The sequence below is a fragment of the Lygodium microphyllum genome, chromosome 30 (genome assembly GCF_053477565.2).
Source record: "Lygodium microphyllum isolate KBCC chromosome 30, Lygodium_microphyllum_v1.1.10, whole genome shotgun sequence".
NCBI lineage: Eukaryota > Viridiplantae > Streptophyta > Polypodiopsida > Schizaeales > Lygodiaceae > Lygodium > Lygodium microphyllum.
Window position 1 is genome coordinate 111,848,399 of NC_141164.1, and position 72,089 is coordinate 111,920,487.

Here is a 72,089-nt window from a genome sequence, read left to right on the forward strand (position 1 = left end):
AGGTAATTGTAGCTCCTTGCACACATGAGAGGTAATCTTAGCTCCTATTGCATGCTCACTATTCCACGTAGTTATTTTTTGATCCACGCATGCTTGCCAGGGTCAAACAAGATTTCAAAAGCTTCAAATGAAATGCATGATGATATTAGTTTGGATAGGATAAAAATTTGATAGCCAAGCTGTGTGATGGACCGAACCGCCTCATAGGGTGCAAAAAGAGGCTTCTGAAGCAAAGCAACTGCATGATCCATCAATACTACACCTTTGGCTCCACCGTTTACATGCCCCACTAAACACTCAACAAACCCATAAATGAGATCAATAGATGGTATCACAAGATTTCACAAGTTCTACTTTGTTAACCAAAACTTTGAAAGTGTCAAATGCAAACAAGCTCAGCAATACAAATATTGCGTATAGCTACAGCGAGCATCATGCTATGCTAGTGCTCAACAATGGTGCAAGACGCGCACCAACCCAATCTATGGCACGAAAGCATTTGATAAAAATCACGAGATGGCCCCTGATTGCAATGTATCCAATAAGTGCAATGTGAAGTGTTCATGAACCCACCATCCCTATGATGTGCAAGAGTATTAGCAAAAGAAAATATATTTGTTTCAAGATGTTTAGTGATTATCAACAAACTCTAACTCCAACCTATCTAGAAAACTCCAGTCTTGACCAAGGTTATCAAGTTTCCACGCTCAAATACATCCAAACAACATGACAAAAAAACTTCATGAACTAAACTCAAAAAATTCCACTATCTACAAAATCACAAATCAAACAGTCACGCAAACAACTAAGCTGACAAAAATTCTACCAAACTAATGCTTTTCTAGGGGTTTTCAATTTACTCAAAAATGCTTGACAATGTCATGCAATAAAAATGTCTAAATATGATCCCCCTTATTGACCATTAGAAGCTAATGTAATCATGCATCCATACATGGAAAAAATCCTTAGTAAGGAAGAGCTTCACATTGCTAGTCGAATAGGTTCACAAGAACTGCTCATAGATGTCTTGACTTGTATTACACATGTTGGCATTTGGCCACATGATATCGATAATAACACTACATTGGAATACAATCCTCACTTATGGGCATCTATATATAAATAAGCACTCTTGCATAGCAAGGTCATAATCTAAACACACACTATGCCATCTCTTACATCACCCTCTTCAAGCAATCCTAGAAAGTATTAGAATTGATTAGTAGTAGGGGAAGGGACCTTATAGGACATTGTAAATTTGTTTCTCTTAGGTGCAATTCTTTTCTCTTAGGGTGCAAATTTTTTAGTACATTAGAGTAAGTTTTCAGAATGATGTGTAAATATGTTCTTTCTTATATATACTTTTTTTAATGAGTTTTACTTAAATCCTCGCCACAAGGTGTTGTTAGATTTTGGATGGTAGGACAAGGACAAAAGGCCATGTCAAAGAAGGTTGCCAAATCACTTATGCCATTTACTAAGAAAGAGCATGTATATTACAAGCTAAGTATGGAGATTAAAGGGTATCACTACTTGTGATACTGATAGATTCATAACCTAAAGCAAGTGGTAATCAACAATAATTTGGATGCCTAAGGAGCTAGTGGACTAGTGTGGGTTAGAAATCTACATGGAAAAATTCAAAGGAGGGGTAAACTCTTATCTATACTTTGTGCACATTACATTCTGAAAAGAACAAGAGAGAAAAAATAGCAAGAAAATGTTTTATCCTCCATCTCTTATACTGGCCGTTCCCTTTGGTACATAGGTTATATATTTCAAGTTTGTAAGTTGTGAGGTGTTTATTAAGAAGAAAATACAAGATTTATTTGCAAACAAATTGCAGATTGTCTTAGGGGGTTCACTATATATATATATATATATATATCATATGAGTTCAAGACCTATTTATAAATATCCTTATCTATGAGTTTTTTTTTAATTTAAAAAAAATCTTTTTCATTCAAGTTATAAGTAACCCCTTTATATGACACCCTTTGTATGTAAAAGATCTATTAAATTGATATTTTTAAAACCCCTTATTTTAAACTCATGTGATACATACATGAAAAATGCATAGATTTTCTCATGACCAAGCACCTTGATATGCACAATGGATTAGTCATAATGAGCAATGATAATGTGTAGTAATGGGTCAAGATCCCTCTCATTCCAAAAGTGGTCCATAAAACCCCAATCTTGCCATACAACAAAGGGAGAAAAAGCCAAACAAGGATGTATATGCCACACCAAAAGGAAAAGAGGCAAAAAAGGAAGATAGATGTAATGCTTAGGGTGGGAAAATAGAAAGTATTTACCACCATTGTAGCTAAGTTAATACACACTTTATTCTTCGATCATCAGTACAATTTCATAATGAGAAAGATCCAAGTAGCAATGCTGGAAAGTGTATTCCACCATCCAATAACTATCAAAATCATGATCAAAGCTTGCATGAGTACGTGGGAAAATAAAGTGTTTAGTATCTTCTACGATCTCTCTATTGCACTTATGCTTATTGTTATCTTGTACTTTTGTGTTTTATTAAATGTTCTAATTTAGACCATTTTATGGACTTAATTGAAAATAATAGGAAAGCACTCCATGATATGTAAACTTTTACAGACATGTGATAGATACTTGTGGATATTTATGTGAAATCAACCAATGCCACATCTTGAGCACTAGGTTGAGTGTTTGAGATCGGATAGTTGATGTGACACAGCATGGTGGCAATACGTGCAACTCGTCTTAATATTAAAAATTATCAAGCAATAATTTGAAAAGGATAAAGCTTCCAAGGTCGCCAAAAATTTTATTGAGCTTGAATCTTAGCAATGAAATCTTCATTAGAGAGGAAAGAGATATGAAAATGAAGATGATCCTTTGCTTATGAACATTTGGCTAAACCATGTTGCTTACATTACATGGTATGTCTCCAATTGTTGTTGATTGGTGTGATGTGCCTTGCAAGCTTATTCCCAAAGTAGAGATGAAGATTGGGTTGATGTCCTATATGGGGGAGGAGGGGGGAAATGTCATAACAAAAAGATAGGTGGAGCATAAATGTGATAGAAATTTTAAACCAAACTTGAAGGATGGATTTAATGGTGACCACTTATTCACACTATCAAAAGACCTTTAATAAAGATCAAGAATTGAAGACAAAGAGCTCAAAAAATATTGTTGAGAAAGTGAATTCATGTGCATCAATCACATTGGAAATAATATTATTTTAAATACAAGGTTGGATGTTGAACAAGTTAGAGGACTATATTTTTCCCTAAGAGTAGTTGCATTGCCAAATTGAGAAAGTACCCAAGAACTTCCATTACTTATTCTTACATGTATCTAACTATTTACATGTGGTTGTTTCCTAAGCTTTTAGTTAATACATTAGACTCTTACAATGCTTAAACTAGGACTAGATCTAAGTCCAATGCCCATCATGGGCACATTAGATATTGAGAGATGGTTAGCACAACCTCCTTCTCAACACAGGCTTAAGGGTGTTACCATCAATCCACAAGGTTGATGATTTCTATCATGTGATGGAGCAAAGAGCATTAAAATGTCAATTAGTCCTAGCATACGTTATAGAAGTGAATGCTCATTACACAAGAGTATAGTCTCTCTCTTGAGTCTTCCAAGCCCTCAAATTGTAAGCAAGACAATGAAGAGACGTGAGAAATGAAAGCATTAAGTTATAGTTCACACGTCGAGGTTGTGTCAACAATATTAGCAAAATAAAAAAGGTCAAGTCATGAAAGATCGAATAATAGCCATGTCACATTTTGATCCACCATGTGCTATTTTTCATGCATAAATGCTAGATGACACTACAAGGGAATGGGGCAATAGCGATGGCAATTTGCAATGCAAAATAGGAGCCCTATCTGCGTCGCTATTAGCATCACAAATTTTGATTTGCGATGCTACTAGCGACACTAATCACAACGCTTAGTGACGTTGATAGCGACGCTAATTGTGATGCCAATCTAAGAAATGCTACAAACATTTGCAAAAGAGAGAGCGAGAGAGATCACTACTTTGAGAGAGAGAGAGAGAGAGAGAGAGAGAGAGAGAGAGAGAGAGAGAGAGAGAGAGAGAGAGAGCTCATCATCGTCATCATTGCCATTGCTCATGTACGTGAAAAAGAGGGAGAAGTGCGCAAGGGAGAAAGAAGGGAAGCCGCAAAGAGAAGGCACAAAAGAATTAATCTTCGAGCCTTTGAGGTAAGTACATTGCCTCTTCTTGCTTTATTTTTGTGTTTTCTTCTTTTCTTTTTTTGTTTTTCTTTGTAACAACATGCATTGAAAGAGAGGAAGAAAGGGATGAAGGGAGAAGAAGAGAGAGAGAGAGAGAGAGAGAGAGAGAGAGAGAGAGAGAGAGAGAGAGAGAGAGAGAGAGAGAGAGAAGGTAACAAAGAGAAAGAGGAAGAAAGAAATGAGATATGAAGGAAAGGAGAGAGGAGAATGAGAGAGAAACAATGAGGGAGAGAGGGGAGAGAGAGAAACAAAGAGAAAGAAATAGAGGGGGAGGGAGAGGGAGAGGGAGAGGGGGAGGGAGGGAGGGGGAGAAAAAGAGACGGAAAGAGAGAGAAAAAGAGAGATAGAGAGAAAACAATAGAGAGTGAGAGAGAAAAAGGGAAAACAATGAGAGAATTAGAGAGAATGGAAAGATAGAAAAATGAAGGGGGAGGGGGAAGAGAAAGGCAAAGAGAGGTGGGGAGAGAGGGTCTTTCAATATCCTTATGTTTTAAGTTTTTTATTTTCTATCTTTGATTTTGATTGTAACAAGATGCGTTGAGTGAGAGTGGGGAGGAAAGGAGAGAGAGAAATAGAGAGAAGAAGGGAGGAAAAGGAAGGAAAAGAGAGAGAGAGATAGAGGTAGGGAGAAAAATAGAGAGAATAAGAGGGGGAGAGAAAAGGAATAGAGAGGAGTACAGAGATGAGGAAAGAGAGAGAAACAATGAGATAGAGGGGGGGAGAGGGAAATAAAGAAAGATGAAGGGAGACAAACAAAGAAAGGGAAAGAGAGAGAGAAAGAGGGGTGGTGAGAGAAATAGAGAGGAGAATAGAAATGTCTACAAAGAGGTGATACTCCATCCCAGGAATGCACCTATTGCGGCTTGTCAAAAGAGTTCATAGGCGTATGATGGATGGAGTGCCTGAGCCGATACACCCATTGCTCAACAACGAATTGTGGTGTCATGGCAAAGTTCGAGCAAGAGAGCTAAAGGCAGGCCACATATCTAAATAACATAGTAGATGAGATGGAGTATTTTGGAAACTTGCAAAGTATTATCTCTATGGATTACCATAGCTTCTCCATGATCATATTCAATGTGCAATGGTTTAAAGTGGTATTGAAAGGAGTTGGGGAACTGTTCAATGAGGTTCATTTGAATTTCTGGAGGTAGATTATAAGAAAAGATGGACATATTTGCGTGGCACATGTCCTACTGTGCCAGGTCATTGTGAACAAGTGCATGACCTTTTTTATTAATTTTTCCATGATATGAAATAGTCGCAAATGTTGATTCGCTCTTATATGTAATATTGAACATGTAATCTTCTATCCAAATCCCCAACAACCTTGATATAGTGGTATATTGTGCCATCAATACCTTGGAGTGCACGAGTGTATGATGAAGGCAATGTCCCCAGCATGGACGAGGAGAGTATGCAGGTAGAGGGGTTGATGTTACAGAGGGTGAAGGGCAATGTCGCAATGCGTAGGGTTGAAGGTCACCACAGGGGTTTGGCAAGAGAAGAATGTATGGGGATTCAAGAGCTTAGACTCCAGAGATGGTAGAGATAAGAGAAGGGTTGAAGGTTTCAAGCTAAGTTCTTGAAGATAAGTGACAGCATGGTGAAGGTAGATTCAAGGAGAGGAGTAGACGAAAGAGAAGGGGTTCGAAGAGATTGAAGATGTAGAAGAATACTTCCAACAAGAATTAGAAAATATAGAAGAATACTAACATAGATGAAGTATGTCACTTTCTTTCAGCATTATGAGAAAATTAAAACTCTAATAAACAAAAACGTATACAAAATAATACATTCCTCTATGCTGCTCAGATCGCCAATTTGATCCTTCCAACGACTCTGAAAGGGGGGTTAAATACCAAGACACCTGGCCAGAATCCTGCTAGATGACTCCTTCTTCATCTCCCACTTTCGAAGTGTTGTTCACTGCCTGAAAACAGCGATTGCACGTCGCACGATTTCGCTAATCTCTCTTTTTACATAAAATCCTCTCAAATTAGCTGAAAACTATATGCTTTCTTTTACATGTCATCCTAATCTAGAAGTTGTCTATAGTTTTGTAGATTTGCTTACAAGAGATAATATCTAGAATATTAAAAATTGACTAAAATCTAATAATTTTGAACCATGGACACTAACACTAATGTCTAAAATGGCATTGGCTCTCTAAATCTAAAAGGGAGCCACACTCCAGATTTTTTTACGCTGTGTGCACGTAGTGGCACGATAATAAAGAGGGCTTGGAGTGTGCAAAGGAGACATGCATGGGTAACGTAGACGAAGAGACAGGAGGCCATGAATTTTTTGAGAATGAAGTGGACTCCTCTTTTTGTGGTGACCTATGTATAGACCCTTTAGTGTAATTTGAGCTATGCCAAGAGCTTGACATGGAGCCATAGGCTGAGTCGTATTTGCGTTAGCTTGCTCAATTCATTGATAAGTCTCTTTTAAGGACACTTTAGTATATGCATTTTAATTAGCATCTTTTTTTGTTGTAGAGTTATATTATCGTGCTTTACCTAAATCCTTACATTGATTACTGTTAACATCGTTTTCTATCTGTGCAAGTTACCTTTGACAATACCCAAAGAGCAAGAGGAGTTGAATATTATTTAGCACATGGTGCTGTGGGTGGTAGGGCAGCTTGCTGCTTTGCCATCAAATTTTGTTTTTCTCTATAAACATCACTATTTGCATCGCTAATTTACTGTACATGTCGCTATTGTCATCACTATGTGTGTCACTATTACTATCACAAAATATTATAGTCACTATCTGTATCACTATTAGTGTCATTTTAATAGTGACGATGTCGTCGTGTTAGGGGTCGAAGGTCTACCACTGGGGTTTAGAGCAAAAGAGGAGTGAGAGATTCAAAGGGGAGAGAGAAAAATGATTGGGGTTTGATGGATTCTCGGGTTATGAAGAGAGTAGATGAGATAGAGAGTAACCATTATCTTACATAGCCGTGTCATACAAGTTTACCATAATAAACTTGGACCCGATTACATCAATAACCATGAGGTTTATGCATAGACCTATAACAGATTTTATTCTATTTCTTACAACAAATTCAAGCTCTAATGCCCCCCATTTCATGAAGATACATCAATAGAGCCACAAATATACTTCAGCCCTGCATTAAAACAGTAATTTCCAGCCCTCAAACTTGACTCAAAAATCTATACAAACTCATGGGAAAGTCTCTTATTACAATCTCAACAAAGGCCCTATTGTTTCGGGAGCATTGTCTACACAAGGAAGTGATTAGATTTTAAGAAACCCCTCCAAAATGAATGAGATTTAATGGCTTCCCTATTTATGACAATTTTGGGAGAGCCTATTCAGCCCATACATTGGCAAAAATCACCTCTTGACTTGCCCCAAAGTCACTCAAGTACTTGGATGCAAGAAGGGCTTCAATGGTACATGAATATGGTAGGAGAATGGAAGAAGACGCTCATAAGAGCAGGCTGAATACTTTATCTCTATTTTCCCTTTCATGGACTGTCATACCACTCATTTTCGTGATACCAAATGGATGGGCAAAAAGGACTCTTACCTTCTTTGTTTGTATCTCCTCTTTATCTTCAATTTGCTTTGTGTTTGCATGCTTTGGAGCATTCACCATAGTCTTCAACTCTCCCTCCATCTTCCACAAGTGTGCATGCTTAAAAAACGCGCCAAAAAATGCAGGATGCATTCCTCTCCTTTTTCCACACAAAATAGAGTTCACATAAATCATATACAAGTCATATAAGTTTTTTGCATCTATTACTCCGTGTCTCTTGTGGACCTAGTCAACTTTGGAGTGCTCTTGACAAAAGTTGGATCTTCCAAGCTAATGAACTTCATAAACCAATGTGACTTAACCTGTAAACTATCAATTATCACATATTGATCAAGTTGAAGGTCCTCATATACACTATCATTGCCATTTTCCTTGATACAAGCTGAAAATTACATGCCAAGTTACAAAGGAACTTATGAACTTAAATGACATCTAAGACTAATGTAGGGATATAATAATTGAATGATGTATGAAAGTATGTATGAAAGTGTCTCATGTGTGTCTTAATGAAGTTCATCTGCAATCATAAGAACTCCATGTGTTATACCATGAACTGCAAACCCTTTGACATTCACCCCCTCCTAACCTGCACATCCTTCGGCATGTGCCACTTCATGAAATTAAGGTTAAGGAGGCTCTTCTTCTGACATATCTTCATCTTCATCCTTTAAGTCTTCTTCTTCTTCCTTGTCTTCAAGTAGATGGCTCACATCCAAGTCATCAAGCTCATAAGTAGAAACTCTCTTCGTTTGAAGAGCTTGATAAGTTTGTCGGCTATTGGTATCTTGATCATGGTCCTATCCATTTCGGCCAAAGTGTAAGTAGCATTATCATGTACTACCTTCATATGGTCCAAACCATCTCTTGGCTAGCTTCCTATGAGCGCTATACTGATTGTCTAGGCTGATGTCATAGACAAGTACCCAATCATTCTCTTGGATAGCTCTTGGACGGAGTCGATGACACTTGTCAAACCTCTTCTTATTCTTCAACCTTGTTGCCTTCAGCCTTTCAATGGCTGTCTTGACATCCTCTGGCCTTCTTTCAAGCTACCTTATGTGCAAAATTAGCAACTCTTCTCTATTTATGCCTTCATTCCTGGTGCACAAATCGGATGCTGTATGCTCGCGTAGTGAGCGCCAGAAGGTCCCCAAGAACAAAAGAACTCTACTTTTTGCACAAAACTCAAGGTAGAAAGCATGCACGACATGAACAAGAGACCAATTGGGTGCAATCTCCCCCCATGCCTTGTGTGAGCGCTCCACGAAGCATGTATTTTATGTATTAATCATCTTCAAGCTCAAATAATAGCCCAAATTACAAAATAGCATGCTTTTGGCTTTTGAGTTTGCTTTAGTGCTAAATAGAAATAAAGCTAATGGGCGGGTGCCCAAAGAGTCAGGCATACCCAATACAATGTCCAAATACAAATATCATAATCGTGCGCCCATGCGCATAAAAATAATAAATAAATATCCAACGCCTTAATAAATAGGCATGACAAAATATAGGTGCCATCCCTAAGGTATGCGCCCATCAAAATATAAGTGATAACTCAAATACATGCTATCCTCCAATGCTTTCCTCCGCCGCTGCTGCTATCTCTACACATCAACTGAAGCATTCACAATTGTTAGTGAAATAATACAATTAAACCGACAAAAGTGAATACCTAACAGTCTTCAGCTACATAAATAAATCAACTGGTTAGAAATCAATCCTAACCTTAATTTATCATGAGTGTGCACTCTAAACTCATAAACTTTTATTAATTTATTATGTATTTTGCGGAATCACCCACTATGGAATCACCCGTGTACACACTAAATTAACGAAACGCCCGAAAAGGATAAGCGTCCCCATCGACTTCTCGCACAAAGAATCCACTTTGTGTATGAGCCCCGGTAAACAAAAGTTTACAAAATCCACCGTGAAATATGCCTCCTGGCATCAATCCCAAGGCAAGATACTCCATGTGATAATAGACTCCTCAATAGGCATAATAGGTGGCTGTCCATACATTAGTTCAGTCAGCATACAACCTGTCACTGCACTATGGATAGTTCTATCAGCCCATAATGCGAATGGTAGCATTTTAGGCCATTCTCTCATCTTCCCTCTGCAAGACTTTGCCAAAGCTTTGAGAATCGGTTGAGGTCCTCTTTCACTCTTACCATTGCCTTCAGGATTGTATCCAATTCTCCTCTATCATCAGTTACTTTGGCAACACAGCCATACCTGCAAAACACTTCTTCAAGCAAAAATCTACAAACAGCTTGAGTGGCCTTTGTTGTCAAGGCTTTTCCTTCCTTGTGAGATCTTCTCTAGCAAGCATTAGATATCTCATGTTCCAAATTCCTATAAGCATGGTTACTAAATCAATAACCCATCTGTAATGAATGGATAAAGGAAAGGTAGGCTGAAGCCCATCTCTATGCTTAACCATAGAGTACATTTGACAAACATGACAAGACTCAACAAAATGCTCAATGTCTTTATACATGTTTTGCCGCCAAAATTTCTCTTTTATTTTGGCAAAAGTGCCCCATATGCCTCTATGGCCAGCCAATAGGCTTTCATGAAATTTTTGCATGACCTGTCAACTTTGAGTCTTCTTGTCTCCTAAGACACGAACAAGCGCTCCTCGTTTCTTCTTTGCATGCCTCCAAAGGTAACCGTCTTTGAGAAATAAGCCATAAGCCTTTCTCCTGATTCTCTTGAACTCTTCATCAGTCCAATCTTCCTTCTTCACCATAGTGCTCAAGTATTGGCCAATTTTCAGCCAATCATCTACATAATATTCTTTCATAAAATGAGAACAAACTAAAGCAAAGCATTGAGCATGTTGTCTTTCAGCTGCTCGCCGTCTTTCCATGGTTGTTTCTTCATTCTTTACTGTTGTAAATTCTACAGCAGCAGTACCTATTGTACTTGCTGTAATTAATGATGTACCTACATTTATGACAGTTGTACCATCATTAAGATTAGCTATTCTTGCTGTTTTCTGATTTGATCCTGCAATTACAACATCATTTTTAGCAAATATAGACTCTGTTACTTCCTCATCCATCATCTCTTCTTCATCTTTATATCTAGCATGCGAAAGCATGTTAGCAACTAGATTATCTCTTCCTGCAATATGTTTCAAATCAGGATTTAAGGATTTAATATAGGCTATCCATCTTAGCATAGCTATGTCAGGAGTGGAACAGTTGGCAATCATGCCCAAGAGTGGAAGACAATCTGTTTCAACTTCTACATGTGCACCCATGAAGTACTCCCGATGACACTTCAATGCAGTTACAACTCCTCAAAGTTCTCTTTTTATTTGAGCATACCTTCTTTGACGTTCATTAAGAACCTTCGCTCCAAAGTGGATTGCATACCTGTTGCCCTCAAGATCATCTTGACCAACATCCCATCCTATCCCAATGGGACTTGTATCTACCGTGAGTATGATAGGCTGTCCATTAGAGTAATCAGCCCTCTTCAAGGTGGGGGTTGAAATCACCAATTTCTTCAATTTTCAAACAGCTTGAGTATGCTCTTTTTTCCACATAGACCTTTGGCCTTTTCTTAACAGTTGATAAAGATTTTCAGCAACATGAGCGAAGTGTGGGATCCAAATAAGATAGAAAACACACGCTCCAAGAAATCTTCTCACCTCCGAAACATTTGTGCATATTTCCTGCATTTTCCTGATGCATCAATCTTGATTGGAGAAGGCTTTCGGCCATATGGGCCACACATATGCCTAACCACAAGAACTTCTTCAACTCCAAAAACAGATTTAGCTCCTGAAAGAGTAAGATGGACTTCTTCTAGATTAGACAAGATTTGAGCGCAACCATTAATATGATCGGAAACAAAACTTTCAGCTGTGAATTGATGACCAATATCTTTGGGGTCATGAAGACTTGGCTATTTGGATGCCCTTTCAGCCAGTCCCTCACTTTCGGGAGGTAGTGGAGTTGCCACCGGCTTGACCTTCTTGTCAATTGTCTTGTACTTTGTTTCTACTCTTGCCTCATCCCTATTTGGCTGTCCAAAAGCTTCATGATCAGCAAATTCTTGAATCATGTCATAAATATCCAATGTGCATACCTGTATGGACTGATTTTCTACCTGATTTTCTGCATGAACAGCTGCATGTATTTCAGCCAATGTATCATTATAAATCAGCCCATAAAACAGCCCTGAAATTTTTTCATTTTCAACCAAAACATCAACTTGCTTTAGCTCCTGTTCCACATGACATAAATGCTTTCTTTCAGCCCTATTCATGCCTAACAACTGTTTATAACAACCCACACTCTTGGCTGTAAATACCTACAAATTAGCCTTTGGCATAGCACCCTTTACATGTGGAGGCAATTTTTTATTAAATGAAGCACTGCCATAGCCTCCACTTATAGCAGTGCAATCCGAAAACCCTTAAATTCTCGAGAATTAGGAGGCACAGGATGATCTCTCAATCGATCTCTATTCTAGTGATGATTTACACAAACAGTCAGAAATTGGACAGCTTTGTCATTATCCTTACTTCTTATCCGAGCATAAGATGAACCATCATCAAGGGCTTTTGTCTCCAAATGAGACTCAGAAATAAAAGGTTGACCAAGGATGATAGGATAGCTACAAGAATCTTGAACAAAGAAATGAAATTCATCTTTTACATCACCAATAGTAACCCGTACATAAGGACATGCTGCATAGAGATCACCAGAAGAATTATTGGCTGCTCTCATGCGCTATCCCATGTCCACATCTATGGGCCATCCGCCATTCTCATAGAGACTTCTTAACATGACGTTGATCTCCAAACCATGGTCTATAAGGGCAATGCATGGAGTCTCTCTTTCTCCAATCTTGACAACAGTTTCGGTAGTCGCCCTTGCCCAATGGGTACGGGAGTAGTGACTACTTGGAATAAAATGAGCATCAATCTCTTCTTGCATGTTGTGAAGACGAGCTTCTTTCTTATGCATGGGCTGCTCTTTGGATTGAGAAGACCCCACCATAACATTCTCTACAATAGCATATTCAATTTCAGCTTCATAGATGTCTTCATCTTTGGCTTCTATGGCTGCAATCAATTCTTTGATTGCCTCCAATTGAATCCCTTGAGTATTCAGCTTCTCTTCATCCTGCAAATACACATGAAGAGCTTGCAAAAAAGCATGCACAAATTCTTCAGTTTCTTCACCAACATATTGTCTTTTCCATTTAATTACATCAATTATTACATTATGAAATCCTCGTTTTGCAATTTCAAGAATTTCACCCAATGTAAATTCAATTTTGCTTCCAAGAATCCTTTCTTCTAGGACACGCTTGAGATCCATCGCAGTCTCTATGTCAGACTGCAGCTTGTAGCCGAGATGTTTGCCTTTTCTCTTTCCTTCCATCTTCTTTGCTTGTGGGGCATCTTCCATGACATGCTCTGGTGGTGGTGGTGGATTTGAGCAGCCTTCTACTGATCCGGTTTACTTCTTGTCACACGTTTGGAAGGTCCTGAAGAGGAGGGACCGTTAACATCTTCTTCTCTTTTCTTCTACCACAGCTTCTTGATTATTGATTTCAGCCAATCGAGTGAAAGCTAAAAATGAATCAACTGGCTCGGTCCATCCGGTTCTTCCTCGGATGCATTGACTGGCAGTAGTCAAATCATCTTTGGACACCTGGCCTCGCTCTATGCGATCTAAGGCCTACATTCACACTTTAGATTTTACTCCCTCTCATCATGTTGTAGGCTGTCACACCAAATACATCGTCTTTTGAAGCCTTCTCGTATGGGTCTTTGGGCAACTATCCGCCCTCTTTCTTCCACTTTCACATCAAGCCTTTCCACCTTGGAATTAATCTCTGCTAGATTAAGATGGAGATCCCACATGCTCTTGATCAGCTCGTCCATGACATCCTTCTTTGGAGGTGGAACAACAGGATTTCTTGGTTGCTCGGCCATAGAAACAGGAGGTCGAGATACAGAAACAAGCTCTTTTATGGACTCAGATGGTGCAGAGATAGAACCCCACCTTAGACGCATCCACTCTCTCCGAGCAATCATATTAACTGCTTTAGTGACATCACCCCAAGCAGTCTTCAATCATGTCTCAGAGTCAGGGTCTTCAAGCCGATCAGTCAGCTTCTCTTGAAGAAGAGGTTCCGCAGCCTTCAAAAACAATTCAATCTTCTAGCTCTCCATACTCTGCTGATCATCAAGATCTAGCTAAGCAAATTTGCTTTCAAATTTGCGGTGAAGAGCAATGGCAGCTAGTCCCTTATTGGGCCTTTCAACCCACTCAATGAAGATTTTATTTGTCATGAGGCCAGAATCTTCAAGAAAGATTTCTTCTCAAAGAGCCTTTTTGAATGCAGACCATCCCGCATCCTTCAGGAAAAGACCATGAATCCGGTCTTGGAGGCCATGCACGACCAAACGGGGGCAAAGTATCGGCTCCAAGCATGATGAGGGACCCCAAAGAAGACCATCTTATCAATATAGAAGTGGATAAAAGAGGACACATTTTTCCCATTAAATTGCATGAGCTCCTGCCCAACTGCCTCCAAAGCTTTAATGGCAACAACATCACTCCACTCTTCATCTTGCCTCCATTGTTGCTGTAGTTGCATCTGTTGCTGAAATTGCAATTGTTGTTGTTGGTTCTCTTGCATCAGACGAACCAACTGTTGCAAGGCATCTCCTCCCGAACTTGATGATTCTCCCATTGTGCTTTCTCTTCTGCAGCAGCCGACCTTCACGTCGGGTTCACCACTGTCGTTGTGTTGGGGGTTGAAGGTCTACCACCGAGGTTTAGAGAAGAAGAGGAGTGAGAGATTCAAAGGGGAGAGAGGAAAATGATTGGGGTTTGATGGATTCTCGGGTTATGGAGAGAGTAGATGAGATAGAGAGTAACCATTATCTTACATAGCCATGTCATACAAGTTTACCATAATAAACTTGGATCCGATTACATCAATAACCATGAGGTTTATGCATAGACCTATAACAGATTTTGTTCCATTTCTTACAACAAATTGAAGCTCTAATGTCCCCCATTTCATGAAGATACATGTATTGAGACTTCAAGATACAAGGTATAGAGAGATAGAATACATTACAGGATGATAAAAATGCATCAATAGAGCCACAAATGTACTTCAGCCCTGCATTAAAACAGTAATTTCCAGCCCTCAAACTTGACTCAAAAATCTATACAAACTCATGGGAAAGTCTCTTATTACAATCTCAACCAATGCCCTATTGTTGCGGGAGCATTGTCTACACAAGGAAGTGATTAGATTTCAAGAAACCCCTCCAAAATGAATGAGTTTTAATGGCTACCCTATTTATAACAGATTTGGGAGAGCCTATTCAGCCCATACATTGGCAAAAATCACCACTTGACTTGCCCCAAAGTCACTCAAGTACTTGGGCACAAGAAGGGCTTCAATGGTACACGAATATGGTAAGAGAATGGAAGAAGATGCTGATAAGAGTAGGCTAAATACTTTATCTCTATTTTTCCCTTTCATGGACTGTCATACCACTCATTTTCGTGATACCAAATGGATGGGCAAAAAGGACTCTTACCTTCTTTGTTTGTATCTCCTCTTTATCTTCAATTTGCTTTGTGTTTGCATGCTTTGGAGCATTCACCATAGTCTTCAACTCTCCCTTCATCTTCCACAGGTGTGCAAGCCCAAAAAATGCGCCGAAAAACACAGGCTGCATTCCTCTCCTTCTTCCACACAAAATAGAGTTCACATAAATTATATACAAGTCATATAAGTCTTTTGCATCTATTACTCCGTATCTCTTGTGGACCTAGTCAACTTTGGAGTGCTCTTGACAAAAGTTTGATCTTCCAAGCTAATGAACTTCATAAACCAATGTGACTTAACCTGTAAACTATCAATTACCACCTGTTGATTAAGTTGAAGGCCCTCGTATACACTATCATTGCCATTTTTCTTGAGACAAACTGAAAATTACATTCCAAGTTTCAAAGGAACTTATGAACTTAAATGAAATCTAAGACTAATGTAGGGGTATAATAACCGAATGATGTATGAATGTATGTATGAAAGTGTCTCATGTGTGTCCTAATGAAGTTCATCTGCAATCATAAGGACTCCATGTTTTATACCATGAACTGCAAACCCTTTGACAACGCTAATAGCGACAAATTTGTAGAGACACTTATATTTACGCTTTTAGCGACAATGGATGTAATTTTTTAAATGAATATTTGCATTGCTTTAAATGTCGATATGTGGCATGTATCTTGCAATGTGAGGATGTTGAAGCCAAAATGCAAATATACTCCACTCACCATGAGTGCTAATGTGGAATTAGAAGCAAAGCACGTGTTAATGCAAAGCACTAGCTTGTGCATGATGAAATATAGTATTATAGCAGTGTCAAATCATGAGTAATATGCATAATGGTGAATCAAACACAACTACATGCACTACAATCTCCCTTGGATAAGATCCACACTTGATGCTCAACATATTTGGTGCAATTAAAATAGGAGAGAGAGAGAGAGAGAGAGAGTATGTATGTAGGTATCATGACAATAACATGCACATAATTAGGACACGATCTTGTGTAAAACAGGTAAAAGACCATATAGGATAGGAAAGTATCTCTACTATGGCATGTAATAATACAAAGTTAGGCAAAGTGAGCACCAAGTAGGTCTCATAGAATTGAAAGGCACCAAGGCAAGAGTTTAGCCACAATTCCACACCAGAAAGGACAAGTGATACAATGAATATGTGAGAATGCTTAATAGGCAAAGGTGTCTAGAGGGGCCTCTCGTGGGTGCAATGCATAGAGCCATCTCCTCGCCATGTACTCCAACCTGCTAACATCTAGATGTGTAGATTTAGTGGCTATAGGTTGTGACATAGTTAAATGATCAAAAATTTCTATATAGAACACACAAAATAGGTATGTATGCCAAGGATCGTTGCTTCTTTTTTTTTGGCCCTTTGTTCAATTTGAAAAGGACTCATGACAAGCCTCTCTGATTCAATTGTGGGTCATCCATCTTTACATTTTGTGTAACTTGGGAGGTTTTGAGTCCCTTATAAGATATCCTAGGCTCTAAACACTTGATCATAGTCAGCAACGACTCTAACTAACATGGCGGCCAATAATTGTGGTTATAATAGTGGGTGGCCTCGATATTTTTCTAGGGCTTGGGGATCGCCCCCCTAAATTCTTAGTCCAATGTGCCATGTGTGACATGGCACATAGCTTTACGTCATTTAGGTATTTTCTTTGAACAAGGGCCTATGCTTAAGACCTTAAAAACTTTCTCCAAACTTTGTGGTTGGACCGTTTAGGGCTATGTCAAATCCAAGTCAATTTCAATTGTGATAGTTGTCATGGCCAACTTGATTGACATGGTTATAGTTGGCTACTTTGAGTGCAACTATGATTTTGTTGAGACTTTGGTAGAGTCGATGGAGTCTTGCTTTTGCTTGTGAGTGGGGTCTGTTTTGCAAGTTAGATTGGCATGTGGACTCACGGAGCAACACAAGTCGACGCTAGTTGCCACGTATGACAATCGACTTGGTTATTACAAAGCTTGCAATTGCTTGTGAATGTCGACCTTGAGAGAGATTGATTGGTGGGAGGCATAGAAATGAGAATTGTTGCCTGCGTGACGACCCACCATCCCATGTGAACCGACAAGTCATGTGTAGGACAGGACGTGTGACCTCGTCCTTTTAGCGCTCTCAGCTGGCCGATGCATGACTTGTGGGCTCCACTTCCAAATGCGAAAACAAATTAAAGGGAAAAGGGCCGGAGATGCTAGCCGCGCTACAAAAGCGCTGCTGCTTGCTTTTGGTTGTATTTCTTTTTTGACATACGGCGCCTGACAAACAAGAAAAACGCCCCGCCCTACGGACTCGGGAGTTCGTTTCTACTCCCTTTCCAGTTCCGTTGTACATGACATTCTCGATGCCACACTACTAATAATAGTCATCATAAATAATCATACTCATATTGGGTATCAAGGACACACGTCTGTATACGCATGCATATTTTATATCGTTAGCCATCGTCGGCGCAACAGAGAAAGAAATGTGACACCAACATTCGTCGTTCACGCCTAAATAGCGTCTCGCCATCGCTCTCCATCTCCACCCAACTTTCCTCAGAGAAAACGTCCTCATAAGTCTATAAAAATAAATAAATCATATTGTATGGCGTATCGCCATCGCTCTCGGTCAGTCCGATTTATTACAGATATAGATACACATGTACTGAGTGTGGTGGCAACTTGCTGGTATTGATCTCAAGGGTAACTAGGCCAAAGGCCTTTTCTACCTCGTCATGCCTTGCAGTTGGAAAAGGGCTGACACGACGCTAGCGGCTGCAAGAGAGAGAGAGACAGAGACAGAGACAGGGACATGGACAGAGAGAGAGAGACGGGGGGGGGGGGGACTCGGGAGGAATCAGGGAGGAAGAGGCGGGGCACAGAGAGCGCTGTACTTGCGATTTTCGATGCCAATATATCTGGGAATATTTACTACTTATATGTATAAATAAATGTGTATGTAGCGAGAGAGAGAGAGAGAGAGAGAGCAGTGTACTTGCTGGGCTGCGAGATCTGGAGACTGGAAACAAGATATTATAAGTTTACGTGTGGGATTATTCTCCCAAACCCAACGTATGGTTTCTCAAACGGCGTCTGATAATTCAAAGCAAACCCAATTGCGCAAAAGGCGGGGGGGCGGCGATGGAGGGAGAGAGAGAGAGAGCGTGGAAATGATGATGATGTTTTTTTAACATGAATGGTTTTTGTGCGCTTAATGATATGCGCTTATATACAAATCCGGATCAGCGAGACTGAGAGAGAGAGAGAGAGAGAGCGCCTTTTCTCTGCGCCTGTGATGAGATAGCTCAGACTCGTCACTCCAGAGTGTGTGTGTGTGTGTATGTGTGGGTTCTTCTTTTCTTTTGCACATAAGTCATGATGATGATGATGGTGGTGGTGATGAAGAGCATCATGATGATCAGGAAAAGCGACTGATGATGATGACGACGATGACCCCACCCCCCTCCAACAAAAAACCGACCGACACACGGACACAGACACTACAGTCCTGCCAAAACGCATTATTATGTGCACACTGTAACATAAATGCGTGTTTAAGCGGCGGGTCACATGTCAGCTAGGAAAGCTGTATCCACCCTCGCCCGCACAACCCAGCCTCTCGGAGGTTAGAATATATCCATCTTTTAAATGTGCAATGTCTCTATACAACCAAAAACATCGCACGGAATATATATGCAAGAGGATCTAATATATATATGCAAGAGGATCGAGGCTCATCAAGCTAAACTTTAAAGAACCCATACAATAATACATGATAGGGCATGGATCCAATATTCCCTACATTATTTAGAAATATTCTCCAGTACTTGGGATCTTTTTCGTAGTAGAGTAGTTAATACTTCAAGTTAGCATCACAAAAGAAAAGATTAATCTAGAAAAATACTTTCGATAACTTGTGACCATTACTAGTGCATACTTGTTGAGAAATGTATTGAGACCCTATAAGTGACTAGGAGAGCCGTACATGTCACCACTCTCAATGCACTTTATCAATTATGTTAAGCTAACACACTGTTTGGGTGCTATCACTTTTTTTCAACCCCCCCACCCTGCTTGTCTTCATAACACATTTCTTTTAGCCAAAAGACTTCTCTGTTGGGTGTACAAAAAGGGGGAAAGCTAACTAGTGTACTTGGTAGTGATATTTGTAAGAGGAAGCCAAATTGAGATAATCACAACCAAGGTTTTCTTATGGAGTCGGAAGCCTATAAATGGTGATGAGGCAAACAATTCTAAAGGGCACCAAGAACACGATCGTTGCTCTGTTGGAAAACATCCATCTTGAGAATATTGTTAAACTCCTAGTCTTGGATTGTGTTTATGAATAATTTAGATGTGACCTTGAAACTTCTCAACACATAAACACACAAACTCAAAATGAAACATACACTTAGACAACTAACTGCACAATGAACCTTAGTAATGAAAAAAGTTCAAATGATCAATGCACACCTACTACAAACAAAAGTTAAAATTGAGCATCCATTGTAGGAAAATTCTTTGAACCCCCCTTTTGAGTGAGATGCTTTTTGCATGTGAAAATGGCTCGAGGAATGCACATATAAGAAAACAATCCATATCACGTGTGTTCAAAGGCTATTTAAAAATCCCCTTTGCACGTGGTATCTTTATATTTTTTGAGATGCACCCCCGAGGGAAATGGTTGGAGCTTTCTTAGCCATTTGCTGGCTTGCTAGACATGGAGGAAAATCTAGAAAGCAACTCCTCCAACCTATTATTTTCACAATTGAAGTTGAATAAGTCGTTTGAATCCTTCAAGAAAACTAGAGGAGGAAGGCCAGTACCTTGACTTTTTTAGGAAGGAGGCTAGATTGAGAAACATTAGTACTTGACATCTTTAATGAGGCTTTGTTCGTGTTCGTTTCATGCCACAACATATTTAAAGATGACACAATAAGCCTATAGAACAATAAGATAAGGAAGCTAGGGAATTCGAGGCATTCACATGAGGATTATCCAACTCATGAGCATGCAATTCCAAACTTACTCATATACAATAATGAGCTACTTGAACCACGACCATGAGCAGAAACCTTAGGAGATCCACAATAATCATGTTACACGTTGAATATACAAGTGTACGAGTAGGATGCAACACAATTACACAAGTGATCATAGTGATTATCCTACAAGTGTACGAGTAGGATGCAACACAATTACACAAGTGATCATAGTGATTATCCTTCCATTAGGAAGGCACTTGGTTAGATGTGATAGGGGTTTGAAGCAAGGGTCCTTGCCCTAACTAGTATGTAATTAAGCATCCTTCCAAGGGAAGGGAACTTGGAAGGGCATCTAGTTGGGTTGCTTTGGATGTTTGGGTCAAAGGGCCCTCAAAACCACAAAATCCCAAGACAATAGCTCGGATCCCCATACTATCTAGCCACACTTTCCTTCCTTCAAGCCCCCTTGTACTTTGCAAAAGCCCTAGCCCCTTCCCATTGGACTTCTTAAACGATTGTCCTTCCTCCTCTTTTCCCAATGACTTCTCCTTAATCAATCATTCTTTGAATCTCATGAGCTTCCTTCCCCACTCAAAAGGCCCACCCACCCTTCCCAAAATTTAACATATTTTTGGGAAGAGGGATGGAGTGCCCCGATCACCTTTCTTTCCTTTGACATGGCCTCCTCAACCGACCCTTCAAAGTTACTTGAGTCTTGGCTACTTCCAAAAAGTTGGATTTTCATTTGTCACATCAATAAAGGATTTCAAATCCGATTGCAATCCCCTAGGCTTCCCCCACACATCATTCCTCACAACCATTGGGGCAAACTTTTTCCTTCTCAAGTTTCCATTCTTCTTTCTTGTGAGCTCACCTTTGCTTTTGAGACGGTCAAGCTTCCCATGCCTTCCATTCGCTAATACTCATTCATACTAATGTTCAAAAATCTCATTTCATGCAAAATGTGACATTTTGAGGGTCTACTTCATCTTTAAGGAAATAAGAAGATCCCAATAAGATCCTCCATCACAAAGTATAGATGATAAACCATTCGTGTCAATTTTATCCAATAAGCGACCTTACTCTCTCTTTAAGTATTATCGTCGGTCTATCTCAATGGATAGGTACTAGATTCAAAAAATAATGGTTGGTGTTGTAAAAGTGTTAATCTTTCCTTGAAAATACTACGCCCAATCTCTTATAAGAGTTTGTGATTCCTTTTCAACAATTGGATATGCAGTTTGTACTAACATTGACATAAAAAACTTCAACAATTTCATATTTCAACATTATTATCTTTAAGTGATCGTTATTTATTCCAATTTGGACAACACTAGTCAAATTGAGGCAATGATCAATGTATCATAGAATGTAATAAAACAACAAAAAAGTGCTATTGGACTTATGCATTTCTTGCTTGATGTAACCAAGATACTTGTTATAAGTTCTTCCAACTACTGAACTCAAAGTTAGTCAAAAAAAGTGTCTTTGTCTGTTTGCATCTCTACATCTCCAACATGATAATAAATAGATACATATTGAGCATGTGTACATACACAAGATGAACACACACACACACACACATGCAGCTACAATAATAAAAATACAAGTAAGTATTCAATTTAGACACGAGTAGAAATATTTTGATTCCACATTTGTTATAGATAGCAAGTAATAGTGGTAGTTACGCATGTATGTTCCTCAAAACATAAGAAATAATCCAATCCATACATAATTGTTTGAAGTGATTGACTTTTATCATTTGGTATGATCACAATTTCTTAATACAATAAGTTCCATCTTTGGTAAAAAATTGAAATACAAGCATGTTTGACATACTTATTTTGGAATTGGTAAATAATGCATTCAATTGTTACATGAAATATGCATAAGGTATATTTCTTAGTAAATAGCATACAAACTAGATGTCATATAAAACAAGGAATCTTAAACTAACTCCTAGAAAAACCTCTTTTTTCGACCATATGTGTATTGGTGAATAATTTTCTAATCCATATAAGGTTGATTCTATTCATGATAAGGTGGAGTTCTTTGACACTGCACTTGTGAATGAGAAACATGACTTGTTGAAAGCCACAAAGTTGGTTAAAACATGATTAGGCTAAATTGTCTAGCTTAACACCAAACCTCATATGGCTAGTAAATTAGATGTTTTAGACATGACCTTTATTAGAAAGATTAGCCAAGCTTCTCTAGCACATTTGTCAAAAGTTCTCAATATAGAGAAAGATACAAAAGTTGTATTAAAATTTCCATGCATGTCTAACCTCAAGCATTTCAAATAGTTGACAACTTTCTTTTACAAGGGACATTATGTCTACATGTCAAAGTACTTTTGGCAAAAGTTATGGTGCACTTTAAAGTTCTAGTGAATGTTTTGTGGGAAATTTAAAATTGAAGAACTATTTCCCACAACATCACCCTTAGGAATGACAGTTAAAAAGTAGACTTGTAGAAATACTTTCAACTCCTAAATTTTGTGGAGTAGAAAGCTTTAAAAGGATATCAATTGATATGACATATCCAACAAGGAATAATTATTCAACAAAGGTACACAAATAGACATAATTTTAGCTTTTTTGCTTCAAGATCAACACTTTGATACTATAACTTATGAGTTCCACCTTTTAGATTTCTTGAACCAAAATGAGCCATAAAATGGATACTTCATAGATTGTCACTAAAACTAGTGTCATTTAATAAGAATAACAGGTATTGTAGCAATGTTCTATTTACCCTTGAGCAATCCCTCCCAATATTTGATAGTGCCCTATTGCCCCATCTGGTTTTTGAAAAATGAAAAACTCCCATCCACTTACATGGTTGCCTAAAGTTCAAACTCAAAACTTTACCTCCTAAGTTTTTTGTCTTTTAAAGGCCAATGTATTTCATTAATTACCCTCTCAATCGTACAATGGTTTTACTTTTGCATTACCATGTAAATAGAAGGTAAGGGATGCAACCTTCATACACTCTTTAAAGAAGGCCTCATAAAGTGAGGAAGCAATGAAGAAGCAGGCTTTAGCATTTTAGCATTTGTATGAGGAACAACATGAATGTTTTTTGTTGAGCTAGATACACTTGCATTCATGCACATAATGGATGTGAGACATGCATGTAGTGAATGATCAAGACCCCCCTCTCTCTCTCTCTCTCTCTCTCTCTCTCTCTCTCTCTCTCTCTCTCTCTCTCTCTCCCCCAAAATACACTAAAGTAAGGTTAATGCAAAAAAGAAAGTGGAGAATGAGATAAGATTGGCATTAACCCTAAATAATAGCAAAAATGGTAGAAGGGTGGGAATTTTTTGGTCAAAAGTTAAAGGTTTGTCAGAGCAGTCAAAGATCAATCAAAGGAGTCAAGGGAGGCCAATTAGCCAATCAAGATAGAAACCAAGGCTATTTTCAATTCAAAAGGATGTTAGATGTTAAGATTGTATATTCTTTGGAGACTTAAAAAAGGGCAAAGATACTGGAGGTTCATAGGCAAGGAATTTAGCTTAAACAACTAGTCCTTATTTTATCCTAGTATGATGTATTCTATCAAGAAAGTGAGAGTTGAGCTCATTGTTGTACACATTGTAATATCTCTTGGAGTCACATTTCATAATTTTATTTTCTATTCATTCATATAAGACTTGCAAAAAATAATGAAGATTAACAAACACAAGTCCCTTTGTCTAAACAACCATAGATATGTAAAAGAGAGATTATCAAACTAGAGAAATAGACCAAGGATTGAGGCTACTTGCTTGAGACCCTATGTATATAATGTGTAAAATGAATAGAATATCTCATTCTTGTATGTGGGATTTTTTAGCTCAATCTTTCTTCTCTACCTTTTTGCTTCCATTATAGCCATTACTTGCAAGAGAAAGAGAGAGTGAGAGAAGGTGAGTGACCAAGCAAATGAAGCTTTACTTGCTACCATTCTCCTTTTCATCTTCTTATCTTCCCTTCTTGCATACAATACGATGCCATTTTGACCTCCATTATTCATTTGAGAGTGAGCAAGAGAGCAACAGACTGAGGGGACGAAGCTTCTTCTCCTCCATTGCTCTTCTTCTTATTCTTGGGAACATGCAGAGGAGTGGATCAAGTATAGATTGGGAAGGGCAAGAAGTGAGCTTTTGGAGCAAACTTTTTTAGGGAACCCCTCATTTTTATTTCACATAGTGCAACACTTGCTCCACCCTTTGCTACTTGTCACCACTACCCTAATCGCCACTACCATCACTTATCGCCACTACTACCACTACCACTCACTATCACAACCACCATCACCACTTCTACCACTACTACTATCACCACTACCACTACCACTATTGCCACTACCATCACCACTACCACTACCACTATCACCGCCACCATCACCATATCACCATATCACCAGTACTTCCATTTCACTTCCTATCTCTCTCTCTCTCTCTCTCTCTCTCTCTCTCTCTCTCTCTCTCTCTCTCTCTCTCTCTCTAACATTTTGTTTTATGTTGCTTTTCCAATGCCTTTTGCATTGCCTTTCTATGTTAGTTTTTTTGTTTCTTTTCATGATATTTTTTATTTTTGTGTTATTTTATTTATCTTTGTATTGTTTTTCTACATTTGTATTGTATCTTGTATTGTTGTTTGTGTTGTGCATGGATTATAGCATTTCCTTTTAGTTCTTTTAAGCTTTTGTTCACCTTGTCTTGTGCTTAATCAATCACAAAGGTATACTAATTTAGACAACTAAAAAGAAGAAAGTGATTTTTGAAAACATTCTATATCACACTAAGAATGCAGATGACTCACTTTACATGGGAAAGCCCCAAAATGAGCAAGGTCTCAAAGGTTTTCCATTTTTGGGGCTACCACATGGTCAATAGTGGAACATGAACAAAACTTTTATTCTTTCAAGAGTTTAACCCTTTGTTGACTGGCTCTCATCTATTCACTTTGTTCGCCTCTCTAAACCATTGAGTTAACTCCTAGTAGCATGCAAGCAAATCAACAATGTTGAGATTGTAGTAGACACACCTTATTCTTCTTATCATTGTAGTCACTCCAATCCGGAGTTGAAGACACTCTTATGATCCTTGTGCAATCTCCTTGATCCAAGCACTTGATATATGCTCATAGTCTAATTCAAGCTCAAACTACCATTGTAAGAAGGAGGAGAAGTAGATGAAGATGGAGATGGTGGAGCCAAGGAATGCTTCACCTCTAGTCCCTCACACTCCCAACCTCACTCCTCCTCCCTCTTTGTCTCATACTAGCAAGCAAGCAAATATGAAGGAAACATGAGTGGGAGAAATCTTGAGACAAATTGGCATACTTAAAAATGATTTCTTTTTCTTGTTTCAACTTTTATACATGGCTTTCTTTTGCGGACACCCCTTTCTATTGGGCACACATTTTCTACTTAAGACTTTGAGTTGGCCCTTTTCTTTTAAGCACTTGATAATGGAAACTTATCTTGATAGATAATTTATTCTCACACCTAAAATTTACATTAGAAGCCCTTACAATTTGCAGGGAACTTCTTAGATGAACGATGCTTGTGCTAGTGCAATTAGGAGTGAGTCAAACTATGGAAAAGCCCAAAGTGTTGTCCCCCCACACTTGGGGATCCAATTGGCATATTATTGAGATTATATTGTAGTGCTCAAGATGACATGTCATTTGGTGTGGCCGAAGGGTCTTGCCCTTGACATGCCCTAACTTGGTGGAGTGGGTAAAGGGCTAGGATTCTATAAGTCCCCTTAGATGTAGTGCATGTGCTTGCTTCTCTCTTTTAAAAAAACAAACTCATAAATATTGTTACTATCCAAGGAGAGGGCACAACATTCTTTGGAGGCATCCTCTACCTAGTAGATAGAATAGCTTTATGGAGACTAAAGGAGGATTTTGAAAAAAAGAGCTAGGTGCACATAGTGAACCTACTATCTACCATACTACCATATCTTGGAGTACAACCCTTGTACAACCATGCAATATGAAGAGATTATCATTATTTGGAGATGCAATTGGACTACCCAATCAATTCACCTAATCACTTCCAACATTTACATCAAAAAATAAGGCTAGGAGTCTATCTTCGTAGGGTGTGATTGGTTGTTAAAGGATCTTCATTAGCAGTCATAAATATTTACAATTGGTAATAAACGAGGGATCAACACAATAGCTTAATCTTTGCACAAATTCCCTGAATGAAGATACAATATCCATGGGTTGAAATAGATACATCTTCTCAAACATTTGGGACTTTGTGGAAATTATTTTTCTCATGATAGTCACTATAGTGCCTTGGAGGACACGGGGAGTATAGTGGATTGGCTTGTTCATCTGAGTGCAAGTAACCATATGTCATCTAGGCATCTTGATTAATTTTTTGGATGAGATAGCACTACTCTTGCTACCCAACCATTCTTCCCTAGGCTTCTTTTTTAGGCAATTTCTCCTAGTGCCTTCAAGGCGAAAGTTTTTACAAAAGGCTTCTACATCTTGTTGGTTAAGCCACTTCTATGTTACATTCTTCCCCTCTTAATTCGTAGTAAGGAGCTCAAGAAAGCAAACCAAGTTCGCGGTGTTCTGGTAATAGGACCAGTGTTGCTTTCATTTGTCGAGTTTGGGAGCAAGTCTCTGCAGGTAGCACAGCTGGAAAGTGTAAGAGTACATTGTCTCAGATTGAGACGCCCTTCGCGGTGTAGCAAGAGGGCAGTATATGTTGCGGGAATGGGCTTTAGCCCTTGGTTGCCCTATTTTTTTGATTCAAGGCCATTTCAGGGCCTGTTTTGGAGACGGAAGTTTTTCACACGCACTCAGGAAAAGGCCCTGTTTTTTGCTGTGCGACCATTGTTCTACAGGTCGGTGAAAAGTTACCGTAGAAATTGCATTGTATGCCTGTGTGCAGAGACATTGGGAGTTACAGAATCATCCTTGTTGCCTGTTGATGCAAAATCGTCACTAGGAAGTGACTGTGTGGTCAAATACCACTTTCGTCAGTTTTGTAGATTTGCCCTTGTGAGGCTGAAGCTGTGTTTTTTGCAGTGACAGAATTTTTTGCAGTGTTCTTTAATGGCGTTTGATTCTCTTTCACAGATTGTCATTGAAAAGCTTGACAAGAACAACTTCCAAGCATGGAAGTTTAGAATGACGAATTTTCTTATGGGAAAAGGATATTGGGAATTCATTGCAGGAAATGAAGAAGAACCAGTTCTTCCTGATGTTCCCAATCAACAACAAATGCAGGCATTTAAAGGATGGAATGAGAGAGCCAAAAAAGTTATGTACTGCTGTCTATCAGTATTTCAGACTCTATGATTGTGCATATTCACGATGCAAGTATGCCAAAGGAGGCATGGGATACTTTGTCAAAAATGTATATAATATCAAATTAAGGTAAAAGGGAAATTTTTTTTCCCCTTATCCTCCTGTCTGTGACAGTTGAGTTGGAAGGAGGGAAGGGAATAGAAGAGCCAGCAAGCTCCTCGCTGGAGCTTGCTTGGCTTCACAGCCATGCGTAGGGACACGTTTGAGAGGGAGGATTTCCTCCCCTCCCCTATATAATTGAGGGAGGGCCGCAGGCTACTGGGAAGGGGAGGAAGGACTGAAGACGAAGATAATGCTGATGTCGCATGATGCCAAAATGCCGCCACTAAACCCCTGTTGAGGAGGAGCCGCCCTGCCGCCAACCGTCAGCTGCTGCCGCTGCCGCCATCGAATATCTGCCGCCTTCATACTCTCTCCCCACATGGCCTTTGAGCCACAAAAGCTTCAAGTACGTGGGTGATTCCATAGCGGGTGATTCCGCAAAATACATATTAAATTAATAAACGTTTATGAGTTTAGAGTGCGCACTCGTAATAAATTAAGGTTAGGATTTATTTCTAACCAGTTGATTTATTTATATAGCTGAAGACTGCTAGGTATTCACTTTTGTCGGTTTAATTGTATTATTTTACTAATGATTGTGAATGCTTCAGTTAATGTGTAGAGATAGCAGCAGTGGCGGAGGAAAGCATTGGAGTCTAGCGAGTATTCGACCTTTGAATTATATTTTGATAGGCGCCACGCCTATGTTTGTTATGTCTATAGAGACATCGATTATTGATTATTATTTTGTATGCGCCTATGCGCACGGATATGTTATTTCTATTTGGACATTGAGATTGGGCGTGCCAGACTCTATGGGCACCGTCCATTAGCTTTATTTTCCTATTTTTGTAGAAAGCAAACTCAAAAGCTAAAAGCTTGTCATATTTTTGTAAATTGGGCTATTATTGAGCATGAAGATGGAAATATACATAAAATACATGCTTTGTGAAGCGCTCACACAAGGCATGGGGGAGATTGAACCCAATTGGTCTCTTGCTTCTTGTCGTTCATGTTTTTACATTGTTTTTTGTACAAAAAGGTAGAGTTCATTGTTCTTGGGGACCTTCCGGGATTCACTACGTGAGCATACTGCGTCCGATCTGCTTATATGATGCCAGGAGGCATATTCCACGGTGGATTCCATGAGGTTTTACGGTGGATTCTGTAAACTTAGATGACCGGGGCTCATACACAAAGAGGATTCTTTGTGCGAGAAGTTGATGGGGACGCCTGTCCTTTTCGAGCGTTTCATTAATTTAGTGTGTACGTAGGTGATTCCATAGCGGGTGATTCCACAAAATGCATATTAAATTAATAAACATTTATGAGTTTAGAGTGCGCACTCGTAATAAATTAAGGTTAGGATTTATTTCTAACCAGTTGATTTATTTATATAGCTGAAGACTGCTAGGTATTCACTTTTGTCAGTTTAATTGTATTATTTTACTAATGATTGTGAATGCTTCAGTTGATGTGTAGAGATAGCAGCAGTGGCGGAGGAAAGCATTGGAGTCTAGCGAGTATTCGACCTTTGGATTATATTTTGATAGGCGCCACGCCTATATTTTGTTATGTCTATAGAGACATCGATTATTGATTATTATTTTGTATGCGCCTATGCGCACGGATATGTTATTTCTATTTGGACATTGAGATTGGGCGTGCCAGACTCTATGGGCACCGTCCATTAGCTTTATTTTCCTATTTTTGTAGAAAGAAAACTCAAAAGCTAAAAGCTTGTCATATTTTTGTAAATTGGGCTATTATTGAGCATGAAGATGGAAATATACATAAAATACATGCTTTGTGAAGCGCTCACACAAGGCATGGGGGAGATTGAACCCAATTGGTCTCTTGCTTCTTGTCGTTCATATTTTTACATTGTTTTTTGTGTAAAAAGGTAGAGTTCATTGTTCTTGGGGACCTTCCGGGATTCACTACGTGAGCATTCTGCGACCGATCTGCGCACCAGTGGTATCAGAGCGGAGCTGAGATCAAGAGCTTCCAATCGCTACCAATCTCGGGTGAAGGCGGAGCTCCAGGAATGATCGGGCTCTACAGTCAATCTCATCGCGAACCGTCAATACTGGCAGACTTCTGGCGATCAAGAACCCCTGTTTCTACTGTCAGATCGCGAAGGACTAGGCTCTGTAGGTGGAGGACCACGCATACATCTCCTTCATTAAGTCGTGGAAAAACCAGAGATAAGTTTCATTATTTTTCTCATTACTTCTTTCAAAAAGCTTAAGAGAAAGCTTAAGAAGCTTAATAAGCTTCATAATTTCACATCGAGCTGTAAGAGGAGCTTCCGATTTTTTCGCGCGGCGAAAAAAACGCCCCCGCCACGAAATCTGACGACGACTGATTAAGCTTAAAGGCTTAATCACTTAAGTCTAAGCTAAGTCACTCCAGTCACACAGGGCAATCAAGTCACTAAACTTTGGGTCCTGCGCATCAAAAGTCAAGTTCAGCAAGTCAAGTGGAATCAAGTTCTGCAAGTTCCTCAAGTCGGCCTAAGTTTTGCAAGTCTGTAACTCTGCAAGTCGGCTAAGTCTGCAACTCTGCAAGTCAGACTAGTCAACTGGAATCATAACTGACTAGTGCTTAAAACTCCTAGAAGGCTTGTTCATACGCAAAAACTCTGAACTAGAAAGTTGTTCGTGGCAAGGTGTTCTACCTATCTACAGGTTTGCCGAAGTATTTTCAGCAAACGAAGACGGAAATATTGTAGATTTTCTGAAAATTGAGAAAGAAATACCCAAAAATACATAGCCTTGTAACCCCGAATTTGAGCTACGCTCATCCCGCTAACCTGATTTGAGTTAGAAAGGTTTATTGAGTTTTACAGGATGACGACCCCACATATGGATGATCCTATGGCTGAAGACGACCTACCTGAGCCTACCATGGAACAAAAGCTGGATCTAATCATGTTACAATTGGAAGAAGAGCGAAGGGCTAGGCAAGCATTGCAAGCGCAATTGACAAAACTACAAAGAGCGTCCACCGATAAAGAAGAACCTCAAGCTGAAGATTTGATTCGACGTACCATCGACGCCACTCTTGAAGCACAAACCATTTGCAAGGAATCCAAGATAAGTAAACGAAGTTTCAAATTTCGCACTTTCAATGGCATACGAGAAGGAAAGACTGTTTTATCATTCATTAGCCAATTTGATGACTATTTCCATGAGGAAACTTATCCAGAAAAAGATAAAATCAAGTGTGTTACTAATCATCTGATAGACAGAGCATCACTATGGTGGACTGTAGTACGCAAGAGTATAGAATGTCCTGCTACTTGGGAAGATTTCAAGAAGAAGTTCATGCAGAATTTCCTTCCACCGCAATTTCATGAGAAGGCTATCAAGCAATGGGATTTACTTCAACAACGGGATCGTGAGCCTATTCCACAGTATACATAGCGTTTTTGGAATGCACTCCTACAACTACGCATGCTTGAAGACGTACCAGAGACGACACATAAGCGGAAGTATATGTCTGGACTCCTTGGACATTACTACGCTGAAGTGAACATGTTCAAGCCTGCTACCCTTGAAGACGCCATCTCACTAGCTCACGACACTGAAGATAAGTTACGCGGAAGAGACAGACGACCACAGCAATTCCAAGCCAATGGTAATTATGGATCTAAACAATTCAATTCCAATTTTAGAAGGTTTAATCCAGGTCGTTTCTCATCACCATCTTTCTGCAAGAATTGGGCTAAACCACCTGCATTACCATCCACTGTCAATCCAAATCCTAAGCCTATTCCACAAGCAAATCCAAATGTACCCAGACTTCTAGCCATTGCAAATAATGTAACCAAAGCCAAGCCAATAGTATGCTATAAGTGTCACCAACCTGGGCATCTCGCAGCAAATTGTCATTCAAAGAAGCCATCAGCACATATCAACTATCTTGGAGCCATGGACGAAGACGAGCATGAGGATATGCCAGATTTCACTAAAGATGAGGATGATCCTACTACTACTTCCGACACTTTACTAGGTATGCCTACTCCACATTCATTATTGACTATGAAATGTATGGTGCATGGAAAGGAAAGAACTATCTTGCATGATGACGGTAGTACTCATGACTTTATTTCAGCAAAATTGGTAAAGGAATTGAAATTATAGACTGTACCTACGCATTATCGCATAAAACCTGCATTTTTAGGCACTAGGTACAATGGCACACAAGAAGTACAAGATCTAGAGATTCAAATTGGTTCATATATTGAAAGAAGAAATTTCTTAGTTGTTCCATTACAGTCAAGCGACATTATTTTAGGAATGCCTTGGAGACACCAACATAATCCAAATATAGACTATTCCACGCATACAATGAATATTAATTTTCAAGGAAAATCTATTACATTAAATGGTATGCATGCATCTAATATTTTTCCACTGCTTTCGCATACTCAAGCAAAACGTGCATTACGCAAGAGTACTAAATCATATCTCATTTGGGTGAATGAATTGCATGCAAATGAAAATCATATGCACCCTAGGCATAAGGAATTTCTTGCATATTTTAAGGACTGTTTTGCAGAAGACCTACCACCAGGTTTACCACCTTCACGTCCAGAAGACCATAAGATTGATTTAATTCCTGGCACACAACCACCTTGCAAAGCACCATATAGGCACAATCAAATAGAGCAAAAAGAAATCCAGAGTCAAGTTGAAGAATTACTAAATAGAGGCTTAATTCGACCTAGCAGTTCTCCATTCGGTGCACCTGTACTCTTAGTTAAGAAAAAGAATAATACCTATCGTATGTGTATTGACTACCGAGCATTAAATAAGATCACTGTAAAGAATAGGTATCCTATACCTAGAGTTGATGACCTTATGGACAAACTGCAAGGATCTTCTATATTTAGTAAAATTGACCTTAAGTCTGGATATCATCAGGTGAGGCTAGATAGATCCGACATATTTAAGACTGCATTCAGAACATAGTTTGGCCATTACGAATTCTTAGTCATGCCATTCGGATTAACTAATGCACCTGCTACTTTCAGTAGAATGATGAACCGTATCTTTCTGAAATATCAGTATTGTGCGATTGTTTTCTTTGATGATATTTTGGTGTTTAGTCAAAGTGAGAAAGAGCATTATGAGCATTTATCATTAGTTTTTCAATTACTGAAAGAAAATCAATTGTTTGCAAATCCTGAAAAGAGTGAATTCTTTAAGACAGAAATAGAATATTTAGGTCATATTGTATCAAAACAAGGAATTAAAGTTGATCCTAAGAAAATTGATGCAATATTGCATTGGCCTGTTTCTAAAAACGTCCATGAATTACGCTCATTCCTTGGTCTTGCTAGTTTCTATAGGAAGTTTGTACGTAATTTTTCATTACTTGCTTTACCATTAACCAAACTTCTTAAGAAAGGAATTGCTTATCAATGGACTGAAACTCAGCATAAATCTTTTGACTTACTGAAATGTGCATTAACCAATGCCCCTGTTGTACAATTGCCTGACTTTAATAGACCATTCTTTCTAGTTGTGACCGATGCTAGCGGATTAGGAATAGGAGCCGTACTAATGCAAGATAACCATCCAATAGCATATTCTAGTTCTAAGCTGAAACCCTCTGAGCTCAAATATTCCACTTATGACAAAGAATTATTAGCAATTGTACAAGCATTAAAACAGTGGAAGCACTATTTAATGGGTTCAGAATTCATGATAAAGACCGACCAGCAAAGCATTAGACATCTACTTAGCCAACCCCAAATCTCTGACCGTCATATCAAATGGGCTTCCTTCATTCAAAAGTTTTCATCCTATCATTCAATACCAACCTGGAAAAGAAAATGTAGTTGCTGATGCATTGAGTAGAAGACCTGCAATTCATAATATTTCTATCATATCTTTTGATTCTTTGATTGCTATGAAAGATACATATCACCAGGATATTACTTTTCATTCTGATTGGCAAAAATTAGTTCAAAATAATTTCATTCCTGTTGATTCATTGTCATATAATTATGGATTTATGTTTTTTGAAAAGAGACTGTGTGTTACTATTCCATTCCGATCTTTTGTTTTGAATGAAATTCATTGTCCCCCATATCAAGGTCATAGAGGTATCATATCTACATTACGCATGTTAACTGAAGATTTTTATTGGCCGCATATGGATGCAGATGTATCTAATTTCGTTTCTGAATGTTTGATTTGTCAAAGAATAAAGAGACATCATGGTAAACAATATGGATTATTAATGCCTTTGTCTATTCCATCTAAACCTTGGGAACATATTTCTATGAATTTCATTACTGGTTTACCAAATACTAAATCTAACCATGACATAATTTGGACAATTGTAGATAGATTTAGTAAGCAAGCATATTTCATTACGTGTAAGAAAACTTTAACAGCATCACAAGCAGCACAATTATTTTTGAAAACTGTTTTTACTAACCATGGATTGCCAAAAGTGATTATTTCAGATCGTGATTCTAGATTTTGTAACAATTTTTGGATTACACTGTTTGCAAATCTAGGCACAAAGATTGATTTCTCATCTGCATTTCATCCAGAAACAAATGGACAAACAGAAGCCACAAACAGCACCATTCTAGATCTTTTACGTGCATATACTATCTCTAAACCTCAGACATGGGACACTCATTTGCATTTATTACAGTTTGCATACAACAATACACCGCACACATCTACAAAGAAAGCACCTTTTGAAGTCATTTATGGATATAGATTATCTACACCTGTTGCATCTTTGTCTAATAGAATTCAGAGTGCTGATGATATTGCTACTATGCATAATAGTATTTTTGATGAGGTTAAGGATATGATTGCTAAAGCCCAACAATCATATACCAAACAAGCTAACAAGAAAAGACAAGCCATGAATTTCAAAGTTGATGATTATGTTTGGCTTAGAATAGAAAAGCGTAGACTGCAAAGTGTAGATAGACATCCAGTTGTTAAATTAGCTCCTAGATTTTATGGACCATTTAGAATCATTCATAAGATTAATGATAATACATTCAAGTTAGAATTACCATCTCATTGGAAAATTCACAATACATTCCATATTAGTTTATTGAGACCATTTAGAGGCCAATTACCTATCCACCCTGTTTATGAAAACCCACCTTTATTAGAGGAAGAGACTGAAATACTTGAACCAGAAGCCATCATAGACACTGACTACATGACCACTAGAACTGGCCGAAGGTATTCAAGATATCTAGTAAAATTTAAGAACCATCCTGTAGAGGAAGCACAATGGATGCACGCTAGAGACTTAAATGCTTTCCCCACTCTGTTAGCTCCACATTGAGCTAATAGCAATTGAGGTCAATTGCTATCCCACCCCGGGGGTATATGATGCCAGGAGGCATATTCCACGGTGGATTCCGTGAGGTTTTACGGTGGATTCTGTAAACTTAGATGACCGGGGCTCATACACAAAGAGGATTCTTTGTGCGAGAAGTTGATGGGGACGCCTGTCCTTTTCGGGCGTTTCATTAATTTAGTGTGTACGTGGGTGATTCCATAGCGGGTGATTCCGCAAAATGCATATTAAATTAATAAATGTTTATGAGTTTAGAGTGCACACTCGTAATAAATTAAGGTTAGGATTTATTTCTAACCAGTTGATTTATGTATATAGTTGAAGATTGCTAGGTATTCACTTTTGTCGGTTTAATTGTATTATTTTACTAATGATTGTGAATGCTTCAGTTGATGTGTAGAGATAGCAGCAGTGGCGGAGGAAAGCATTGGAGTCTAGCGAGTATTCGACCTTTGGATTATATTTTGATAGGCGCCACGCCTATATTTTGTTATGTCTATAGAGACATCGATTATTGATTATTATTTTGTATGCGCCTATGCGCACGGATATGTTATTTCTATTTGGACATTGAGATTGGGCGTACCAGAATCTATGGGCACCGTCCATTAGCTTTATTTTCCTATTTTTGTAGAAAGCAAACTCAAAAGCTAAAAGCTTGTCATATTTTTGTAAATTGGGCTATTATTGAGCATGAAGATGGAAATATACATAAAATACATGCTTTGTGAAGCGCTCACACAAGGCATGGGGGAGATTGAACCCAATTGGTCTCTTGCTTCTTGTCGTTCATGTTTTTACATTGTTTTTTGTGCAAAAAGGTAGAGTTCATTGTTCTTGGGGACCTTCCGGGATTCACTACGTGAGCATTCTGCGACCGATCTGTGCACCACCTACGGGCGGAACTCCTTGTAATTCAACGATAAATATTATGACATGTTAATAAAAAACTTGTTTGATATTGTTTTTCTATGTCACGTGATAAGATTACGTGAAGGAACTAGTGCTTAACGGATTAATTAAAGAAGCTGGTTGTTATATGTCCAACTAATGTGTTAGATAATTACATAACTAAAACAAACCGAGGAAAGTGCGGAGGATGGGCCATGGGTCCGTCTACGGTTGGGTGGTCCCGGTTGGCCGGGAACTTTTCTCAAAATCTTGAGGAACAGCGGGATGATTGTCAAAGGACACGAACAACGAAAGCGTTGACCTAGAGTTATGTCTTAACCGATTTACGTTGTTTTAGGGGAACGGAATGGGACTATGCCTTATGGCAGAGAGGTTGAGCTTTGCATCCCTCTCGTTTCCCATTCTCTTTGAACCAAGTGCAGCATAAATCCGCTTCAGATCTGGCATTTCTGCGTAAAGTAGTTCGCTTGGGTCCGACGCTAGTTGCTGTTAGGAAACGACCAATCAGGAAAACCCTAATTCCGGTCGGTCCTAAGTGGGAACGGCCAGAATACTTCCGCTACATGGCAAACACAGAAAGCCCTAGATTGCAAACCCCGTAACATTCCATGGGAGTGCCGAGCGGAGCTTTCTAGACATCCTTTCCGATAGACTGCTAAGACGTGTCCTGGATGATACTAGTGGACACGTTACAATATAGCACAAATATGCAAGCCAGGAAAATGCAGCTCAAGCAAGAGTTGCACAATGTGCAAAGAGAAAGTATGAGCATCAATGACTACCACATGAAGGTGAAGAAGATTGCAGATGCACTTGCTTCCATTGGGTCGCCAGTGGAAGTTGATGATTTAGTTTCTGTGACCGTGAATGGTCTAGGAAAGGATTATGCACAGTTCCGAACATCAATTTCTGTCCGTGAAAGATTTCCTGATTTTGAGGAGTTGATTGCTCTTCTAATTTCTAAGGAGCAGAGAAATGGTGGTGCATCTTCTTCAGGAGGAACTTCAAAAGAAGCTGTCTTCTACTCAAATGCTGGAAGAGGTAGAGGAGGCCGATCTGGAGGCCGTGGTAGAAATCAGAATATGCAGCAAACTCAAGAAAACCAGTCATATGGAGGAGGACGTGGTAACTCTAGAGGCAGGGGGAGCCAAAGAGGTCGTGGTGGATAGCAAAGAGACCAAAATGCAAACAGCAATGTTGAATGCTACTACTGTGGTAAAATGGGTCATATGGCTAAAGACTGCTATAAAAAGCAGAATGACATCATGAATGGAAAATTGCAACAAGGGAATTATGCATCTTCTAGTAGACAGGGTGATGACAGAAATGAGAATTTGTTTATGGTGCAACACATGAACAATTCTTTGACAAGTGCAGAAGAAAGCAACGATGTGTGGTATGTTGACTCAGGTGCATCAAACCACATGACATGTCATGCAGAATGGATGCAGGATGCAAGGAAAATGGAAAAACTAGGATTTGTGGAGACTAGTGATGATACTGCACATCCTATTGTGTAGATTGGAAAAATTCCTTTGTCTATGTAAGATGGGAAAAAGAAATACCTGTCGGATGTATTTCATGTCCCGAATATCACCAAGAACCTGGTTTCTGTTGGTCAAATGGTTGAGCAGGGCTTGCATGTTAGATTTAATTCTCATGGATGCTTTGTTGAGGATATGAAAAATAATGGTCGCTTGATAGCAAAAGGAAATAAGAAGGGCAGAATGTTTACGTTGGATGCAGACATACTTGAATTGAGTGCAACAATGTTTGCACATGGGACTGGTGTAGTTGCAGATATTGATATCTGGCATAAACGCATTGATCATGTTAATATACAATGACTTAAATCAATGCAAGCCCAAAATATTGTTGTAGGATTACCTAAATTCAAGGTTGCAGAAATGCATAAGATATGTGAAGCTTGTCAAGTTGGAAAACAGGCAAGGAAACCATTTCCTAGACATGTTCAAGAGAGTAAGAAGCCATTGGAATTAATCCACTCTGATGTGTGGACTACTAAAGCTGCATCTATTGGAGGCTGTCATTATTTTGTCACTTTTATTGATGACTATAGCAAAAAAGTTTGGGTGTATTTTATGAAAAAGAAAAGTGAAGTGTTTGGGCATTTCAAAACTCTTAAAGCTATGGTTGAAAAAGAAATAGGCCTGCAAATAAAATGCCTAAGGTCAGATGGAGGGGGAGAGTACCTCTCAAATGAGTTTGCAAGGTTCTTGCAGGAGCATGGCATAAAGCAGCAATATTCATGCAGTCATACCCCACAACAAAATGGAATTGCAGAAAGGAAAAACAGGCATATTGGAGAGGTATCTCGTGCCATGCTCAACGAAAAAGACTTGCAAGAATTTTACTGGGCTGAAGCAGTTGCTATAGCAGTCTACATAATGAACAAGACTCCCACTGCAGCAATACATGGGATGACTCCAAAGGAGAGGTATACTTGTAGGAAACTAGATATTTCACATTTGAAAATTTTTTGTTGCATTGCCTATGTTCATATGCCAGATGAGTTGAGATCCAAGTTGGATCCAAAAGCTGAGAAGTGCATCTTTATTGGTTACTCTCTGCAGAAAGGATATAGATGCTATAACCCTTCTACTCGTAAGTTTACAGTGAGTAGAGCTATTGTTTTTGATGAGATGAGTAGCTGGTATAAACCAGTAAATGTGATTGATGATGTAGATGCACAAAATGGTAATGCTGCACACAATTCACATCAGCAGTCACAAAATATTAGTGGACCTGGAGTGTCCTCTAGCAGTGGTTCACATTCTTCGCCATAGACAGGCAGATTGAGATCAGGAGAATCTCCTCAAAACAATGCAGATAGTGGTATGCAGGTTTCACGAAAAGGAAAAGAGAAGGTAGATCAGCCCATGTTTGATGTGAATGCAGGTCACTCTTATGTGGATGGTGAATCCAGTGGCTCAGAACAAGGCATTGATGATGAGTTGGGTCAGAACCCACTTCTTTTGAGCAAGCCATGGAAAAAGAAAAATGGGAGAAAGCCATGGATGAAGAAATGGATGCCTTGGAAGTAAATGCTACATGGAAATTGGTACCTTTGCCTAAAGATAAGAATGCAATTGGTTGTAAGTGGGTTTATAAGGTGAAGCATAATGCAGATGGTTCTGTGAATAGATACAAGGCAAGATTAGTAGTCAAGGGGTATGCACAAACATATGGCATTAATTATGAAGAAACATTCAGTCTGGTTACAAGGATGGCAACCGTAAGATCAATCATTGCTATGGCTGCATCAAAGGGATGGTCTTTACATCAGATGGATGTAAAGAATGCCTTCTTGCATGGTGATTTGCAAGAAGAGGTCTATATGGAGCAGCCACCAGGTTATGTGCATGCTGTTCATCCTGAGTTTGTTTGCAGGTTGAAGAAAGCCTTGTATGGCTTGAAGCAAGCACCTAGAGCATGGTCTGACAAGATAGGACAGTATCTTGTCACTATTGGCTTTCAGATTTCCAAGGCAGATTTCTTACTTTATGTGAGAAAAACAGAGAAAGGTATTATGCTACTTGTCATTTATGTTGATGATTTGATTATGACAAGTGATAGTGATGAAGATATCCTTCATGTGAAAATGCTATTGAAGCAGAAGTTTGAGATGAAGGATTTGGGAGAGCTGCGTTATTTCTTGGGCATTGAGGTGATTAGATCACCAAGTGGGATACGGCTCTTACAGAGATAGTATGGATTGGACATGCTATCCAAATATGGGATGACAGGCTGTAAGCCTATTTCAGTTCCTTTGGAGCAGAATGTGAAGCTGAGCGCAGATGCAGGTGAGCTTCTGGAAGACCCTACTATGTACAAACGTTTAGTAGGAAGTTTGATTTATATGACTATTACCAGGCCAGATTTGAGCTATGCTGTTGGATTGGTAAGTCAGTTTATGCAGGCTCCAAGGAAACCGCATTTGGATGCGGCTAGATGCATACTCAGGTATATGAAGTCCACATTGCAGTATGGACTATTTTATGAGACTGGGGTTCAGATACAGTTGCATGGATACACTGATGCTGATTGGGCTGGTAGTATTTCTGATAGACGATCTACCAGTGGATATGTGTTCTCTTTTGGGAGTGTTGCAGTCACTTGGAGCAGCAAGAAATAGCCTACAGTTGCCTTGTCGAGCATAGAGGCTGAGTACAGGGGTGCAACAATGGCTGCATGTGAGGTAGCTTGGTTGCATAAGCTCCTTTATGATATGCATTAGCCTACAGATGGGCTAGTTGTCATTTATTGTGACAACATGAGCAGTATACACTTGGCAAATAACCCAGTCTATCATGCTAGAACAAAGCACATTGAGGTGCATTATCACTATGTGCGGGAGAGGGTTGTACTAGGTCTTATTGATCTAGTTTATGTCAGCACAGAGGATCAGGTAGCTGACATATTCACGAAGGCATTGGGCACAGAGAAGCTGCACAAGTTCAGAGACCTGCTTGGTGTGCAAGAATTGGGATTGAGCTCGAGGGGCAGTGTTGAGATATCGAGCTCCACTCGTGATATGCCAGGGTGACCGTTGTGCATTTATGTCACCGACTTGTTAGCTGCAGATGTGGTTGGTACACCGCCCATGAATAATAGCTAGATGACAGCTATCCTTATCTACTCTAGTTCGTGGCTCAGTTAGTATGCCACCTTAGTTAGTTGAGTTTGGTTTGAGACCCATATATAGGGTTCTTCTATTTCTATGTACTAGAGTTCTTTTTGGCTTACATAACTAAGAAGAGGAAAACTGTTTTCAGCCTCCACCTTTGTGTGTATTCCCCCATTGTGTAAGTGAGAAAGCTACAAGTGAGACTCCTTCCTTCTCTCCCACAATCTTGACAATGCTAAGGCACCTGATAGTGATCTAGGACCACCTTGATTAACTAGAATAGGAAGGCCCCTGTAGTAGCAGTTGATGTATTATAGCTATGTAGCTCGTCACTATGCATATGTGGTTGAGGTTGTTCACAATGTAGAGCCTACTACTTTTCAGATGCAATGGATACAGAGAGTTGGGATAATGCTATGGATGAAGAAATGGTTGTACTTAAGGCTTATGATACATTAGATTTGATGCCTTTACTAGAAGGCAAGAAAGCTATTGACTACAAGTGGATTTACAAAGTGAAGCATAAGTCTTATGGATCAATTGAGCAATCATGTGTGGGAAGTCTTATCTATAGAATGATTACTACTCACTTGGACATTACATCAGTGGTGGGAGTTGTGAGTAGATACATGTCAAATCTTGGCAAGAAACATTGGAAAGTAATGAAAGGCATCTTGAGATACTTGAGTGGCATAAAGATATGTGCATATGCTTTGAAGGGAGCACTAATGGTGTACTTGGGTACACGATACAAACTATGTAGAGAATGTTGACAACAAAATGCCAACCATAGGATATATCTTTATCTTGCATGGTGGTGCAATCTCATGGATGCCTTGTTTTTGCAGAGATGCATTATCTACCATAGGGGCACAATATGTAGCAACCACAAAGGTACATAAGTAACATATATAGGTTACTTGTTTAGTGGGAGATTTGGGCCTTGGAGAAGACATGCCATTGTTGCATAATGATAGCCAGAGTGCTATTATGTAACAATGGATCCTATGTTTCATGTGAAGACTAAGTACATAGAAGTGGAGTCCACTTCATTTGCTAGGTGGTTGAGGATAGGCGTATTGAGCTAGTTAAAGTGCATACATATGAAAATTTTGTAGACTACGATGTCAATAGTTGATGGGCATTTGGGTGAGGGTACTTCATATATTCTTTTATTGTGCTATCTCCCTTAAAGGACATATTGGTCTTTAAGTGGGAGAGGTTACTAGGTTAAAGACCAATGTGACTGGCTGCCCATCTCACTCATTAACCCTAACTATACATGTACACACTCATTCTTTATGAATTAAGTAATAAAGTAATCAGTTGTTGGTTATAAGAGAGCTATTGAGACGCCACATATGCAATATTCTCTCTCTCTCTCTCTCTCTCTCTCACTCTCATCCCATGCAATGTTATGATAATTGCTATCAATATCAGATGATTTTTGTTAATTTATTTTTACAAGTTTTCATTTGTCTATTTATTGCATGAGAGTGACTTGTTATGCATAGCATTGTGTGTGATGTTCATCATATTATGCATGGTAGATAGATGGTAGGGAGCTAAAGTGTTTTGTATTGTGGAAGTAACTTATAATGTATTTTTTGGGCGCTTTCTAGCATGAAATTATTGTATGGCATACACATAATTTCTTTATTTGGATGAAACTTTTATGCAAGGCCTAAAGGGCTAGATAATTATTTTTATAAACCTTAGAATAAGTCTATTAAATAGGAGCTAGAAATTATTGGGCCAAAAGCATAGCATTTAAGCAAAGAAGCAAGAGGCTAAAAAATATTGTCTTTTCAATGGATTTTGAGTACAAAAAAGTTGATGCAAATCCATAAATATATGCATGGGAAATATGCTTACTCATGCATGGGGGGAGCTTGTATACCCGATGCTTGTGTTATGCACTCTTTTTTTATTTTCTCTCTTCTTGCAATTTTGTGTGTGCTCTCAATCTTCTTGTGATTAAGTTTATTGTATCATGAAGGGCCACACACACACACACACACACACACACACACACACACACACACACACACACACACACACACACACACACACACACACACACACACACACACACACACACACACACACACACACACACACACACACACACACACACACACACACACACACACACACACACACACACACACACACACACACACACACACACACACACACACACACACCATCTCTATGCATTCTCCATGCTCAGTGTAGTGCCATATTCACTCCCCAGGTATGTGGCCATCCATCTTACCTTCAACCAATGGTTTTGCACCCCCTCTATTTGGATAGTCTCGGGCACAAGTTCCAAAACCTCAATGATTTTTTCCCCCATAAAATGCAAGTCCATTTTTATTGAGAACAATATTTGCTCATGTCACCAAAGGCATGCACAATACTAAGTTGAGAGCTTCAGTCACCCCTTGACAACTTCTCATCCAACTAGCTTTGTAAATTTGTAAGGGCCACCCAAATTGGATAATTGTGTCATAGGACACCTTTTGGAGAGAAGCTAGAAGTAGATGGCAACATATGTACAATATTCCCTCTATATCATGGAGCGCTCACAAGTATTTAGTCTTGAGAGCCAACAATTATAAGAAAAAAGCCTTTACTAGAGTATGTGAATGACATTGTCTACTAAAATGCTCTTTTGAAGGAGGTTTGCCCATGTACATATAAATGAGAGAACGAGAGAGAGAGAGAGAGAGAGAGAGAGAGAGAGAGAGAGAGAGAGAGAGAGAGAGAGAGAGAGAGAGAGAGAGAGAGAGAGAGAGAGAGAGAGAGAGAGAGAGAGAGAGAGAGAGAGAGAGAGAGAGAGAGAGAGAGAGAGAGAGAGAGAGAGAGAGAGAGAGAGAGAGAGAGAGAGAGAGAGAGAGAGAGAGAGAGAGAGAGAGCTCAACATACATTTGCTTAGTCCTATTGAAAGAAAATGCCGTGCAAACAAATTTTTGCTCCCTCCTTTAGCCATTGTAACATACTTACCACTCTTGAATTGCAATAAGTCTTCCTGCTTACACTTCTTAACTTCATCCATGTTGATGTTGTCGTTAACAACCTAGTGATAGTCTCTAGGGATAACATCAGGAGTTTAGAGTTCTTGCTTCTTCCCACCTTCTTCATTGCTCGAACTATTATGCTTAAAAGAATGATTACCTAGTGCACTTCCTTGCATGCATGGATACTACTACTTGGTGACTTAATTCCATAGGTCATGTGTCCTTGTCTTTGCTTCCTAGATTTGGAAGCACAATTGCCTCATCACTGTGTCACATGGGGAGGGGGGGTATTGTAAAATAATGGGATCAACAGCCAAGAGTGGTGTGCATATTTTAAGGCAATCTAGTAATTTGTGCAAAACTGATAAATCGTGCTATGTAACCTTGGTCCATGCAATTTGAAGGCTAGGCTGCACCCAGGGTTAAGGAGGGGAGTGAAACAACACTCCCCCCATAACCTTGTTGTCATGCATGCAAGGCTAGGGGGAGTAGCATTAAGATAATCCTCACCTCCCCTTGCTAGCACCCTCTCACTTGGGGCTAGTAGGGATAAGGGTTGTTTCATAGGCTACGTAGTTGTCCTTTTGTCAAGGTTCAGAGCATGACCAATCACTTTTCTTCCGTTTCAACTTTTTTTATTAATAGTAAAAGTTTTTAGAATGTTAACCTCACCAGTGCGACCCCCATGGAATTGGGACGAAAGAGTATCCTTGTTGCCCTTGCTATTACTAGGGCGACTGAGCTCTCACCTGAGATTGGAACACACTACCAACTCATTCATAGGCCAATCATCTATCCATTGACCTATGGTTTCCCGTAGAAAGGTGTCAAAATGATGTCACAACCTTTTCCCACTCGTGTATCACATTGAGGTGTCACATCACATAAGGGTTACTGCTTTTCCGCATGTTACGACTTTAGACATGTTCCTCTTTTTACACATGAATGGCAGACATATGCCTTCAAAATACAAGCACAATTCTTGAGCGATCGATAGTAATGCATTATGAACCTCCGCCATGTGAGATGGTGATGAGGCATGCATAATTTCTCCTAGTTACAGTCGAATAGACCTACTTAGAATCAGATACACCACCAAGATGTTCAAAATTAACCATTGGGTGGTTAGCAAAACTTTTGGAGGACAAGGTATAACCATTGGTTCGATAGGGAAACTTTTCGAGAACAAGGTTATATAATAAACTTACATAATGATTTAGGCCTGTAGTGGCGGGGGGGCCTTTCTGCCACTATAGCCAAGAGTAGCCTCCATCTCTCCATCATTTATACAATACATACATACATACTGTTTTTCCTCTTCAGCCCACCACCAGTCCATCTATCCTGAGCCGTGCAGAGAGAGAGAGAGAGAGAGAGAGAGACTCTCCAGCTTCAAGCACGCACAAGGTCCACATGGCGCAGCCCGGCCCCCTCTCCAAGGCGCAGAAATCCCACCTCCTCAGCTTCAGTCCTAGTCCTCATGGCGACCACCACCATCCCCCCCCAGTGCAGGCAGTGGCCGCCCTCCAGGTCTGGAACCCCCGCAAGCCCCCGTCCCCTTCTGTCCCCATGGCTGCAGCTGCCCCCGACATGATGGACATCCCTTGGCATCATCATCCTTCCACCGCAGGTGGCTTGTGCTGGCCCGACGAGCATTCTGGCGACCTCTCCGCCTTCCATGCTCCTTCGCTCTTCAAGTCCGACACCAGTGACGCCCTATATCGAGCCTGGAGCAGTGTTTCAGAGGGCTCTGCTGTGTCGCAGCAAAAGAATGGCTTGGAAGCCGCCAACTGTGCTATCAATGCTGGGCTTGTGAGTGAGGATTCCAGTGGGAACGCTGCCGTGGTTGCTGATGGACTGCATCTCATGAAAGGTAGCAGTAACAGTTTCCCTCTTTCTGTTGTCTCCGGCCCTCGTCCCATTCCCTTTGCCTGCAAGCTAGATACATCTGCCGGAGAGGTTCGAGATGTGGGATTTGTCAGCCTGTCAGGTTACAGAGATGATTCTGATTGTAGCTACAAGAATGCTCCCGAATCTGCTGCCTTGTCTGCGTTTCCTGTTGTAAAGGTGGAGCTGGATGACAGTCTAGATGAGAAAGCCTTGCAAGGCCATCGCCTGTCCAGTAGAGGAGAACAGAAGATTGAAGTGCCTGAAGTGAAAAAAGAGATACAGCTCAAGCTGGGAAGTGCTCCAGAGAATCTGTCGGGAGGTTCGACTGCAGCTGCTTCTGTTGATGGGACTATGGGCTTGAAGCTTGGAAAGCGGACCTATTTTGAAGATGGTGCAGTGTCTACTCTGTTAGGTGAAAGTAGTGGGCGCATGCCTACAAGCAATGGAAACAGTAACATTAACAGTAGCTGCAGCACTCATGTTGGGACATCAAAGAAACAGAAGTCCTCACCCCCTGCATCCTTGCCCCGTTGCCAAGCGGAGGGCTGTAAGGCTGACCTATCAGGTGCAAAAGATTATCATCGCAGGCACAAGGTGTGTGAGTGTCATTCCAAGGCTAGCAAGGTGAAGGTAGCCAATGTAGAGCAGCGATTCTGTCAGCAGTGCAGCAGGTACTTCTCTCTGCTGCCTGTGTGGTTGAGTATGGTGAGTTAGTCTACCAAGGGGGCATAATAGTGTCCCACCAAGTAGTTGAGATTAATGGGGGTTCCTCAGATTTTAGGGGTTGGGGTGCATTGAATCACAGGTTAATAGATTCAATAAAATACTGGAGGTGACTCACAACTGGAGAAGCCAGTTAATCTTGGGATTTGGTAACAGTTTGGTTCTCTTGTTTCACAAATTATGCAAACGAGTTGAGATGTTTGCTTGCTATATAACAACTGATGTGGTGTATTAATTTATGGGGAGTTCTGCCCCCAGATCCTCATCTCCAACTAAAATGAGACCTGCCTAAGTTTCTCAATGTTAGCACAACTAGCATCTTAGAGGTTGCTGAACAATATCTCTGAGAGAGTGAGTCGGGTGATAGTCCAGTGAGAATATGTGTTGATATCAACCTTCTGTTTATGGTATGCAGGTTTCATTTGCTGTCTGAGTTTGACGAGGGGAAACGAAGCTGCCGGAGAAGGTTGGCAGGTCACAATGAGAGACGTAGGAAGCCCCAGCCTGAACCCATGTCCCTTCTATCCTCAGGGACCTTTGCATATTTTGGTGGTAAGTGGAATAAGTACTCAGTCCTCAGAGCCAGTTTAGCATAACACAAAAAATTCTATAGAAAATGAAATAGTTCCTCTGTATACATCTAATGTTCCTAAGGTTTGTGCTGTTAATGCACCTGGGTGGTATGCTTGTCCATTGCTGATTTTGAAGCAGTGCTTGCTTTGTTGCAGATCTAAAGCACTTGCTGATCGGGACTGGATGGCTCTGCTTTAATTTCTGATTCTGAAGCTTGTATTTGTTTTGCAGATGCAAATCACTTGCTGAATGGGTCTGTTTTGGATTATCCCTGTTTTCTCCAGCACAAGCGTGCGTCTGTGGCTTCCTCTATGGATAGTGCAACCTTGGCATGCCATTTCGGTCTTTTAGCAGGAGCACCAGATCACACCTCAGCTCTGAAGCTATTGCCGATGTCGAAGGAGTCTCTGAGCAGTAACTTTCCTGCATTGGAGCTCCACCATTTTGTCGAGGGTAGCAGTCGAGGTTTACTGGGAGGTGGTGGTGCTGGTTTGCAGCCCCGCAATGCACTTCTGACTGCTGGTGGCAATGCCTTGGCGCTCTCAAATCCTCCAGGAATGTCGAGGTCTCCATCATCATCGGCAACCATGGGTCTTATTTCCATCGCCGAGTCCCAGCCTCCATCTGAGATGGCTGTCTCCGGGCGTGCTCTCTCTCTTCTGTCATCTTCCTTGGGTTCTCCTAACAACCCTTGCTCCATGTCCATGTCACTTGCTATTCCTTCCTCCTCTCCCTTACAACAGCTCTTCTCGGAGAACCACCAAGCTTCCCGCCAAGCTTTCCCTCCCCTGAGCTTTGATGCTGTGAATAATATGAATGCCATGGCTGCAAATTCCCCTTCTGTAGATCCCCCTTCCATAGGAGAGGCAGGTGCTGCCATGCCGGACTGCTTAAATATGGTGCCAACTACTAGCCTTCACAAGAGCTTGCAAATTAGTTCTAGTGGTCGTCCTGTACTGGACCTCATGTCCATGGAATCTCATACGCATTATCATTACACGGACTTCGAAGGCTTGTCTATGTTTGGCAGGCAAAACTTGATCTAAAGGCTAGAGGTCCTTTTGGGGATTCACACATCTGTGACACAGTAGGTAGCAGCAGAATGATGTACCAAAGTTCTGTAATGTGCACTCCCACAAGTCCATTAGCAACACAGCAAGACACTGGCGTGAGTTTGCTGAAAGAGCATCGAGTCTCCCACAATGTCCAATTTTTTAATCCCCCACAGTCCAATTCCCCTGTGGTTCAATGACAGGTGTGATGATTGATCTGATACGTTTGTATGCACTCCGAGCAGATTCTGTAGTATCCTCTGAACTGTAGTCAGTCCAGAGACAAAAACACCTGACTGATATTATCAAGTGCATCTTACCTGCGTGAGTTCCCTGTTCCGACCGTTCGTGGATGGACATTTGCCCTCTACACTTTCAGGTGATTTGGCGGGAGGGTCAGTAATGGCTGTCGTTCTCTTCTTTGCTGCTGCGTGCTAACGAGCTCTCGTTCTCTTCTTTGCTGCTACGTGCTAATGGTACGATGCAGCCTCGTGCGTGTCTTAGGCTGTTTGTTCAACATTTAATGGCAAGTTTTGGCCTTGCATGAGAGAGTTCTTTGCGAAAACCAGTGATTATTAATATTATTATATTTATTATTTTTGAGATCGAGTGTGTTGTTAGATTTAGAACAGATAGAGCTTTCAGACTTTTTTAGATGCCAAATCGAGGGTTATTTCAATTTTACAAGCCAAAGAAAAAATCAAGGCAACACTTGCGAATATAAAAAAAATGAATCAAGGCAACATTGTACACCATTATGAGTCAATTTTTGGTATTTATCAAAATTATGATGATCTTCATTGCAAAAAAGCAAAGTAGCAAGGCTGCATGTGTTTTTAAGATGTGAAATTTATTTTTATTGCTTTAACACTATGCACGTCATCCACTCTCTCATGGAGATGAGTCAATTGAGGGATGCTTAGTTAAACTTTCGTAGATAACTTTTACGTGGCCCTACACATAGAGATCTTTATGTGGGAGATGAAAGAGAGACTTGACCTCGATTTAGTTAGCATTTCCGTTGTGGAGAATTGATTGATAATTGTCTTCCATAGGACACAATGCAACCTTTTGGAAGGGGTGTTTTTTGTTTTCTCACTAACCCTCTTAACTTGGTCTTGAGATGCTTCTTCCTCCAATTGTCAAACACCTTAAATACACACATAGCATCCCTCCAATAGTCAAACACCATAAATATGCACATAGCATCCCTCCAATGGAAGTTCTTGAGGTTTGTGGTATTTGAGAGCGGTGTGCCCTTTTGTCTATAGCATGTTGAGGAGTTGATGTCTTGCACTATGTTAGAGAGGCCAATAATCTTTTTGGATTTTGAGGACTTTACCCCACCACAACCTCATTGTCATCTAGCTCCCGTTTTTTGTCAACTTCATGTAGAGGGGTCTACACAAGGGAAGAATAGCCATTCCACAAATCAATCCACCTTTCAATACCTTTTGCATGCAAGGATCGTGCTTGATGAGGTCTATAGAAAATTGCTAATTAGTAGTCTTTGACGGTGTTAGACATGCACAACCATATCATTTGAAGCATGCTCAAATCTCCTCTACTTCCATCCTTCCACACTATCAATCCTCATTGATAACACCTTTCCATCCCAAAGCAACCTTTTGTACCATTTTGAGTTGAAAATCTTAGAGTCAATGTCTCAACAGTATAATCCATGGATGCTTGCTATCTAAGCTCTAATCCAACTTGAAAACCAATATCTTAGTTTTATTTATGAAGTTTCAATGGTTAACTTGCATTCAATTTGATTTTGTTGTGCTTTGCTCCCAAGCAATGAAGTGTCATTTTTGGTTCTTATAGGAATAGTGAAAGGTCTTAGAAATCTTCTCTAACTTCCTCTAGTATGGAGGGTGAAAATAGGCCAAATGAAAATTAGAGCTATGATTTGTAGAAATTAGAAGGGAAAACTAGAGCTATGATCTATAGAAAGAACTAGAAGGTTGCCTCCTAAGAAATCGTAGATTCCCACTACTAAAGCTTCCCCTTGACCTCAAATAGAAACCATTTTGAAGATCTCCCCCTTCTTGATCATTGTGGTTGAAGGCTTAAAGCCTCAAAGGCACAATCCAAATGATATACTCAACTAGTAATGCCTCAATTGCCTTGCATCCACATTAAGCAGATCCATTGTTGAAAGAAAGAAAGCTTTACCTTGTTGGGTTTCTCACTTTCTCACAAAATCTTCCTCACCCATACCCTTGAATTCAATTTCTTACCAAAGATGGGATGAAGGCAATAGAAGCAAGAGATGGTATAGAGCTTCACTATTCGAAGTCCCTCACTCATGCATACACTCCCACTATACACTCTTGTACTCTCAAAGCAATGGCTGCATACAATGGAAGAATAAAACCAAGGCGAGAAGCAACTCAAAGTTTGCACACATGAATAGTGTGCTCTATTCAGGTCTTGCCCTATATCCATGAAATTTTTTTTTTAGGGTTTGGGTTTGGCCCCTTGGTGATTCAAGACTAGGGTTAGTAAACCCCTTCGAATTAGGATAAAGATTTTTGCCCTTCTTGGGTGCTTGCCTCGCTTAGTAGGCTTATGAACAATCCTCTTGATGCATACTTCTATCTTAGTTTAATTGGACCTAGTCTTAGTTAAAGTGAATAAAGCACATTGTCATAATTATGATTGCCATGGAGGATTCATAAATCTTTCCATGAAAAATATTACAAATTGCAAGGGTGTGTAGTGAGGATTGGAGTTGTTGATAAGTAAATCTTTATGTCCCACATTGGGAAATCTCCTTTTTTCCTCCTAGATAAGTGCTAATCGCTTCATGCGCATTGTCAAAGATATCATACTAGAGCTTGCATTGAGGACTTGAAAGGTTGCAATGGTTGTGATGTGGTTTTGTTACAGGAGTAGCGATTGCCTTTGATAACAAAGATAGAAATTTCTTTGGGTACTTTGGTAGGTGGTGACTAAAGTTGTAGCTAATGATACATCTTATGGAAGATGATATCACTGTTAGAAGTGCACTTAATTGATGGTCCTTGTTTGATAGAATATGAATGGCTAGGGTAAAGAGATTAAAGGTTGTGGAGGATAAGAGGTTTAGTGTTGAAGTAGAGGTGATGGGTCACGATTCTTCACAAATATGTATATTTATAAAGTAAAACCTTATATATGCACACTTCCTAAGGGGAGGGCTAGTCTTTATTTCGTGTACAAGAAGTTGTATATTTGGGAGACAATCAAACTCTAAGTAAGCCTCAAGTTTTTTCCTACACTTGAGGGCCCAAAGCTTGTATGGGTTATGTTGCAAATATTATTTGTGCATGTGTGATTTACATAGGCTAATGCTTAGTTAGAAGTCTGCTTAATGTGTTTTTTTTGTCTATGATGGTTGATGAAGCAAGGAAACTTGAAGTGATAAAGATGAAAAAAGTTATCGATGTTAAAGAAAAAGGAGTTATTGAAGAGGGTCATAGGGGAAGACTAGTAGGTGGATGGACAAAAGTTTGAGTTTAGTCCAAGTAGTTCTTGAGGGACATGGTTCGTAGTGGATTGCCATAGATAGACATTGATGTAATTGGTCTCATTCTTCTTGACGTGCCTTTTCCACCTTGCTTGCATGATTGATGTATTGGCAATGGGGTGTGAAGAGGGGAAAAGTGCAAGTGACTCGATGAGATTAGTCTAACCAAGGCGAGTCAAGGCTCCAAAGGTATGTCCTACCCTTGATGGGCCTTAAGTAAATGTGGGGAAAATTGGGAAGAGGGGTTACAGGGTTAGAAATGAAGATGGCTAAACAAGGTCACTAGATGCATCTAACTTGAGGACACTTGGGTGCTATATGGAAGCATACGAGATTGAAAGGGTGATCGAAGATAGTAAACCTAGCTCTTAGAATAGCTAGTGTATAGAAGTGCATATAATGAAGATTGAGCCAAGATAACTGAATCACAACGTCTTCTTTTCGATGAAAATATTGTTGAAAAGAAATTGAATGTTTAACTAAGACTTGCATTCTTATTTGGAGAAAATTGTATATCTTTTTGAGAAATTCAAAAGCCATTGATGTAGGAGTCAAGATATATCTTGCTTGAAAAAGTTATGCTGCCTTTACTGATGGTTCTTGCATATCTTTAAGCATCCTAGAGCCTTCTAGTCAATCTTATGTTGATGTTTTTGCAATTTAGGAAAAAGATTCAAGAAAAGCTTTTGCTCTTGATGTCGTTGTTAAGCTTAACTTTTTATTATTGTTCTATATTGCTATTGCTTGGTGAAGCTTTGAGAGTATCATGTAGTTAATGCTAGCTCAAAAGATTGGAAAAATAAACAAAAACTTGAGTTGCTTATCCTATACTTTGGTAATGTGGTTGGTAGCATATACCTCATATCCTCCCCATGTAACAAATGTGGTAATGTTTTTGAGTGTAGCAAGGGTTGCAAGTTGAGAAAAAAAAGGGTGTGTAAACATTGAATGAAATAATAAAGAATTATGTGCATAGAAATACCTAGGGTTAGAATTGTACATGACTAAGAAGAGGATTTTGGAAGCCATAAGTTATAGAGATGAGGTTTATACTCTAGCTTTGCAAAAGCGCCCAAACCAATTGATTAGATTGCAAGCCCACAAAGGTAAGTGGTAAGGTTGTAAAGCAAGGAAGGTCCTACAAAGTGACTAGCGATGCGTAATTATCCTTTAGTTAGAACTTTTCCAAAAAAAGTGATGTTTCAACTTTGGTGGAAGGTCTAGATTCCTAGAAAGAAGTGTGGGCTGAAGAGAGGTGGTCTCATAGTACATAGGGTCATGTTGAAGTATACTAATAGCATGGTGTTAATAAGTTGTCATCATCATAAGGTGATTGTTGATGTAGGCGATCTCAACCCTATTCACATACTACTTTAGGAAAGGACTTCGTGATTTGTACTATTGCTTAAGCTCAATCATCTCTAACTAGTCCTTACTCTTAGTGACCAATGCATAGGATGGAATAAGTCATCATGAGTGTATTTTCTCATAATACTTAGTGTTAAGACAAGACTTGGTGATATAAGTCTCTCAATGACATGAGCATTATTGATATAAGTACTACTATATTCTATATCCATGAGGAGCGGTGGGGTTTCTTGGTATGACTCTTGGCTTCAAGGGTCGCGTCATTGATGAAACTCCTTTACTTTAGGAGGTGCTTGATAAAGGTTAGAGGTTGGTTTCCATGTTATCTCACTAGCATTGTAGCCCTTCCAATGAACAAGATATTTGAATCTTCCATTAGAGATTTTGGAATTGAGGATAGCTTGACTTCATATTCTTGTTGTTCTTTGATTGCAGGATACTTCTACCAACACTTCTCCTTTAGATGAGTATCCTTCCCATAGCATGGAAACTTAGACTTATTATTATTATCCTTTGTTTCCTCCTTTTTATCATCTTGTTTCTTAGTATTAAGCCTCTCCTTTTGCTTCCCTTCTTGAACATGCTATGAAAGCCTTCATGGAGTTGGATCTACTAGCTTCTACCTCTCTGAGCCACTCCCATTAGGAGAAATATGGACTCTCTTTTTTGCCCCTTAAGGGGTTTCTCTCATCTCTCTCTAAAAAGAGATTCCAAAATAATATTAAAATAAGAGATCTTCTACAATCAATGATGCCAGGAGGCATATTCCATGGTGGATTCTATGAGACCACAGTGGATTCTGTGAGTTTTCTGGTGAGCAAATCGAATGCTGTATGTGTACGTAGTGAGAGCCGGAAGGTCCCCAAGAACAAAGGACTCTACTTTAAGCTCAAAATTCAAGAGAATAGACTTGCAAGACATGAGATAAAAATACCAATTGGGCATAATCTCCCCCCATGCCTTGTGTGAGTGCTCCACAAAGCATGTATTGATAAATTTATTCATCTCAAAGCTAAAAAACAACCCAATTTTATACAATTAGCATGCTTTAGCTTTTGTGTTTACTTTTGTCCAAATAAAGAATAAAGCGGTTAGGCGGCCCAAGAGTTGGGCAGTGCCCAAATACAAGGCCCAAATACAATATCCAATAATGAATATTTAAATCGTGCACCCATGCGCATACAAAATAATAGATATATGTCAAGCGCTTCAATAAATAAGCGTGCCTAAATAAATATTAGCGCCACGCCTTTAATGATAAGACACACGCCCATCAAAAATGATAATTTCTTCTAAGTAACTTGAATACACACTATCGTCCAGTGCTTCCCAACACCACCGCTGCTTGCTCTACACATCAATGAAGCATTCACAATTGTTAGAAAATAATAAAATTAAATCGACAAAAGTAAATACCTAACAGTCTTCAGCTACAAAATAAATAAATAGGTTGGAACTATGCCCTAACCTTAAGTTAATACGAGTGCACACTCAAAACTCATAAACGTCCATTAATTTAAATATGTATTTTACGGAATCACCCGCTATGGAATCACCCACTTGCACATTAAATTAATGTGACACACGAAAAGGACATGTGTCCTTGTCAACTTCTCGCACAAGGAATCCACATTGTGTACGAGCCACGACAAATAAATATAATTTTACGGAATCCACCGCAAAACCTCATGGAATCCACCGTGGAATAAAAACTCATGGAATCCATCGTGGAATATGCCTCCGGCATCATACACAAAACAAGATAATAAGAAAAGAAAAGCTATGAGTTTCACAGTTGATGATTATATTTAGTTACGCATTGAAAAGAGAAGATTATAAAGTGTTGAGAAACACCCTGTTGTAAAGTTAGCTCCTAGATTTTATAGACCTTTCAAAATCATTCACAAAATCAATGACAATGCATTCAAATTAGAATTATCCCAACACTCAAAAATCCACAATACTTTTTCATATTAGTTTGTTACGATCTTTTAAAGGCCAATTACCTGTCCACCTGTCTATGAAAACCCTTCTTTGTTAGAAGAAAAAACTGAAATCCTTGAACCCAAAACTATTTTAGACACTGATTATATGACTACTAGAACTAGCCATAGATATTCTAGATATTTGGTAAAGTTTAAAAACCATATTGTTGAAGAGGCCCAATGGATGTATGCTCGTGACCTAAGTGCTTACTCCTCACTGTTCGCTCCACATTGAGCTAATAACAATTGAGGACAATTGCTATCCCACCCCGGGGGTATGATTCCAGGAGGCATATTCCACGGTGGATTCTGTGAGACCACGATGGATTCCGTGAGTTTTTATTCCACGGTAGATTTCATGAGGCTTTGCAGTGGATTTTGTAAAAATATATTTATTTACTGGGGCTCGTACACGACGTGGATTCCTTGTGCGAGAAGTTGACAGAGATGCCAATCCTTTTCATGTGTCACACTAATTTAATGTGCAAGTGGGTGATTCCATAGCGCGCGCGTGATTCCGTAAAATATATATTTAAATTAATGGACACTTATGAGTTTTGAGTGTGCACTCGTATTAAATTAAGGTTAGGACAGAGTTCCAACCTATTTATTTATTTTGTAGTTAGCTGAAGACTACTAGGTATTTACTTTTGTCGATTTGATTTTATTATTTTCTAACAATTGTGAATGCTTTAGTTGATGTGTAAAGTAGGCAGCGGTGGCGTTGGGAAGCATTGGGCGATAGCGTGTATTCAAGTTACTTAGAAAAAATTGTCATTTTTGATGGGTGCGTGTCTTATCATTAAAGGCGTGGTATTAATATTTATTTAGGCATGCTTATTTATTAAAGCACTTGATATATATCTATTATTTTGTATGTGCATGGGTGCACGGTTTAAATATTCATTATTGGACATTGTATTTGGGCACTACCTGACTCTTGGGCTGCCCAATCGCTTTATTTTTTATTTGGACAAAAGCAAGCACAAAAGCTAAATCATGCTAATTGTAAAATTGGGTTATTTTTGAGCTTTGAGATGAATAAATTTATATACATGCTTTGTGGAGCACTCACATAAGGCATGGGGAGAAATTGTACCCAATTGGTCTTTTTGCCTCATGTCATGCAAGTCTATTCTCTTGAATATAGAGCTTAAAGTAAAGCTCTTTGTTCTTGGGGACCTTCCGGTACTCACTACGTACGTATACAACATCCGATTTGCGCACCAATCAAGAAAATCTTGTATTTGTATTTTCAATAGATTTCACCTATTATTTTATTCTCAAACTATAGGATAAGGTCACTTTTTCTCAAAACCCTCATAACTAAAAAAATACAATTCTATTTTCTCTGAAGACAGAGCCAATCATTAATATACGACTCTTTAATGCCCTCATGATTTTTCAACATGAAAATATATTAGAATCATTCTCATTCTTGCTTCTTAAAAGAGCGGAAGTTTAAAAACGATCTAAAATGACATACACATCATATTTTAAGATTATTTTTTACCCAGAGACACCTTTTTGACTTGAGAGTTTCCTTGTAAAATTTTATCATTTTTGGACAAGTATATACCTATTTCTGGGCTTTTTTTCATTCCCTCTTAAAGCTCTAGTTTTGTCCGAAATTTTGTGTATTATTCTCCTTCCCTCCAGAACATGGTTTCTTGCATACAAATTCTTATGAAGAAACACTCAGTACTATTTACAACACTCTCTACCCTCTACAAGCAATCTCAGGAGTGGTTTTGAAAGCATTTTCTGAAATCAAATAATCTCTATCTACAACTCTCTCTATCCCTGCTACAAGCAATCTCTCTCTTCAGTACTGTGCTATAATATCTCTTTCTCTTCAACACTCTATACTACAAGAAATCAAGTGATAATGGAGGTATCTTTATTTTTTAAATCTCTCTGATGGTATTATTCTTCATAGTTGTTGAATTTTTAAGTGTCAATTCATAGAGTAGAGTAGAGTAGTTTATTATCGTCCATGGAAGGCAAAATCATGATCCATGGGACCTTTCCACATATACAATGATTCTCCTCCGCCATGGTAGGAAAGGGGTAGCTACGATGAAAGAATGATCTATGCAGCGTAGTTCTCTTGAAAGCATAACATGCAAGTGATGAGAATCCCTAACTTTGATATAGAAGTAGTGGTAAAAAACTAGTGAAGTGGCCCCTGTAAAGGGATATTAAAGTCAGCCCATATGTGTGCATATGCTGGGCATGTCATAATCATGTGCTCCTGTGATTCTACACTCTGTAGTCCACACAACTTGTATAACCTCATTTCTCTTGGCTGTCTACTCCATGCACTTGTCTTGATCAATAAAGTGTGTGATCGATTTCGAAGTCGTGCAATACTCCACGTCAAAATACCACTGAGAGCGGGTTGGCTATATATGGCTGCGTGTGTGCCTCTGCCTGCATGAAGGATTTCCAACATGAAAGATAGATATGCATGCTGTAATAAGCAAGTTTGCCATTTGCTCCCTTGCTTTGATGTTTTACTTGATACGCTTGTAAGAGGTCTAATTGAAATGTTTCCATGCATATATCTTCGGATGCCATATCTAGATATCTATCCACTCCCCAACCTTTAAACCATTTTGCATATCTAGCACCCATCCTGTTGAAAGCACATTACTTTTCCATGTTTTCTATAGGTGTGTGCTAGCATCCCATGGCCGTTTGGGGAGCCTACTGTCATCCATTTGACGTACTCGGGTGGTATATCTCAGTACTCGGATCATAGCATGTACCTCAATTGGCCAACGGCTAGTTTCCAAAAGCATAAGTACATATGGTGTGGTGCTTTTGATGCCAAAATGTCTATGAATAAAAGCCTTTTGTAGCTTCTCAATGTCGTTCCATGCAAATGAGGAGATGCTCTCCCCCCCACACTTCCACTCAATATAATACTGTTTGTAGAACATATGCATAAAAAATCATACAATATATTTTCCAACATTTAGTACCTGTACAGTTGCAGTCGTTTTCAAAGTGATAATAGTTGCTTTTCCCTGCCGCTAATCACTGCTCCACACATGTATGCCATTTGTGGTCTACAGGTATTCTAATCCCCAAGTATTTCAAAGTAGATACTACCTCTATAGATTGTCCCGCATAATGTAGATACTACCTCTATAGACAGTCCCGCATAATGTACTCTTGGTGGGGTTTTTGATTGCTTGGTGCACATAGCCATTAGCTTTGTTTTTGATACATTCACCGTCAAACCACTATCTTGACAAAACCGTTCAAGAATCCCCATGAATTGCTGCATATGTTTCCCAGTATATGTAAAGAAGACCACATCATCTGCATAAAGTAGGAGCAAGATTGCAAACATACCAATATGCGGGTGTTTGTCTTCCTCTTCATTCATAGCCGTGAGAAGTATTTCCTCTAGCTTATCGATGCATAAACCAAATAATGTAGGGGAGAGCGGGCAACCTTGTTTAACTCCCATATTACTCTCAAATACTTGTGATAGCCCATTGCAACCTCTGAGGCGGCACACCACTCGTTGATATATCTTGTAAATTCCCATGCATAGATAATTTGGGATCCTTAATTCTTGCATTCGTTGCCATAAGCCAACTCTTGGTACGGTGTCAAAAGCCTTCTTAAAATCCACAAAATAGCAATACAAGGTTACTCCCTCAAGTCGGCTTGAAAGGGAGAGAAGGATCGAAGCTTGGACTCGAGAGCTATGACGGGAGAGCAAGAGCAAGAAAGAGAGAGACAAGAAATGGGAACTCCAACAATCACAATGTGTGACTGGGCCTTCCTTTATTCAAACTGTCACTAAAAGAATAAAGAATAAAGTGACGGGTGACGGGCGCCGCCACTTGCAGTGTGCAGTGGCAGTGACTATCAGTGTAGTAATACACAGGCAGCTAGGCAGATGTGTCTTTACCCCCAACAACCTCCCACTTTAGAGGCGAATTTTCCTTAGTGAGGAGTGGAAAGAAAAAGAAAAAAGACAGTACAACATGTACACATGTACAACAGGATGAGGAAAGACGTCATCTCATCCCATGCCCATCAACCTCTTGAGGAAGGCAAAGCGCTCTGTAGAGAGGCTTTTCGTGAGCAGATTTGCAGGATTCTAGTCAGTCGAGATCTTGACAAGATCATCAGACTTGTCCTCAATGACCCCACGTATGAAGTGATACCTCACCTCAATGTGTTTCGTCTTCGCATAGAAGACCGGATTCTTGGCTAACTGAATAACACTCATATAATCCGAATGCAGTGTAGGGATAGCATCAATACCAAGGTCCGCAACCAAATGACCCAACCAAATGGCCTCCTTGCAAGCCTTAGTGGCTGTAACATACTCAGCTTCTGTAGTAGAAAGGGCCGTGCATTTCTGCACCCTGGGCATCCAAGAAACAGCATCTCCAACATATGTGAATACATAGCCGGAAGTGGACTTCCTACTATCTGCATGTCCTGCATAATCAGAGTTAGTGTACCCCACGACTCCTTTATCCTGGCTGCCATAGCATATGCACATATCTGCAGTGCCCTTCAGGTACCTCATGATACCCTTCATGGCATCCCAATGCTTCTTGCCAGGTGTAGCCATATAGTGTGCCACAACACCAACTGCAACGGCAATATCTGGACGAGTGGCTATCATGGCATACATAAGACTACCCACTGTGGATGCATAGGGAATCTTGGCCATCTTAGCCCTCTGCTCATCTGTCTGCAGATAATCAGCCTATGATACCTTCACATAAGAAGGCAATGGACAGCCAATAGGCTTTACGTCCTGTATGCGAAAGCGCTCAAGGACTTTATGAATGTACTCCATCTGTGACAAGTAGAGGAGTCCCTGATGCCTGTCGCGTCTAATGTGCATACCAAGTATGTGAGCGGCCTGTCCCAGATCTTTCATCTCAAAGCTCTTCTTGAGCTAAGCCTTAAGAGCATCTAGCTCATCATGAGCTTTCCCTGCTATCAGCATATCATCCACATAAAGGACCAAAATCAATAAAGAACCATCAAGGGCTTTCTTCATGTAAAGACAAGGATCCATAGCACTCCTGCTATAGCCCTGTGACTGCATAAAGGCATCAAACTTATGATACCACTCCCTAGGTGCCTGTTTCAATCCATAAAGACTTTTCTTCAATTTGCACACTAGGTGCTCCCTACCAGGTTCTGCAAAGCCCTTAGGCTGCTCCATATAAATCTCATCATGCAAGTCCCCATGTAAGAAAGCCGTCTTGACATCCATCTGGTATAAATCCAAGTCAAGTTGAGCAACCAAAGCCAAGACTAAGCGCAAGGTGGTCATCTTAACCACAGGAGAAAATACCTTATCAAAGTCCACACCATGCTCTTACTTAAAACCCTTTGCTACCAATCTAGCCTCGTATGCTAGCTTGGGGTGTCCAGGGGTACTTTTCAGCTTGTACGGCAAAGCCTTCTTGCTCTTAGGCAAGGAAACCAAATCCCAAGTCTCATTCTTATGCAAGGAGTCTATCTCAGACTGCATAGCCCTCTCCAAGGAATGACTGTCACCCCTGGGCATGGCCTCATTATAAGTGAAAGGCTCTTCTGCATCTATAACCAAGACATAATGCATCGAGGGCTGAAATCTATCAAGTGGACGTCTGTCTCTAGTAGACTGTCTCACGGCAGGCTCTGATGCCTGCCCAGCTGCTTGTCCAACACCCTGACCATGAGTATCTACTGCTGCTGTAGGTTGTCCAACTGATTGTGCGGGAGCTCTCGACTCCTCCTGAATTATGACCCTGCAAATCTCAACAACTCTCTCAGGCTGCCTATGCATCTTGTCTTCCTGGAAGACTACATCATGACTGCGGATGAGTTTCCGCCCTGCGGATCCCAGAGACCGTAACCCATCTCGCCTGCATCCCCATAACCAAGGAAAATGGATTTAACACTCTTAGGATCCAATTTACTTCTCTTGTCCCTAGGCACATGGCAAAATGCCTCACATCCAAAGACACAGAGATGCGCATAAGAGGGAGGTTTTCCAGTCCATGCCTTCTCGGCAACCTGGAAATCCAAACCACTAGAAGGTGACTTGTTTATGATATGCACAGCTATACTAAGTGCTGCAGCCCAAAAGCTCTGTGGTAGGCATGCATGGCTAAGCATACTACGTACATGCTCTTGGATGGTTCTATTCATCCATTCAGCCAAACCATTCTTGGGGGGGGGGGTGTAGGGGGCTGTCAACTAACACTTAATACCCCTCTCATCACATAATTTCTCAAAAGAATGTGAGACATACTCATCCCCATTATTTGTCCTTAGGCATTTTAGCCTATACCCAGACTGGTTCTCAACCAATGCAAGCCATCTCTGAAATACAGCCAAGACATCGGATTTCAGCTTAATGGGATAAGCCCAAAGTTTTCGTGAAAAATCATCCATGAACATAACAAAATACTTTGCACCACCCATAGATTGACAAGGCACGGGCCCACAGACATCCCAATGTACCAATGCCAAGGGCTCACTCATGCGTGGTCTACCAGACTTCTTATGCGTAGACCTAGTCTGCCTGCCATAAAGACAATGCTCACATGAATCAAAACATGCATAATCAAGGGGTGGTAAGTACTGCAAACCAGAAATAATTTTCATTCCCTTCAAAGATATATGGCCCAAACGGACATGCTAAAGAGATACATGGGGGATAGAACCCGCAGACAAAATATGATTAAGGGAAGAAGCGGATACAATCAGGGGATAGAGGCTACCAGCCTTGGCACCTCTTGCAATCACAAGTCTGCTACGAGTGATCTTCCATGCAGAGCCTCCAAAAGATATATGATAACCTGCATCATCAAGCTGTCCAGCTTATAGGAGACTGTGTGTCAAAGCACATACATGACACACATCCTACATAACAAAACTGATGCTAGAAGGAAACTGCAGCCTAACATCACCAATGCTCACAATATCAAGAGAGTTGTCATCACCCAAGTGCACAGAACCCAAAACTGTATGGTATGAATGAAACCACTCTCGGCAAAGTGTCACATGAAAGGATGCACTTGAGTCCAAGAGCCAACACTGTGTATACATAGAGTATATCTTTGTCATCTGTGAAGCACTAGAAGAAGCTGCAAGGATATAATCATCATCATCAACATCCTCAGGCTGCATAGCATTGATCTCTTCAATTTTAACACTGGACTTTGCAGACACTATGCTGCGATTAGAAGACTTATCCTGCACTTTGTCTTTCCCCTTATCTTTGTGCCTTTCATTGCATAGTTCATGTCATTGTGGCCTGATATGGCCGTTTTTCCCACAATGGTGACAAGTAACATCTGCATTCCTGCCATGGGATTTACTACGTGACTTCCCACGAGACTTGGACTGAGATTTCTGAGAATCCTGTCCACGGCCACGACCACTGCCATGCTTTCCATATCCATCATTCCTGCCTCTAACTATCATAGCATGCGACACACGAGAGGCATCCAAATTCTTACGGTTAACCTCTTCCTACAGAAGAGCACTCTCAACATCAGATAATTTCAAGGTAGCAGTAGAGGCACATAATGCACTATGGAAGACATCCCATGACTCATTAAGAGTACCAAGCAAGAAAAGAGGAGTGACATCCTCTGCAAAAGTGATGTCCTGTGAACTTAAGTTCTTGAGTATAGCATGGAACCGGCTCAAGTGAGCAGACATAGTCACATTCTCCTTCATGCGTAGATCCATAAGTTGCTTCAGCCAATACATCTGACTCGCTGGACTTTTCTTGTCATAGAGATTCTTGATCTTATCCCACAACTGCCATGCACTCTGTTCTTCCTCAAAGACATTGTAATGAACCTGTTTTGTGAGAGATAAGACAATAGTGGACTTGCATAACTCATCAAGCTCAATTGCCATGCACTCTGTTCTTCCTCAAAGACATTGTAATGGACCTGTTCTATGAGAGATAAGACAATAGTGGACTTGCATAACTCATCAAGCTCAAGCCATTCCTCATCTGGCATAGTTGCAGGCGGATGCCCACTCAACCTCAAAGGTTTGATCTGCGATTTCTGCACCAACACCTGCCAAATATGGCTCTTCCAATAAGATTAATTCGTACCATTAAGCTTAGTGATGTTGAAAATAGCATGATTAGTGGACGAACTTGCCATAATGCAGGCTGGAAGATTGTAGACAGTTCAAAACTGCTTGTTATTTACTGTAGAAAAGGACAAAAAAATCACCAAAATTGAGGGAAAATGCGAGAAAAGTGGAACCAAAGCTGCTGCCCACCAAGTACTAGTGAAATTACATAATTTAAGAATGTTTCAGCATGAAAATTCCATGTTAGTCCATACATATATGCTTGCTGTAACAAATTACAAATTTCAATAACAGTGCCAAAATCGGATCCCAAGGCAATCAGATACTGCCAAGACCAAAGCCAACATCATGCCGGCATAGCATAATCATATGACAGTTGATAAGCATGAATCCAACACCCAAGTATGTCATACAAATATCTGCCAGTGAGTAGGCATATCCCCCAGTCAACGGGGCAAAGTGTTCCTGCCACTACCAAAACTTGACACAAGTAGGTGTCAGTTCACAAAGATACGGATCCAAAACTGAGACTCAGCTCATAAGCATACAGTGAACGAAGGCATATAATGTATCATCCCAAAGGGTAAGAAATCCCAAAGTCTCAAGTGTCTGTAGCTGCTCAATAGCATGTAACTGCTCAATGCATAAAAATACCACTTGCTCAATGTTTGATAAGCATTCAAGAATGCTCCACTGGCACAAAAGCTGTATGTACGAGCTCAAGAGCTCAAGCCAAGGCAAGACACAGTGCTCAAAGCATAAAAGTACCGCCTGCTCAATGTCTGATAAGCATTCAAGAATGCTTCCACTGGCACAAAAGCTGTATGTACAAGCTCAAGAGCTCAAGTCAAGGCAAGACACAGTGCCAATGACATAAGTCCAAGACAATACATCAATAATACATCCCGCACATGTAGGCGGTAGAGCATTCGTATGTAGCATCCATAAGCATGTAAGACATCAAATACATCCCAATCCAAACTCTGACAAGCCAAGTAATATCCAAGAAAACTCCAGATAATCCAAAATGCATCCAAGGTAGAGATTCAATGAGCACTCAAGCTCAACATATGCATAGGGTAATCAACCGTGAATGAGCATCAAGCCGTAGGCAACGGGTATGCATAAACCCAAGGAGCATCACTGTCAAAGCATATACCACTATTAAGCACAAACCATGTCAACGAGTGCGTAATGTCAAAGCTCTTCCAAAGGCATCCGGAATGAAATCCAAGCTCGAAGTTGTACCCCAAAGATCAATACTTCATGGCATATATCCAAGACATAGGCCGAAACCAATAGGCATAACCCAAAGTATGTAAAATATCTTCAGCCCGCTTTTATTATAGCATGAAATGACTGTCAAAAATTGAGAAATTTCAGTCCCAAATCAGTGCCAAATGGTTGCCAAACAATAGGCATACATTCCCTTAACATGTAGGCATCATACGGGACCAACCGGGCATCAAATGACAATGCCGAGCAAGCATAAGCATCAAATGCTACTGTAGCACTGGTATAAACTACCTGTGGACTGTTATGACGTTCCCAAAATAGTGCTAAATCAGCCTAGAAGCAATGCCAATGCTTAGCATTCAATATCAAGCATCAAAGCATGTGCAAATGTCTCAAATGAAGCCTGTGGAAGTGCCCAATGGCTTGGAGCTTGAGGAGGACTGGTGTGAAGCAGATGTGGATCAGCCTGAAATAGGCGCAAATAGTGTGTTGCTGTCCTGGGGGGCCTGCAACCCATGTGGCATAGCTGGGGTGGAGTAGGGGCTCAAGTAGGTGCCCAAAGGGGCACACACCAAGCCTCAAGGGTTCTTGAGCAGGGGCAATGAAGATATGAAGCAATGGAGCTTCAATCGTGGCTGCCCCAAACTGTTCACAGCCTGTGTGACTAGAGAACTAAAGTAAAACCTGAAGAAAATGATCAAATACCTCTGATGCAATGCCGTGAAGGTGCCCAACAATGCTGGGAAGGTGCTCGGGAAGTCCGGGAGTGATGGGAGCTCGAAGGAGTCGGATATGGCTGCCGGGAAGGAGACCCAATGCGAGTAGGGAGTCGATGGGAAGCTGAGAATGCCACGAACCAAGCTCAAGAGTTGGGAAGCCGAGCTCTGATACCAGTTGAAAGGGAGAGAAGGGTCGAAGCTTGGACTTGAGAGCTATGGCGGGAGAGCAAGAACAAGAAAGAGAGAGACAAGAAATGGGAACTCCAACAGTCACAATGTGTGACTGGGCCTTCCTTTATTCAAATTGTCACTAAAAGAATAAAGAATAAAGTGATGGTGATGGGCGCCCACCACCTGCAGTGTGTAGTGGCAGTGACTGTCAGTGTAATAATACACGGGTGGCTAGGCAGATGCGCCTTTACCCCCAACATGACTCTCATCTATAAGTACACGTAAAGTAACCAAATGGTCTATGCTGTTATGACCAGGGTGAAAACCTACTTGTCCATAAGCTCGTTTGTTATTACTTTTTTCCCATTTACTCAATTGCATTTTCAGGATAGTATTGAATAGCTTTGCCATGGCTGAACCGACCATAATTGTGAGGTAGTTTGTGAGCAAATTGAGATCTCCTCCTCCCTTATACAATGGTTGTATCCAATTCTCCTGCCATTCGTGGGGAAAGCCATATGCAAAAGCATGATGTATCACATGCAACATAAACAATCTTATCTCCTTTGTTTTCCATTTCAACATCTCCGCATTCAACTGTTGAGAGTGGAAAAAGACTGAATTTTTGACTGATTTTTGTTGTTTTTGAGGACTAAATGATTGATTTTTGATGGATTTAGAGTGATGTATGATTGTTAAAGAAAGTATTTGAGAGTGTTTTGGATGATATTAATTATGTTTTGGAAGTTCATGATGATTCTCAGTGGAGATATGAAGCTCTGTGATGTTATGGTAGGTTCTGTTGAGCTTCTGATTGGTTTTGTATACCTGTTGTTTTGTTCTGATTGTCTTCTGTATGAAGCATGGATTGATGATTGATGAAGATTGAGATCTTTTGAAAGATTATTGAATAGTTTTTGATAGTTTGGAATGGTTTGAGTATGAGTTATGAGGTTCTGATAACCTTCTGTAGACCCTCTGTCTCTGCTCTGTCTCTGTACTGTAACTGTACTGTAGCTGCTCTGGTACTGTACTGTAACTGTTCTGTAGACCTTTTGTAAGTGTTCTGTAGAATGTATGTGTGACTTTGGAAAAGTTTTCTAACCTTTGGAAAGGATGAATCTAAGCTCAAAAGAGCTAAAACAAGTGGAAGAAGCAACTGCTGAAGACTGAAGAGAAGACTAAGTGACAGTGACAGTAGTGAGCTGTGAAAAGACACTGTAGTGGCTCTGGTGTCTCTTTATATTAGACATATCTCTTGGGAGGTGCATCCACGACCTAAGAGGGATTATTGAGAGTTATTATGAGAGTATTGTAGTGAGGAGATGATGTACTATTGAGAGAGAGAGAGAGAGAGAGAGAGAGAGAGAGAGAGAGAGAGAGAGAGAGAGAGAGAGAGAGAGAGAGAGAGAGAGAGAGAGAGAGAGAGAGAGAGAGAGAGAGAGAGAGAGAGAGAGAGAGAGAGAGAGAGAGAGATAGCCAGAGATAGTTAATTCTATCAAAACAGTGTAACTGTATATGAGAGATTGAGAGAGATAACTATAAAGACATTGAAGATAAATACTATGTGGTTGATTTCCATTCAAAATATGGTGTATTCTTTTGTGTTCATTGTTCTATTGAAGGATTCTATGAATATGTTGAAAATTATGGTTGATTCTATCAAATCCGTGGGAGATATCTACTATGATGCTGCGTGAAGAATTACTGTTTTCTTTGTTTTGATGATCAAAATAATGAAATAAAAGCTTGTTGATGTTATAAGATAGATTTTCTTGTACGATAATTCAATTTTCCTTGGTGTTCCTCTTGGGGCTCCATGTTTAGGTGCACAACCGGGGAAACTTGCCATCAACAAGCATCAGAAGAGGCTGAAAATGAAGGAAATGGCATTGCCAAGAAAAGGAGAATTCAATGGATGTTTGCAAAGTTCCTTCTTCCACTGAAGATTTTGAATTTCTCATAATCAAATCCAATTTCCATAAGAAGTTCATCCCACAATGGCGGAAACATATCACCATCATGATGCATGCTCTATGTGGTGGACTGTTTCCTCTTCCTGTTGACGCAGCAGAAACTTGCATCTTGGTGGCAAACTGTTTGGGAACAAACTGAAGAGAAAAAATAGAGAGAATGACCATCCATGGAAGATTTGACATTCATTGAGAAGTTTCCAGCCATCATCAAGTGGGAGATTGTGAAAAAGCTTCAGGAGTCTTGGTCTATGGAGGTTTACGAAGACAAGAAGGAAAAAAGTTGGAATTTGTTCGTGGATGCTCAACAGCAAGATACATGTGATGCTTGGTGCACTGATAATCTTCTGTTTGTTCAATTAGCAACCCACTAGAAGTTGGTAGATAGTGTGTTTTTCACAACATACACTGTTGAAACCCTCAGAAGCTGGCATTATTATAATGGCACAACAACGATCCTAAGAAGAATGAGTTTTGATACTTTCAGAACAGAATATCTCCCCCTCTATAGTGGTTTGAAAGCCGAATTCAGAGATGTTAAAAAGAAGGAAGTAGAAGAGATGTTGGCCAGAGAATCCCTCAGAGAGACTGAAGCCCTCTTTGATACTATCCTTGTTGAGTATAGACCAACTGGTTGGAGCTAACTCCCTAATGAATGACACAATAAAGAGGCAAGCGTAGAACGAGTCTAGAGGTACGTGAGAAGAGAGAAGGAAAAAATCAAAGCTGAGACCGAGCTCGCAGTAGAAGCCTCCTTTGACACCTTAAAAGCACTCTTTATAGAAGTCCCCATGGCGACTCAAGATCCCCTTCCTAGTTAGATTCGTCCTGGAAATATTGATGATAGGCTAGCAAATGTAGTCCCATTGCCAGTTTTTAAGGGAGAGTACAATGAAGACCCCGATCTTCATGTAGCAGAATTCATGGTAGCATGTGTGGCTAACAAGGCCAGAACCCCTGAGCATTGGTTAGCAATCTTCCCCGCCACTTTCAAGGGTGCGACGTTTCAGTGGTATGAGAGACAAGCAACATGAACTTTTGGTACATGGGATGACCTAAAGTTTGCCTTCCTCACTAATTTCAGGCGTGAAGGTTTTGAAGAGAGCAGATGCGAGAGGAGTTCATGAACCTAAGTCAGTCCTCTGGAGAAAGAGTAGAAGCTTATGTCTCGCGAATGGAATCCATCCTGAAGAGATGGACTAACCATCATTTGGACGTAGGAATCCAAAAAGGAGTGTTTCTCAGAGGCCTACAACAACCAGAAGTTCCAAGTTCGTAGAATCGAGAAGACCAGTCAATCTGCAAGCTGTAGTGGAAGGTGCAAGATTGTATGACGAAGTGGAAGCAAGGCTGTCAATGACTCCAGGAAGAGGAGTCTTACCTCCTCCCATGTCTGGAATGGTATATCCACCAAATGTAGTCCCAGGGACAGTTCCCTATCCCTATCCCCAGATGCATGCCGCAGTATAATGCACCTAATCTAGTGTAGTCACCGCAGACGATAGTGCCTCAAATGATGGTTCAACCACAACAGCAGTGGTCTCAAACAGTTCTTGCAATGGCGACTCAACAACAGTGAAACCCTACCAACTGGAATCAACAACCCCAAGTCTCAGGAGGAGCTCTGAATCAGAACTAGAACAGAGGACCTTTTGGATCGGCCCAACCAATTTATGCAGTAATTATAGACGCTTCCCAAAATCCCACTACAAGCACTTCAGGAGGTGAAAATCTGAAGGACTACTTATCCAACTCAGTCGCAAGTATCAAGAAAGAGCTTCTGGATGTGATTACAGAGCAGCTATAGACGTTGAAGGTGAATACCGCCAATATATCCACTTCAGTGGGAGTTAGAAGAGATGTGATGCTCTCTAATACATGGTGTGAAAAGTGTCATTAAGGGGGACATTTAGCCACTGAATGTACTCGAAAACCAACCATTCCTAGAGCCTTCTGTTCCTACTATTTACGGAAGAACCATACAGAGGATATTTACTCTCTGAAAGAGATGCATGAACGAAGACAGAAATATGAAAATGTAAGATTCAACTTGCTGGAATCCAAAATGGCAACACAGGATATTGGACCAAAGCCTAGGGAATTTGGTCCTAATTTTGGTCCAAGGAGGCTTCCCTCTCAAAGTTACAGAGGACGATAGTCTGGCGGTGGTCAGAGATCAAAGGTGGAATGTTACAGGTGTGGAGAAAAGGGACATATCTTCCCAAATTGTCCAAACCCTAGACAATCTGTGGATTATAAGCCCTTATGCAGCCGATGCAAAGGAGAAGGCCATACTGCAACAGACTGTCCCAGTCCAGCCCCTGTAAAGGCCAATGCCATTGATAGCCAACAGAAGGTACAAGAGCCTACCTCCAATTTGGTAGAGTTGGAGGTTGGTGTTGTTATGTGCACCAAGAAGAAGGAACCAGTGGTTTAGAACGAAAATGATTCTCCTACCAACTCTTCTCTGATCATGTGTTAGTCGTTTAGGCAATTCAGGTTCAGCTTCGTCACCAATGCATAGATCCCAATATCTTCTGCCAACCAAAAAGTTCTTCATTCTAAATTTCCACAATGAAAAATTATTGTTATCCAGCTTCTCACCAACCATCTGGGTAATGTTGTCAGTGCCATGTGCATTTGTCATGTTGCAATAGACAATGTCAATGCCTGACCAATGCACAAGTATTACTGACCAACTGCAGTGTTTGACTATTTATGATATTTTTTGCTACAATTTCACTATTAAAACTAGGGTATTTCAGCCCATCAACATCTCAAAACCATCCACAAACATGTGGCATAACCCATAGGTACATCAGTTAGTACATAGACCATGTAGTTGCTTTAAGTCTATATCATGCAACCTTACTGCCAAAGTACATACATGCAATTTGAAATTTGTAGGCTCTAAATGACCAGCATCTAATTTATAGCCAAAACCAAGGTGTATGCATGTCATACATGTCCCAAAAGCTCACAGACATCTGCTAGTGCATGTAGGGTTTCATACATGATCATTCGGGCACATATTAGTGCATATACATCAAATACAAGTGTCAAATATCTTTCTTGTAGGTTGCAATCAGCAAACACTCAGCCAAACCAATCTGTATTTTATCTCAAAGAGTCATCAAACCACTACATACATGTTCTATTGTTTTTAGGGATCAATACATGACCATACATACAACCATAGACACTCTGTCTTCAAGGAGCAAAGTCACGGATTGCATTCCCTACTTGTAACCAGTCAAGACACTTTAAACGCATTTGTTTTTAGCTCCAAAATTCAATTTTTAGTACCATTAAATGCTTGTCTTAGTCCTTCAGACATTCAGTAGACATATCCCAAGTCATATAGTTCATAGGAACCAACCAATGTCATGTAATGCTTCAAGTGCAGACACTGCTTGTTTTTCACAGATCTATGACAATTTTTAGCTTGTAAAAGGCTCCTATATTTGAGTGTTTTTGTCAACAAACATATGCTTCAAGACACAAGAACAATGCATATGTCCTCCAGGGTATATATATATACTTCACTGATGCTTTGTGAGCATGACATAGAGCTCCAAGATCATGTTAAGGCAGCATAAATGCTGTGTATTCTCTATCATCAATAGTTCATGACTAAATTTTAGATTTGTACATTAATGTCTTAGCTCATAACTGAGCCCTCTCCAAGGCATTTGCATATAACAATCTTCAAGCACCTTTCAAAGGGCATGGGCAAGCATTTAATCACTTAATAGCTAGGTTATATGATGTCTTTGCAATCAATGAAGTTTAGCCTATGACATGCACAGTTCACGCAACCAAATAAGATATATTTGTAGTAGATTTGTAGCACATGGTGCTCATTGACAACTTATACATGCTCAATGGATCCTTGGTGCACTCCTAGACAAGCTACAACAACCACTTGAGGAATGGGAGACAAGAAGAACTAATGCATACCTTTGCTAGGAACAATGGCAGCCTACTAGTCTTCAGAGAACCCTGGATCTTCACTTTCTTTAGGTCTTCTTCATTGCCTCTCTTGCTCCAAAGAGCCCTCCTAGTATAGCTTTGATACCATATTGAGAGAGAGAGAGAGAGAGAGAGAGAGAGAGAGAGAGAGAGAGAGAGAGAGAGAGAGAGAGAGAGAGAGAGAGAGAGAGAGAGAGAGAGAGAGGGAGGGAGGGAGGGAGGGAGGGAGGGAGGGAGGGAGGGAGGGAGGGAGGGAGGGAGGGAGGGAGGGAGGGAGAGAGAGAGAGAGAGAGAGAGAGAGAGAGAGAGAGAGAGAGAGAGAGGAGCGAAACCCATGAGCCTCAGCTCATCTTCATCTTCTTCTTTTTATTATTCCTTACTTGACTACTACTAAAAAAGAGACTACAGTAGGTTTTACACTAGCTGTCATGTAACTATGGTTAGACAAAGTCTACATTGACTTATTCAATGTCATACACATGTACAGTTGTATCCATCTGGTGTCGGTCAGTCACATAGACATAAAGAGATATGGGTGGAGCTTGATTTCTAACATTGTCTCGTGCAGCTATGGAGGATGGAGCTTGACAGAGATGGATTGAGGTTGCTCGAGCTTGCATCAAGGATTGTGGAGCTACTGGTGTGCACGGGACAGGAGGTTACTCGATCGGGCATCAAGCTAAGCTCACTACACCCCATAGGTAGGGAGAGCGCGTCGGCTATGTGAGAGATAGCCATGGCTGCTCGGCTTGAAACACTTGACCAATAAGTAGTCTCTGTAGGTCTTGTAGGTCTCGAGCGTTGAGCAGAATAGCTCCGTTCAATCCACTACACCTATGAATGTGAGGGTTAACTTAAAAAGGCATATGCTAAGCCAATCCTTCTTAAGTAGATCATTTAAACCTCCACCCAACTCTGCCCCTACAGAAGACCATGATGCAACTTAGCATCATCCTTTATAATTTATTTATTTTATTTATTAAAAATAAATAAAGAAAAAAAAGGAGAAAGAAATAAAGAAAGAAGATGAAGAAGAAAGAAATGAAGAAGAGAGAGAGAGA

General features: G+C 40.1%; 1 protein-coding gene across 1 annotated transcript; it reads left to right on the top strand.

The window, feature by feature from the left end:
* The first annotated feature begins 44,989 nt into the window (after positions 1-44,989).
* On the top strand, positions 44,990-48,593 carry LOC148010245 (uncharacterized). Its single transcript, XM_087672939.1, has 3 exons — positions 44,990-46,313; positions 46,781-46,917; positions 47,170-48,593. The coding sequence occupies exons 1-3, from the start codon at positions 45,166-45,168 to the stop codon at positions 47,982-47,984; spliced, it is 2,100 nt and encodes a 699-aa protein (XP_087529065.1). The 5' UTR covers positions 44,990-45,165; the 3' UTR covers positions 47,985-48,593.
* The last annotated feature ends 23,496 nt before the right edge of the window (positions 48,594-72,089 follow it).

Coding starts and splice junctions, on each gene's coding strand:
- LOC148010245 (XM_087672939.1), top strand. CDS start 45,166: ATGGCGCAGCCCGGCCCCCTCTCCAAGGCGCAGAAATCCCACCTCCTC. Junction 46,314..46,780: donor TTCTGTCAGCAGTGCAGCAG/GTACTTCTCTCT, acceptor TATGGTATGCAG/GTTTCATTTGCTGTCTGAGT. Junction 46,918..47,169: donor GACCTTTGCATATTTTGGTG/GTAAGTGGAATA, acceptor TTTGTTTTGCAG/ATGCAAATCACTTGCTGAAT.